This window comes from Plasmodium knowlesi (genome assembly GCF_000006355.2).
Source record: "Plasmodium knowlesi strain H genome assembly, chromosome: 14".
In the NCBI taxonomy this organism is placed as follows: Eukaryota; Apicomplexa; class Aconoidasida; order Haemosporida; family Plasmodiidae; genus Plasmodium; species Plasmodium knowlesi.
In genome coordinates, this window is record NC_011915.2 from 1 (window position 1) to 62,248 (window position 62,248).

Below are 62,248 nucleotides of genomic sequence, written 5' to 3' on the forward strand. Positions count from 1 at the left end.
AAAAAAAAAAAAAAAAAAAAAAAAAAAAAAAAAAAAAAAAAAAAAAGGGACATATATATACACATATATATACATATGCATATGTATATATGTATATATGCATATGTATATATGTATATATATATGTATACACATATGTGTATACATATGTGTATACATATACATATATATTTTTTTTCTCTCTTTTCTTCTTTTGTTTTATGTTTAGGATGAAATACAATCAGAAATTAATAAGGAATTAAAGAAACTTTTAGAACATATTACGAATGAAGGGAATTGGAAGCAGAAGGACCTTGCCAAATACTGCAAGGACGACATCAAAAGGAATGGCGACACCGACGGAGAAATAACTGCTAAGAAAAAAGCTTGTAAGCTTTTTGCTTTAGGTTTAGACCATATTTCTAAACTTAAGGACAACAACGGTGATGGACCACTTAAACAAACTATGATGTGCGCAGCACTTAATCTTTATGCTGATCAATTAACAAACAAATCAACAGATCAATGTCCTTTAGATAATGAAAAATTGGAACAGGCAATAAAATACGCTTTTGAACACAATAATGCCACTAAGAATGGAAAAACTTCATGCTCAACTCCTAATTCTTGTTTTGAATGCACGAGGCAAGGCACTTTCCCCAGGTGTAAAATTGGCAAGGAAGAAATAAAGGAGAAAATGAACGACCTCCTCAACAAGGAAGACCAAATCAACTCCCAAACCAACACCAGCAAAATGGACGAAACACTAGACAAAATAAACAGTAAAGACATTTTTTGTACTGAACTCCAATGTGCAATCCAACAACGACTAAAGATCAAAGGAAAATCACCCTCAACCGGAACACCACCATCTTGGGTAAGGGGCGTAGACAAGTGCATATATACTTATATATACATATATATATATATACGTATGCATATGTATATACACACGTATGTATGTATATGTGTATGTATATATATGTATGTATATATGTGTATGTATATATGTATATATATGTATGTATATATGTGTATGTATATATGTATATATGTGTATGTATATGTACGTATGTATGTATATGTGTATGTATATATATGTATGTATATATGTGTATGTATATATGTATATATGTGTATGTATATGTATGTATGTATGTATATGTGTATGTATATATATGTATGTATATATGTATATATGTGTATGTATATATATGTATGTATATATGTGTATGTATATATGTATATATGTGTATATATATGTACATGTATGTATATATGTATATATATATACTTATATGTATATATATGTATATATGTATATATATATACTTATATGTATATATATGTATATATGTATATATGTATATGTATATGCATATGTATATATATGTATATGTATACATATGTATATTCTTTTTTCTCCTCCTTCCCTCCTTCCTTTATCATCAGGACCAAATCAAAGATGACGCCAAGGATGAATTATCGAAACTTCTACAACAAATGACGGAAGGTCAGACTAAAGGGAACTTTGCCAAATATTGCAATGACAACGACGCTAAATGGAATACTTTACGCAATAAAGAAAAACAAACAAATAAAGCAGCTTGCTTGCTTTTTGCTGCAGGGTTAAAACACATTTATGTCCGCGGTAAGGGCCAGGTTAATGGCTCTGTTAAGGGCCCATCGTTTGGACAAACGATGGGTTGTTTATTTCTTAAAGAGTATGCAAAACAATTAAAAGTAATGGCCAAAGCGAAGAAAGAATATGAGGTACATCCTCTTTGTAGTGTAGATAAAGGCATAGATCGCGCTTTTGAACAAAGTAAAGACATTATGGAGACTGTATTACCTAAATGCAGCAGTGGTCCTAATGGTATTTCTTGTTTTGAATGCAAAATTGACCAAGATTATGGAACTTGCTTAATTGGCACTGACAAAGTAAAGTCCAATGTGGAACCAATGCTCAAAGACAATGACCGAAACCAAAAACATATGGAAGAAACATTAGCGAATACACTTTGTCCCATTCTTCCTATGGATTTTCTTACCCCTTTTCTTCCTTTGGCTCCTGTCTCCATTGGCCTTTCTGCTATGGCTTATTACCTTTGGAAGGTAAGATAAAAAAAAAAAAAAATTTAAATGGACAAAATTAATAAAAAAAATAAAAAAAAAAATTTTTTTAATGGTTAAAAAAAAAAAAAATTTTTTTAATGGTTAAAAGGAAAAAAAATTTTTTTAATGCTTAAAAGGAAAAAAAAATTTTTTAATGCTTAAAAGGAAAAAATAAAATAAAATAAAATAAATGTGTAAAAAGAATATTTCACAATCTTCTTAACAAAAATATCCTCTCATATTTTTTTTTTTTTTTTTTTTGTAGTATTTTGGTCCTCTTGGTAAAGGAGGACCACGTTTCAGAAGATCTCCTACTGAAATTCCTGGTTCATCAGTACAGGAACAAGTCTACGATCATGTGCAGCAAGAAGCAGGTCCACATGAATATCGATTGGTGAAGGAACGAAAACCTCGTTCAGTTCCAACGAGGACGAAACGTTCTGGTGGTGTGAATCGCCGCACAATTATTGAAATTCATTTTGAAGTGTTGGATGAATGTCAAAAAGGGGACACACAATTGAATCAGAAGGATTTTCTGGAACTTTTGGTTCAAGAATTCATGGGATCCGAATTTATGGAAGAAGAACAGGTTCCTAAGGAAGAAGTTCTTATGGAAGGTGTTCCTTTGGAACGAGTTCCTATGGAAAATGTTCCAATGGAACGTGTTCCAAGTTTAGGTTCCGGGTTAATGGTTTAAGGTTCAGTGTTTAGGGTTCACAGTTTAGGGTTTAGGTTTTAGGGATTAGGTTTTAGGGTTTAGGGTTTAGGGTTTTCAAGGGTTTAGGGTTTAGGGTTTTCAAGGGTTTAGGGTTTAGGGTTTTCAAGGGTTTAGGCTTTAGGGTTTAGGGTTCACAGTTTAGGGTTCACAGTTTAGGGTTAACAGTTTAGGGTTCACAGTTTAGGGTTAACAGTTTAGGGTTTACAGTTTAGGGTTCACAGTTTAGGATTCACGGTTTAGGGTTTAGGGTTCACAGTTTAGGATTTATTGTTTAAGGTTAAAGATATAAATTAAATGTTTCACTCTCTGAGAATGAAGACATTCTTTTGAGGAGTGCGAAATGAATGAAAACCTTCATTGATAATGTGTTATATTTATATCATTTTATTAAAAAGAACAGGCAGACACACACAAATAATTTTGACTGAGTGTCGTGATAAGGGAAAAATATATATGTTTGGAATGTAAATTATTTTGGGAAGAAGAAATATTGGTTTCATACCCCTTTATGTCCTTTTCTAATTATTTGATATACAGACATAATAAGGAGTTTGAATATTCATGTTATTTCTTAATTTTTTATTCCTTTTTTTGCTTTCTTTCTGGTGAAAGGACACCTTTTGTTTATAGAAAAAAAAAAAAAAAAAAAAACATTCTTCTTTTTTTTTTTAAGAACACACATTCTTTTTTTTTTCCGTTTACGAAAAATATTTTTTCTTGAAAAAAAAAAAAAAAAAAAAGAATCTTCCCGTAATACATCTAAATACCAGGCCATATATTGTTGTTCTTACACCTTAAAACATGGAAACTTTGAACTCGGAATCCTAAACCTTTTCATTCCTTTTCTTTCCCTCTTTTTTTTTTTTTTTCTTTCATTTTTTTTCTTCTTTTTCACTTAAATTTTTTTTTTTGTTTGCACTCTTGTGTAAAGTTGCCCCAATAGGTGTTATATATTGTTCTCGTAAAAAAAATGTATGGGACATCAGCGCGCTAACACTATATTACGATTTCCGCGCAAAAAAAAATGTGGAAGAACGCTAAAACATTCATATAATTAGAACTTTATTAGAAAAAAAAAAAAAAAAAATTGTGTGTTCTTCAGAAAAAAAGAAGAATGTTTTTTTTTTAAGAATATTATTATTTTTTTATTTTATTTTTTTCTCCCGAATAAATCAAAACTTTAGGAGTTCACTTGAGGGCCGGTGATACGTGAAACTTTAAAATATGCGATTCCATCATATGGGTCATAATCAAGGATTTTGACATCCGGGACAATTGGTTCTTCCAAAAGAGCTACACATTCTTGCGTCACCTTAAGGGTCACCTCTTTCCATGAATCCCTAACGTGGCCCAAAATCTCTTTAAATTCATCTTTGCTCAAATTTTCCTTTGTCATATGTGTATAAAATATATCATTAACATATTCGCGCTGTTCTTTAAAGTTAGTACCAACTATTTTACTACATTTTTTCCATTTATTGTTATATTTTCCCATAGTCTCTAAATTTTGTTTTTTTTTTAATTCTAGAAATTTTTTAAACAAACGTTTGTTAGCATTAATATATTTGCTCTTTTCATTCATGAATGATTGCCAGTAAAGAGAAACTAATTCGCACTTTTTAGGCATTTTTCCCATTTCATTTAATTCTTTATTTATTTCATAATCGTTCAATCTATCCTCAAAACATAACACTTCGTAGTGAGAAGAAGGGATCGTATGGGTTCCGGAATTTTCCCATTTTTTAAATTCCCCAAGTAACAATTCGTGCATTCCTTCCTCATCATATATATGTTCTTCCTCGTCATATCTTAAGGACCTTGTATTATTTTTTGGTATATGTTCTGCGTAATCTCTTTCATCATATCCTCCCCATTTCAATTTAGTTATTTCCCAATCTTCTATTTGTTCGTACTCTCCATTCATACATTTCCTTTTATTTACCTCTGTTTCATCCCTATAGGCTCCAACTTCATATACTATACTCTTCCATTTATCTAATAAACTCTGCCCTTTTCCCTTTCCTTTCATTTTCCTTTTCCGTTCTTCCTTGTCATATCTTAAAGATCTTTTACGTTCTTCTTCCTGTTCATCCTCATATTTCTCTAATTCAGCGAGTGGACCACGGTAGACTTTTTGGTTCCAGTTATTTAATTTCTTCTGACTTTTTTCCTTTTCCTTCAGAAGTGCCTCTTCCTTCTTTTTTTCTTCTTCTATTTCTTTTTTTCCTTTCTTTTTTTTCTTATTATCATTAAATGCACTTTCATAAAGAAAAAGGTAATTAGCATAATTCCCTAAATCACCATCTGTGATATAATTGGTCTTCTCTCCGAATAGGGACGCTTCCTGTTCTGCCGATTTTTGAAGGTCTTGTCTTACATTAGGATATTCCATTCCCCATGTATTTTCCCCTACAGCGGGAGAAGCTTGTCTTCCTCCTTCAGAAGGATCTTCCGTCTGTCCCACTTCGTAATCATATGGTCCTGATGGAGCTTCATCTTCTGATTCCGTGCTTGATAAATTTCTACCAACATTATTATCTACTTGTAATGGAGCATTCACACCCTGTCTTGAAAAATCATCCTGGTGCTAAAAAGGTGAAGGGAATGAAATGCATCAGATAAAGAAATCATATTGGTTGATAAACTAAATGAATGAATAAGGGAAAAATCAGTTGTTTGGAAAGGAAAGGGAAGGGGGAGGTTCCGGGTTCATAGTTTAAGTTTCCAAGGGGTATAAGAGTAAGGTTTTAGGGGTGTTAGAATAAGGTTGTGGGAGTGTTAGAATAAGGTTGTTAGGGTGTTGGAATGAAGGTTTTAGGGGTGTTAGAATGAAGGTTTTAGGGGTGCCATAATAAGGTTGTAGGTATATTAGAATAAGGTTGTAGGGGTATTAGAATAAGGTTATAAGGGTATTGGAATAAACGTTTTAGGGATGTTGGAATAAGGTTGTAGGGGTGTTAGAATAAGGTTGTAGGGGTGCAGGAATAAGGTTATAGGGGTGCAGGAATAAGGTTATAGGGGTGTTAGAATAAGGTTGTAGGGGTTATTGTTTAGGTGTTCGATTTGGTAGGAGTCGGATGTAGGGTTCAGTGTTTAGATATTTGAAGTTAAGTAGGAATGGTTATTGGAGAAATGTAAAGGGGCATTATATGTAGACCTTAACGGTGTATAGAATACTTCTAACGTCCACATCCCGTTATCATTTATATGAATGTTCTTTATCTTTCATTTTGTGTATAATGACTCACCTTTAAGAAGATGCAAGCAAGAACAAAAAACAACATAGCAGTTTTTTTAGTGAAAAAGGACGATCGTTGTGTACTTTTTTTTTCGTCCATTTTTCTTTCCTGTTTAGTTCCTACAATTTGGCAACTACCACATTGGGATTGCATCGACCTTGATGATGCGCCGTTGATGATTATTTCATTTGTATGTGCCATGTTGGTTTATTAATTTCTGTTTTTTTATTTAATAAAATTATAGGAAGGTATGAGGAAAAAAAAAAAAAAAAAAATTTATTCCGTAATAAAATAGAGAACAAAAAATTACAGTACAAATTAAAAAAAAAATTATATATGAAGGAATAAAAAATGAAATAATATATTCGAGTCCGGAAGTCAATTTTAAAAAAAAAAGGTACAATGTTTTTTAAAATGAAGAAATAATAGAGTATGGAAGGAGAAATAATACCTAAAGAATTATATTATGTCGGCCCCTTTCTTTTTTATTATTATTATTTTTTTTTTATTCTCTCTTTTAAACATATAATATTCTTTGTAATATGTGAATGAACCAAGAAAGAAAAAAAAATAGAAAGAAGAATTTTATTGTAAATTATACAAAAAAAAAAAAGAAGAATAAAAGGGAAAGGAATAAGAAGGAAAGGGAAGGAGGGGAATAAAAAGAAAAGGAAAGGGGAAAGAAGGAAAGGGGAAAGAAGGAAAGGGGAAAAGAAGGAAGGTTTAAGGGGAAAGGGAAAGAAAAAGAAAAGGAAAGGGAAAGGGGAAAAGAAAAGAGAAACGAACGAAAGGAATAGAAAAAGGAAAAGAGAAAGAAAAAAAAAGGAAAAAATATATATAGAAGAAAAAGAGAAAGAGGGAATGTTGTCGTAATTTAATTCATGTGATCAAGTGCATTTTTTTGTTCAGTATGTAATTTGTATAAGTTTTCAGGGATTAGGGGATGGTTCTACTTTATGTAATATGTAGTATTTCATGTATTTAATAATTCAAAACTGTTTATTAATGGATCAGCCTTAAAGAGGGCTTATTGTTGTATAAATGGATCAAAATTTTTGGAGCGTTTACCCACCGTTGTAATTTCATGGAATGAAAATTCCCCGGGAGATACACGTTCGTGCTTATGTACATAAGGCTAATTAAAGAGCGTTTACCCACCGTTGTAATTTCATGGAATGAAAATTCTAGGAAAGGTTAATTATGTTATTTTCTTTCCACCTCACCCCACCTCCCCATTCCTGTATAATGAACATCAATATACATATACATTTATGTATATGTAGATATGTATATGTGAATATGTATATATATATGTATATATTTATATATATGTATATATGTATATGTGAATATGTATATATATATGTATATATTTATATATATGTATATATGTATATGTATATATGTATATATATATGTATATGTAGCATGTACACATATATAATATTTCCATATTTAATCGGAACATTTAATTTTTCCATTTTGGAAAAATTATTATTACTTACATAGGCGGTGTCATGACTAGTTTGACCGGTACTTCTGCCCTGATTTTGCATCCATTCTGCGAACACCTTTGAAAACCTTTCCGCCATATTTATGAATTATTCGTAGTATATATATATATATATATATGTATGTATGTATGCAATCATCAAAATTTGAATTTTCTTTTTTGAAGTGTGATGTTTTATATACCTCCTCTCTGTCTGTGTATGTGTTCTTTTTTTTCCTTCTTTATTTCGTTCTTCTTTCCTTCTTCTTTTTTCCCCCACTTTCTTCCTCTATGCTTTTATTCAAAAAACGGTGCTTCTTCCTTCCGTCCCCCTTTAAGAAACCTTCTTTCCTTCCCATTCAACCTATAAAGAAAAAAGCTACCTTCTTCCCCTAAGGCACCTAAAAAACCAAGTCATATTGTTGTTCCTAAAACAAAAGTCGTAATTCTAAAAATACGAAATTTTACACACATACGCCGAAAAAATATTAAATCCCGCAACCTAAAAATGCGAAGTCTTATACACATATACACCGTAAAAATATTAAATCACGCAACCTAAATACGAAATCTTACACATATACACCGAAAAAATATTATAAATCCCACAACCTAAATGCGAAATCTTACACATATACACCGTAAAATATTATAAATCCCACGACCTAAATACGAAATCTTACACATATACACCGTAAAAATATTAAATCACGCAACCTAAATACGAAATCTTACACATATACACCGTAAAAATTTATATTCCGCAACCTAAATACGAAATCTTACACATGTACACCGTAATGTATTAAATCCCGCAACCTAAATACGAAATCTTACACATATACACCGAAAAAATATTAAATCCCGCAACCTAAAAATACGAAATCCTACACATATACACCGTAAAATATTATAAATCTCGCAACCTAAATGCGAAATATTACATATACACACCGTAAAACAGTAAATCCCGCAACCTAGATACGAAATCTTACACATATACACCGTAAAATATTAAATCCCGCAACCTAAATACGAAATCTTACACATGTACACCGTAAAAATATTAAATCACGCAACCTAAATACGAAATCTTACACATATACACCGTAAAAATTTATATTCCGCAACCTAAATACGAAATCTTACACATATACACCGTAAAATATTATAAATCCCGCAACCTAAAAATGCGAAATCTTACACATATACACCGCCAAAAAAATATTATATCCCGCAACCTAAATACGAAATCTTACACATGTACACCGTAAAAATATTAAATCACGCAACCTAAATACGAAATCTTACACATATACACCGAAAAAATATTATAAATCCCACAACCTAAATGCGAAATCTTACACATATACACCGTAAAAATATTATAAATCTCGCAACCTAAAAATGCGAAATCTTACACATATTCACCGTAAAATATTATATCCCACAACCTAAAAATACGAAATCTTACACATACACACCGTAAAAATATTAAATCCCGCAACGTGAAAATGCGAAATCTTACACATATACACCGTAAAATATTAAATCCCGCAACCTAAAAATGCGAAATCTTACACACATACACCGTAAAATATTATAAATCCCGCAACGTGAAAATGCGAAATCTTACACATATACACCGTAAAATATTATATCCCGCAAACCTAAATGCAAAATCTTACACATATACACTGTTAACTATTAAATCCCCCAACCTAAATACGAAATCTTACACATGCACTTCCTCATCCATTCAGGTAGGCACATTTTTGTTTTTTTCCTTTTTCTCTTAAAATTTGTATTCCGTTTCCATCTTTGCGAAAAGTTGCCCCTAATAGGTGTTATATCTTGTTCTCGTAAAAAAAATGTATGGGACATCCGCGCGCGAGCGTCCGCGCCCCCCAGCGCGGACACTATATTACGATTTCCGCGAAAAAAAAGTGTGGAAGAACGATAAAAATTTTCATATAATTAGAACTTTATAAAAAAAAAAAAAAAAAAAAAAAAAAAGCAAATAATGGGGGAAAAAAAAAAAAATGTACATTGTGTTCATAATATTTTTTGTGTAAAAAAAAAAATATATAATCGTTCCATATAATCATAAGAACCATGTCTATACAATAATTATTATAAGATGTTACTAAAACAATTACATAAATGTGATGATATTCATGCTAAAAAATTACATACACACACAAAAAAAAAGAGAAATTCATGATTTAATTTTTTGGAATGGGAAATTTTTTTTATTTCGTATGAGATAAAGGTTGAATTTTTTCCTTCCCGACCTTGTTAAGGTTTCGCATATCAGACGTTCAAATTTTTTTGGGTACAACTTGAACCCTGAACACTGAAACTTGGACCATTAATCTTCTTCTTCCTCGTCTTCTTGTTCAGAAGGTTTCTGAGCACCTTTTTCATTAGAATCTTTTTTCTCTTGGACTTTTTTTTGTCCTGGTTTCTGAGCACCTTTTTCATTAGAATCTTTTTTCTCTTGGACTTTTTTTTGTCCTGGTTTCTGAGCACCTTTTTCGCTATTCCTTCGCTTTTCAGCCTCCCGATCTAATAACTTTTTCAGAAGGCACTCATATTTCTTGTCCAACGCTTCTTTTTGTTCAGGAGTAAGTTTTTTCTTATGGTTACGGGTTTCCTCTTGTGCCAGTTGTTTGCGCATTTCCTCAATTGAAAGATCATTCCATGTTGGTTTTCGCTTTTTGGCGTCTTCACTGGAAGTCCCATCGGAATCCTCCTTATCCCCCTCAGTATTCTGGGCTCCATTACCCGCGTCAGATCCCTCCTTAGTTCCTTCCTTCACTTCTTCTTTTTTTCCCTTTTTTCCAAATAATGTTTTCTTTTCTTCTTTTTTTTCTTCTTTTTTTTCTTCCTTCTTTTCTTCCTTCTTTTCTTTCTTCTTTTCTTCCTTCTTTTCTTCCTTCTTTTCTTCCTTCTTTCCTTCTTTCTTTTCTTCTTTCTTTTCTTCTTTCTTTTCTTCCTTCTTTCCTTCTTTCTTTTCTTCTTTCTTTTCTTCTTTCTTTTCTTCTTTTACTTCTTCTTTCTTTCCTTCCTTCTTTTCTTCCTTCTTTCCTTCTTTCTTTTCTTCTTTCTTTTCTTCCTTCTTTTCTTCCTTCTTTCCTTCTTTCTTTTCTTCTTTCTTTTCTTCCTTCTTTCCTTCCTTCTTTCCTTCCTTCTTACCTTCTTTCTTTTCTTCCTTCTTTCCTTCCTTCTTTCCTTCTTTCTTTCCTTCTTTCTTTCCTTCTTTCTTTTCTTCCTTCTTTCCTTCTTTCTTTTCTTCCTTCTTTTCTTCTTTTCTTTCTTCTTTTTTGCCTAATAATGTTTTAGTTGTTTTATTTTGTCCTGATGGAGTTGCTTCTTCTTTGCTTGCTAAATTTCTACCAACATTATTATCTACTTGTAATGGAGCATTCACACCCTGTCTTGAAAAATCATCCTGGTGCTAAAAAGGGAAGGGAATGGTATGAGAAGGGAATGAAATGAGAGGAAAGGAAAGAAAAAAAAAAAAAAAAAAGGAAGGAAAGGAAAGAAAAAAAAAAAAAAAAAAAAAGGAAGGAAAGGAAAAAAAAAAAAAAAAAAAAAAGGAAGGAAAGGAAAAAAAAAAAAAAAAAAAAAAAAGGAAAGAAAGAAAGGAAAAAAAAAAAAAAAAAAAAAAAAGGAAAGAAAGAAAGGAAAGAAAAGGAAAGGAAAGAAAGAACGAAAGAAGGGATTATAGTTAACCGAATACTGGTGAAAGGAGAGCATTCTTATACGGTATGCATTTGCTAGCTGCCACCCGGCGCCCCCACTTTTCCTCATTACGAAATGAAAGCAAATTCATTGCAACGTCCATATCCTATTTAGATTTATCCTATTCTGCATGCAGTCATCCTTCTCAAGAGATTAAAAAGTTAGTTTTCATGTTTTTTTTTTTTAATATAAAAAATGTTAATTAAAAAAAAAAAACATGATCGTCGCCAGTAATTTCTGGGCACGTAATTTGCACGTATAATTACATATTGAGATCATAGAATGCATATTTAGAATATACGAACACAACAGTTCTATGTAGATATTTATATTCTTCTGTTAAAACACAACTATGTAGATTAACCCCGAAATTATTTTTTTTGAGCCACAGTGTAACACTTTCATTGTAGAATAAAACTTTGAACGAAAAAGAAGTAAATAAAGGAAAGAAAGGAAAAGGAATAAAAAGGAAAGGAAAGAAGTGGAGGATAGAAAAAAAGCATTAGAACAAAGGAAGGGACTAAAAAAAGGAGAAAAGAGAATAAATGAAGAATAGTAAGAAAGGGAAGAAGTAAGGGTTCAGGGTTTAAGTTTTAGGGTTTTGGGTTTAGGGTTCAGGGTTCAGGGTTCAGGGTTTAGGGTTCAGGACTGGAGTAAATATGTGATAAGAAGAAATATTGGTTTCATACCCCCTTTTTGTCCTTTTTTTTTTTTTTTTGTGTGTCATATGCACATATAATAAGGTGAGATATTCTTTTTACTTTTTATTTTTTTTGAACTTCTTTTATTATTTTTTTTTCCTGTTATATATTTTTTGTTTGTACTTTTTGTTTCGGTATAAACTCACAAACATATGTAAGACATCGTAAAAACTACATTAAATGTGCAAACACAGTTTTAAATGTGAACCAGTTAAATATGAACCAGTTAAATATGAACCAGTTAAATGTAAACCCGTTAAATGTAAACCAGTTAAAATGATAACTCTGTAAAAAAATGTATTGCACAGTCTTAAATGAAAAATTGCATAAAATGTGCGAACACAATTAAGTGCGAACTAGTTAAATGTGAAGACAATTAAATGTGAACCAGTTAAATGTGAACCAGTTAAATGGGAACCAGTTAAATGTGAACCAGTTAAATGTAAACCAGTTAAAATGATAACTCCGTAAAAAAGTGTATGCACAGTTTTATGTCGATTGTACAACGCGTATCGCGCAAACCACGCACCCCGCGCAGCAGAAAAGTGCAAACAATACGGCACATCTGTTGCTGTTCCGCGAACTGGAACGGATTTTTGCATGTACGCGCGAAGCGAAATTACGACGCATAATTTTTAGAAAAAACAAATGAAGGAAAATTAAAAAAAAAAAAAAAAAAAAAAGGAAAAAAAAAAAAGGAAAGAAAAAAAAAAAAAGTAATAATTGAAGAAAACCTAGTAGGAATACAAAAATTAATTCATAAAGACTAAAACAGACAAATGTACATGTGCGTAGAGGTGTATACTCGCACATGTACGTGCAAAACGAAAATATTGAACAAAATTTCTGCACATGTTTATAATGTGAGAGGCTTCAGAACATGCTGTGAGTACGGAATTTTTTTGGATACCATAGGTTATGTTAATGGTCAGGGTTTGCTACGCGATTCCCCCTAGGGGAGTACGGAATGTGCAAAGTGTGGTGATATCCTTGAAGACGAAGCAAACAAAAAAAAAAAAAAAAAAAAGAAAAAGAAAAGAGTGAGCAAACAACTCCTGCATCTTCCTTTTTTTCCACTTCCCTGTGGGAGTTACATACGATGATAACCTATATTCTTTCTTCCCTGCGTATTTCCTTTTGTTCTTACTTTTCTGGGTTGTCTGTTATATATAGTAGAATTCCCATCTCTGTACTCGTACGTTGATTCAGGTCCTGAAACAGTTGTTGAGTATTCTCCTGAATGCTCTGTTGCACTGTCCGTTATGTTGCCCCCCGAAAAATTCGTTGAATCGTATGTCGAGTTGTAGGACGAACTCCGTGTTGAGTCGTATGTTGAGTATAATGTTGACTGTAATGTTGAGTTCTCTGTTGAACTATCCATAAATGTGTTTAAATCTGGTTGGTCAAACCTTCTCCCCCTGTTAGTGGAATTATTTTTAGGGGAAAATATGGAAGTGTACTGAATTTAGAGGGGGAGGAAAGAAAAGGATAAATGTAAGGGGTAGGAAGATTGGGGGGGAGGGGTACATATTTGAGATTATTCTGTATACATTGGACATGTATTCTACCAACAAGAATTTAATATATTTTTCCCCCCCCCCCCCCTTTACATATTTATAACGAATATGTGTTATTCAATATTATGTGTACCTTGTAAAGAAGGAATGCGATTGTAGGTAGTCCTACAAGAGGAATTACTGAGGATATAATGGTGGTGGTAGGAATGGTGGTAGTGGTGTTGTTGTTTTCCGGGGAAGTGGTACCATTAAGGGAAGATACTGTATTTCCGTGATCACTATATCCATCCCCACGATCAGGACCAGCCCTGGATAAAAATTCCCCCTGTCCCCCTGGCCCTCTTACTACTGTTCCTGATGCAGCTGACTCTTCACCCATTTGGGAACTATTCGAATCCTCCCGCACTTCTGCACTTGTATCACCTAGTAAGTGTAAAAAAGGAATAAAGAAAAGGCGATTCTCATGTATAAAGCAATATTCATTTCCGATTTTTTGAGTGTACCAGAGCGCGGGGGGGTACATGCTTCCCCTTTAGACGTTATCCACTCCCCTGTTCCCTGGTACACTAAATATTTTTGGATTATATATATTTATTACCTTCGGCAGAATTGGACAATTCTGTTCGTTCCTGCGGAGTGGTCTCCCCAGTTACTGATCCCTGTAATTTGCTTGTTACTTTTGATGAGAGTTCATTCAATTTCTCCCCTTGTAAACTCCCTTGAGTATTCCACATTCCATTCCATGCGGTACAGTATGGGTCCCTCTGCTTGTCCCGACGTTGACATGTACTCTGCGTACTGATATGGGTAGCAGAAACTCCCTCCAGGTACTTCTTGTATTCCTTCAAGCATGGTTCACTCGATGTCTCTATTTTTGTGTCCAGTGACTTATAGTCTTCTTTAAAATCGTACTGCCTCTTCAAGTTATAGAATTCTTCTTTTTTCACCTTTGGCCACTCCGTGCATTCGTTTATTTTTATCCATTGCTGCAGTTTATGGTAAATTGTTCCCATAGCAACTTTCAGAACAGATATATCATTATTCGGTGTGTTCAGAATTAAATTCCCGAGCCAATAATAAAAGAGGTTACAATACTTAGATCTATCATTTTCGGTTTTCCTATTTACATAACACCAGGCATTCATCATTTTCTGAACTTCACTGTCCGATATCCTATATTCCTGCATTGCAGCCTGTAATTCGCTTTTCCTGGAGGCATAGCAACCATGACAACTGCCCCCGTTCGTCCCTGCATCCTCAAGTTCTTTATATCGGGATTTTACACTCCATTTTTCCCAACATTTATCCTACGGGAAGTAGTGGATATGGGGAGTATGTTTCTTTTCCATGGTTGTACACATACATACCTTTGATATATTGTATATGTAGCATAATTCTCTTTATATTTTATTTCTCAACTTACCACTTCTGACATCTTTTCTTTAATTATCCCCCTTTTTTTTTTTTTTTTTTCCTTTTGTCACGTTCTCTTTTTCTGTTAAAAAATCATGTAACATATTCATACATACCTATCCCTGCTGTATTTATTCATTTAGATACATATTTCTCTTTATGCATTCCTCCAGAATATGACTTACCCTAAACCCGAATTACTGGAATTTACATATTATTCATATGCTCGCTCCCTCACATGTCATTTAGATGTTACTTATGTATGAAGTATATGTGTAAAGTGTATAGGTGCATTATTATTATAAGTTCCCTCACATGTCATTTAGATGTTACTTATGTATGAAGTATATGTGTAAAGTGTACAGGTGCACAAAGTATGGGAACATGTTAATTACACATATATGACATATTTCTGTGGAAGAACATTAATTCATTGAATATACGCATAGGATGCGCGAAGACGCAAGGGAAAAGAACGATGGGGTGGTAGGTTCCGGATCTTATATTTTAGGGGGGCTTCAGAGAAGCGCCGAACATTCGGTGCGCTTACAATATAATTATTCTATTCTTATATATAAAGCGTCCATTATATATGGACGTGCACTGAAAAGTCCATTAAAAGGTCCATTAAAATTTTCTTTGCATAATTGCGGATTCACTCCGTCCAGATTCTCTTTTTTTTTTTTTTTTTTTGCACTTGTGTGTGTTCGCAACAGATTAAATGCTCTAGTTCAACCGTGTAAAATACGGTGCGCTTACAATATGCTTATTCTATTCTTATATATAAAGCGTCCATTATATTTGGACGTGCACTAAAAAGTCCATTAAAATTTTCTTTGCATAATTGCGGATTCATTCCGTCCAGACACTCTTTTTTTTTTCTTTTTTCCATTTGTGTGTGTTCGCAACAGATTAAATGCTCTAGTTCAACCGCGTAAAATACGGTGCCCTTACCATATGGTTATTCTATTCTTATATATAAAGCGTCCATTATATTAGGATGTGCACTAAGAAGTCCATTAAAATTTTCTTTGCATAATTGCGGATTCATTCCGTCCAGACACTCTTTTTTTTTTCTTTTTTCCATTTGTGTGTGTTCGCAACAGATTAAATGCTATAGTTCAACAGTGTAAAATACGGTGCCCTTACCATATGGTTATTCTATTCTTATATATAAAGCGTCCATTATATTTGGGCGTGCACTAAAAAGTCCATTAAAAGGTCCATTAATAATTTCTTCGCATAATTGCGGATTCACACCGTCCAGTCTCTCTCTCTCTCTTTTTTTTCCATTAGTGTGTGTTCGCAAATAAAATATATATACTTAAATGTAATTTTTTCATTGCTTTCCTTTTAACCCTAAGATTGTGCACTCAATTTTGTTCTTTTTTATCTTTTTCCCTCTCGGTTTTTTTTTTGAGCACATTTTTACTAGGAATCCATATAATGCTGTTTCTGTTCTTTTTTTTTCCTTTTTTTTTTTTTTTTTTTTTTTTCTTATTTTAAAATTTTTTTTTCTTCTTCTTTCCTTTTTACTCTAAGATTATGTACGAACATTTGTTCATTCTTTCTTGGTTCTTTTTAAATAAGCACATTTTTTTTAAGGTTACATATAATTCTGATCCTGCATCCTTTCTTTTTTTTTTTTTTTTTCTTCAACATGTATTATTCAAATTATTAAAATGGTATTTTTTTTTTTTTTTCGTTATTTTAATTTAATTTACTTTTGTTGAAATTACGTACAATTCTGATCTTGTTTCCATTGTTTTCATTCCCTTTTAACGAAAAGGCTTATGGGTGATTCATAAGCCCTAACAGGAGCCTATTGAAGCATGTGTATAACAATATGCTATCAAACGGTTTCCCGCATATAATAATACAACTAACCGGTACATGTGATCGATCCGCTTAAATTTTAACGAACGCTTCTAAAGCTGGTATAATATTATATATAAAAAGATAAAGGGGTGAGGGGTGTAAATATTTTTTTCTCCCTCAATTTAAAGAACTATTCTTATAGTCTCCTTCTTCTGATAATCACAAAGTGCGAAAAAAAAAGGAACAAATCAACTATTAAGGCAATTACATCCAAAAAAAAATTATGTGTACATACGTGTTGGCACAAACAACTTTATCGAATTATACATACACTTTACATTAAGAAGGTTCTCCAAAGAATGTTCCCCCCCCCCTCCCCCCTAAAAAAAAAATTATGTGCACAAATGGATTATGGGTTTGGTTTAGGGTTCGGAGCATAGGAGTAAGATTTTTGACATTAAGGACTGCGAACTTCTAGTTTTAGGAGTAGCAATTATGACATGCATTTTAATTCGGCCAGGGAAATTATGAGAAAGGAATTCCTCCAATGGGGGAAATAACTTGACGTAGAATAGGGGCATGGGGAAAGATGGAGCAAAGGGAAGTTTTGTGTGGTGATCTGCAAGCGGTCACTAATTTAGGATCAATGAAGAAATGAAGGAAGGTTTTAAAGGGGGAAAAAGGAAAATATGAAAAGAATAGAGAGAAAAAAAAAAAGGCGGGAGGGGGAGAGGTTCTATTGTTCTTTTAAATTTTTCCTATATATGCGTTACTGTGCAGGAATTTTTATTTGAATATCATGCAGTTACACTATTTACACAAGTGGAGTATATTCAGTAGATCCCGTACTTGTGTTATGCTCATGCATATTTTGCGCTCATTCATACTTAGTAGAATAATACTCCTTATATAAATTAGTTCATGAATTATTATTAACTCCTATTTGCATGCTCTCCTTGTAGTTCTGTATTTCATGATGGAAATGTTCTATATATATGTGTCAACAATATCCTATCGTCCTTTATATTCAAATATTTATTCTAAATTCTAAACCGCTAACACCTTAGAACTTTTTCTAAACCCGCATTGTTACCACGTAGAGGGACTTTTATCATTTCCACATATATAAATTGTAATTCCCCCCCCCTTTTTTTTTTTTTTTTTTTGTGTATTACTGCTTCTACTATATTGTACCAAAATTAAAACAATAAAATGCTGGTGCATTCTTATAATGTTCGAAATTTTGCATATGTATAATATATTTTCCCCATGTATTCCTGCATTAGGAGAGTGCGATATTGTAGAAAAATACCTAAATACTACCCTTTTTTGGGAAATAACTAACCGACCCCTTTTTATTCTTTCAAAAATAATATAATATATATAGAAAACATTCACCTATTATTCTGTATTATGACACTTTTTTATATGTACACTATTATGCGCATTTTTAATTACCTCATTTGAGATATATTTACAAAACCATAGAACACGATACACAGTACGTTGCATATACACAAAGGATTTCATGAACGTATATTCCTTATTACGATAAGAGCAGAATAGAAAAAAATTAAAAGAAAAAAGAAGAAGAAATGAAATAATTGTATAATCTACACAAATATAAAAAAAAAAAGAATATATCATATTTTCCGAACTTTATTACGATAAAAAAAGAAGGAATAAAAGGAAAGAAAAGAATTAAAAGAAAAAAGAAGAAGAACAACAACAACAAACAACAAAAATGATATCTCTTAGCAAACTTCCTCTATTCATCTTTGTTGTATACTCCTGGCAATGTTCCGGCAACTATGTAAGATATGAACTGGGAAAATTTAAAATTTTGAGTATTTGCTATCATTCATCGCTATGATCCATAGGGGAAGCGTAAAAAAGGAAAAGGGGGAAGGGGGGTAAGGGAACCGTTCGCCCCTTCCCCCTTTTTCCCTTTTCTTTTCTTTTCTTACATATTTTTTCATTTTCTATTGTTATGCCTTTATGATGTTTTTTGTTTTTTTTTTTTTAGGTGAGTGCACTAAGCACATTAGCTGATAGCACGTCCATGGAAAGTCTATTTACCAAAGTGCAGAAGACCAAATTTGATAAGAATGGGAACGCTGACAAATTAACCAATTATGACAATTCCATGGAAAGTCTATTTGACCGTTCCATGGAAAGTCTCTTTCCCGAAAGGAGAGATGTTCATGGTGATTATGAAGATACTATAACCACAGACACTTACTCACAAAAAGGTGGATACGTCGACAAACATAACTACAATTCCGGCGAAGATTTCTACCATGTAATGTACAAAAATAATGGACATGGACAGACAAAGGCAAAGGCCAAAACAGGAGTACATTTACCCATGTTCGATGAATATCCCACAGAAGAACATAAATATTATAACAATTCTAACAATTTCCACAGGGGAAATACTACGAAAGCTAAAATACACAAAGGTATATCATTTATATGCAACTTCTTGGACAAAATCGATGCCAAGTTCGAATCCGAAATGAAACGTTATTTGGACATTGAGGAGGAAGAAAAACACAAATATTCCATTAGAAAATTAAAGGGGACAGGAAAATTATCTCGTTTTTTCAGCAAGTACAGAGTGTTTGCTCCTCTTGGTGTGCTTGGAATAGTTTCCCTGTTAATTTTAACATCCCTTCTAAAAATGGAATTCCTCACCAAAACGTTCCCATTTGCCATTTTAGCTTCGTCCAGCGCGTCATTTTCCCTTTCCGTACTCTTTGTTATATCTTTTATACTGCTCACTCTGGCCGCAGCTGTGGTATTCAGTGGATATGGCCTTCTGTTATTTTACTACATACGCAAATTGAACAAAATGGGACGCTCCAGAAAATATATAAAAAAATTAAGTGCCATGAGGAATAAGGACGACGAATGAACAAATTAAGAATATCTTGTACGACATTCCTAAAGGAAATGTTAATTAGAACTTCCTCATAATGGTGTAAAGGAAAATATACATTTATATAGGCGTGTCCTTCCATTTTTTTCTTTTTTTTTTTTTTTCTTTCATATTTCCCGAATTATGTCATTCCCTGCTCCTTGTGGTATAAATATTCTTCCTTCCTTTTTTCATACATAAATTTTTTTTTTTTTTCCACTTCGTTATGTCTCTACTTTTATTTTATATATTTATTCATGTCAAGTTAAATTAGTTTGATTTTTTCCGGATATTACACACAACCCGAATTAACCCCCAATTTGTTAAGAAACTATCGACGTACAGCATGCGATGCCCACCTCCATTTGGTGTGTTCGCAAGAAATCCATCACCCCACTGTGAAAGCGCGGCCTATTTTTCAACTTATCGCACAAATGGCGCAAACAAAAAGGAAAGAAGGAAAAAAAATAATAATGTTCTTAAAAAAAAAAAAGAAGAATTTTTTTTTTTTTTTTTCTATAAACAGAAAGGTGTCCTTTCACCCCAAAAAAAAAAAAAAATTTTTTTGCAAACAAAATAAAAAATAAAGGTGGAAAAAAGAATCCTTTTTTTTTTCTTCTTTTTTTTTTTTTTTAAAGAAAATATAAAAAGGAAAAAAAGGAAAAAGGAAAAAAAAAAATGATGCCCTAATAATAAATTTGTCAAAAAAAAAAAAAGAATTGCTGTAAAAGGAAAAAAATATATATCGTGATTTAATAATAAATTTGTCACAAAGAAAAAAATTGCTGTCAAAGAAAAAAAAAAAAAAAAAAGGTATTATAGACAATAGAACACTGAAAGAAAAGAAATTCTTTGACCATATGAATTTATTCAATTAAAAACATTTGCGCAAAAATAAGATTGCTCACGAAACAAAAAAAAAAAAAAAAGGAATAAAATTTAAAGGCTTTGCATAGAAGGTAAAAAAAATATATAAAGACATTTCCTTTCAATTTTTCCATTACATATTCGTATTTTCCCATACTATATAATATGCTCGCACAAGGTAGGGGTTCATTCTCGAAAGCGTTGCGATATACATCAACATAAAAAGCATATTACGTAAGCATGGTTGCATTCCAATATTCGCCGGAATGAGTGCTTATAATGTACACCTCCCTTAATTTCTATAAATAATAACCACACAGATGCTATTCCCCCGTTTTCATATTTTTCCATGGGGCCACATAATTGGCAATTCCAAAATGTGTCTTTTACACATTGTTTACTAATTCAAGAGCACACCTGAGTATATTCCAACGTGTGAATAGTTATTGGATATTAAAATAAAATTTAAATGAATTTAAATTCATTTAAATTAATTTAAATCAATTTAATTATAGAGATCATTAAAGTTTACGCTTATTAGCAATAAAACTACTTAAAATTATATATTGACAAGGAAAATTTTTCGAAAAAGCAAAGGACGACGAAAATGGAAACGAAAACAATGAAAACAAATGCAACTACATATAATACACAGGGAGAAAATAATTTATTCAATGTAGTTAGCACTGTGTGTGCGCTATTTAACTGAAAAAAAATGTTTTTAAATTGTTACACATATATTTGCGACTAAAAGGAAAATGATGTTTTGCGCAAATATATATATGTTATATAAATATTGTCACTAAAAAAAAAGGAGAATGATAAGCTAATATATGACACGTGTACTTATTAATAACAAATATATAATATTAATAAGAGGAAATCAAATTATTATTATGTGGCTATATATTCTTTTTACAAAACAATGCAAAATAACAAATGTGAGAAATTATAAAAAAATAAAAAATAAATAAATAAACAATAAATAAATGTTAAATATATCATAACCTATTACATTAATATTTTTACGGAAACAGCAGAAGTTAGGATATACATTTTGCACGTTATTTATTTATCCATTTCAGATAGAAATTTCCTAAACCACTTTCTCCTTCTCCTTTGCCTGGACATCTTAAAATCATTATATTTTCTCTTTAATTTTTTTATAAACTTTTTTCTATATCTATGAAACCATTCCATCTTGCCTCTTTCATCTAGGTATAAGAATAAAATATAAATAAGGACTAGAATTCCAACAGCTATGAATGATGGGAATAATCCTTGCAATACACCGTATAATGTACCGTATGAAGAAGCTACAGCAGCACCCTCAAATGTGGATTCAACAACGACCCCTGCCGCAGTTACTGTACTATTCAATGCGCATGTCGCAGCATTAAGTGCAGTAGTTGAAAGCACACTCAAAAATGAACTTACCCACGACGACATTGTACTTGCTGCACCCGCTGTTGCACCTGTTGCTGCACCCGCTGCTGCCCCCACTGCTGCACCTGCTGCCTCCATTGCACATTTCCCAGTTGTAGCTGCCATTTCAGGTACACTCTGTGCAACGTTACTTACAGTTGTTCTAACACCTAAAGCTGCAGAATCTAATACAACATCTATGGGCGCTACGTGAATGTATCCTATTGTAAATCCTATTATAGCTCCTATAGCAAGGGTTGGTACTATTCCATAAATAGCCAATTTTCGTAAAAGTCGAATTCTTCTTTTTCTTTTACTAGGTTTCGTTAAAGGATTCGCAAGAATACTTTCAAAAATAGCCTCTTGTGTTTGTGGACATAAAGGATCTTTCACATTAACATCAATTACACGGGACCCAGGTAATTCTTCTAATACTTCCAACTCCTTCTTTGGGACAATATTTTTCATAATTGCTTTAATCATCCATTTTTTTTTCTTTATTACTGGTTTCCCTTTTTTCTCTTTTTTCTGTAAATGAACATCTACAATGAACTTTTTCCTGCTTGCAACTTTTTCTTTTCCTATTCTTTCATCTTCATTTTTAGAAGCAAGGATGTCGTCCATGAGTTCACCTTTTTTAGTTTTCTCACACATATGTGTGCTTATAATAGTGGTTTTTTTTTCTTTTTTTATATTCGTTATTATTTCATCACTTTTCCTTTTTTCACTCATATGTATTTCTATAGTCCATTGTTTTTTTTTTGTGATTTGTTCTATTTTGTTTTTGTCCCCTTTATCTGCTACATCCTTTTTTGGTAATGGATCTTTTGGGGGAATGTTTACATGCACCTTTTCTGCTACATCTTTTTTTGGTAATGGATCTTTTGGAGCGATGTTTACATGCACCTTTTCTGCCACATCTTTTTTTGGTAATGGATCTTTTGGAGCGATGTTTACATGTACCTTTTCTGCCACATCCTTTTTTGGTAATGGATCTTTTGGAGCGATGTTTACATGTACCTTTTCTGCTACATCCTTTTTTGGTAATGGATCTTTTAAAGGTATGTTTACATATACCTTTTCTGCCACATCTTTTTTTGGTAATGGATCTTTTGGAGGGATGTTTACATGCACCTTTTCTGCCACATCTTTTTTTGGTAATGGATCTTTTGGAGCGATGTTTACATGTACCTTTTCTGCCACATCCTTTTTTGGTAATGGATCTTTTGGAGCGATGTTTACATGTACCTTTTCTGCTACATCTTTTTTTGGTAATGGATCTTTTGGAGCGATGTTTACATGTACCTTTTCTGCCACATCCTTTTTTGGTAATGGATCTTTTGGAGCGATGTTTACATGTACCTTTTCTGCTACATCCTTTTTTGGTAATGGATCTTTTGGAGGGATGTTTACATGTACCTTTTCTGCTACATCCTTTTTTGGTAATGGATCTTTTGGGGGAATGTTTACATGCACCTTTTCTGCTACATCCTTTTTTGGTAATGGATCTTTTGGGGGAATGTTTACATGTACCTTTTCTGCTACATCCTTTTTTGGTAATGGATCTTTTAAAGGTATGTTTACATGTACCTTTTCTGCCACATCTTTTTTTGGTAATGGATCTTTTGGAGGGATGTTTACATGCACCTTTTCTGCCACATCCTTTTTTGGTAATGGATCTTTTGGATGGATGTTTACATGTACCTTTTCTAGCCCATCCTTTTTTGGTAATTGGTCTTTTGGAGCGATGTTTACATGTACCTTTTCTGCTACATCCTTTTCTGGTAATTGGTCTTTTGGTGTGATTTCCAATTTTATGGGGATTTTCTTTATTAACTCATTTCTTTGTAATATTTCCCTTCTGTCTATAGATGGATTATCATCTATTGGGCCGTTATATTGGGGCAGAAAAATAGTATTGTCCCTTTTCAATATATTTGTCCGTACCAAATCAGCTTGACTCAGAAATTTTTTTTTTAAAAGTTCATTCTTTTTTATCAAATCCGATTTTTGCGATATATTTTTTCTATAGATGGAATCTTTCCTTCTGTTCCTGCGCGAACGATCTTCCGCCAGAGATAAATTTTCTCTCCTTTTCAAATTGGCCCTTCTAACAAAAGGATCTCCGTTGAACGATTCTGTTCTGTGCAATTCGTTACGATTTTTAAAGGAATGTACATTTTGCAAGAAGTGATGATCCGGGTACCGCTCATCCACATGGATTGTCGAATCAAAACGTTGTGAAAAATAATACGCATCTATTTCACGAGGAACCCCGCGAACCTTGTGATCATCATGATCATCTGTTTTCTGTGATTTTACATTATTATTGGTGTAAGAAATATTATATAATATATCCACAAGCAACACTTTTAATTCATGTAATTGAGGTTCGGTTATGGGTTTGTCACTTAACAAAACTCCTTTTAATTCTTTTAATTTTGATTCTTCCATTAATTTTTTCGATATTATAAATCTTCCAAATATATTTAATAGAGGCAAATACGCTAATCTATTACTAAACTTATTTTTATTCAATATCTTTAAAATGTATTCAGTGTTTAATTCATTTCCTAGTAAAATGTCCTCTAATTCCTTTAACATTAATTCTCTTATAGATGGATTGCTTAGAAAATTTTCCTTCAACACTTTCCAAACATTCCTTTTTTTTTTTGTTTTTCCTATTAGTTCACTATCTGATAAGACTTTTTTCACTTCATTTAATTTGGATTCTGTTATTAATTTTTTATCTAACAGAACTTGTTCTAAGTTTTTTAACTTGGTTTCAATTACTTGTGGCCTTATTAATAATGTTTCTTTTAGTTCATTCAATATGGAAGGTACTGGATTTTCTCCTCCCTTTGATGTGTCCACAGGGGGTGCTGCTGGTGTTGTTGACCGTTGTGCTGCTTGTTTTTGTGGTGGTGATCGTACTGCTTGTTGTGGTGGTTGTTGTAGTAGTTGTGGTGGTGATCCTACTGCTTGTTTTGGAGGTTTTGACGATGGTGATGCTGTTGACCGTTGTTGTGGTTGTTCTGGTTGTTCTGGTGGTTTATTTTCCTCGACGTTATTTGTTCTGACATCTTCTTTTATACTGTTCCCACTGTACGAGTATATATTCCGTAATTTGGTAAGGTTGTCCAATTCATTCGACACAACTCTGTTAACATCTCCATTGGGGGCCAGCGTACCTTTTACAGAATTTTGCTCATAAATGTACTTTGGGCCGCCATACCTCTGAGTACCGTATTGCAGAACACCGTTCTGTTGTTCAACTTTTGTGGAATAGGATAGGTTCTTATTCTGCGAAGGAGACGATATACGTTCCTTCCAAGTTTGTCCACATTTGTTTGTCAAAACATCTTGATTTATTCTATGGTCGGAACATATAGGGGAAGAGGTACTCTACAGAAAAAAGGTAGGAAATAGTAAACAGTTTTTATAGTATATAGGCAAATATACCCATTTTAGGCATGAACGAAATGATGCCTATATATGTAGAAAGTGCACAGACAGAATATATACATATATATATACATATATTTACGTATATGTATATGTATATATGTACAATCTTCTATATACGCCTCTCCCTCATTTTTATTCTTACCTCATAAAGATTTAGTACTACACATAATAATAGTGTACATAGGAAAAACTTGGAAAAAAGCAAATGGGACATATTTGCCCCTCCCTTATTATTCTTTTTTTTTTAGTATATGTGCGATTTGTTCACGTAGTCATCCTTTTTATAAGTATCTATCGCTGTTGTTTTGAACTAATGTAGTAACATATTTAATAAGTACTTTTTTAAATAGTATTTGGACACTCCCCCATGTTTCATAGACTTCATATTTATGGAATATTCAAAAGTTTCCTTTGAAAAAGGTCCATATTTTCATCGGCGTAAACACTATTCTGCAGAACCGCCCTCTCCCCCTATTTTTCTTTTTTTTTTTTTTCACGTGTACAATGCATATATATATGTAGAACAGGTGTGAAAATGTATAGTTTGTACTCCTTTCTATATATATATATATATATATATATATTATTCATTCGTCCTTCATAAAGATGGCGTAATAATTATAATATATACAATGGAAGCAGAACTTTCATCCCCTCCCCCCCTTTCAAATTATATTTTATACCTTTCGGTCAAATACCATACTTTACACATATATATATGTATACATTTAAAAATTTAATTATATATATGAAAAAAAAAGAAAACAATGATCAAATATATAAAAAAAAAGGGGGGGGAAGAAAACTTTTTACTAAGAGACCCAAGTGGATGTTATGAACATAAAATTAAATAATTTATTAATCATCCATCGTGTAATACAGGAGGCACTCGCAAGCTTCAAATCTTATGAGCACTTCCAATTTTATTTTAATTTTTTTTTTTTTTTTACCTTCTTCGAACAATTATATTATATATATGTCGTGGCTGCGGTGTATTGAATAAAAAAAAAAAAAAAAAAAAAAGGTTAAAAAAAAAAATGAATTAAAATAATTTCAGCTAAATCACAGCTGAGCCCCGCTGTGCAAATAATATTTGTAAGGTTCGAATATTTACGGAGCACCATTCCTATGGATGGAAAAATTCACATATATAGCCGAAGCTTCTAAACCATTAAATGAGTCTCCTTTTATTTCCTTTTTTTTTTTTTTTTTTGTTTAAACGTAAAAATTTAATATTATAATATTATAATATATTAGAATTTTTCATTTTCTCCCTTATTTTTAATTATAGAAGTAGTTAAAAAAAATATATAGAGCGGGGGCGGTAAGGACCTACTTAACGTAAGTAGAAAGTCTTTTCTCTATGATTGCGTTATTCATTTTTTTTTTTATTTTTTTTATTAGCGGTAATTTTTGTTTTCCCTGTATAATTAATTACTCCTTATACTTGCATTATTCACATGAGAGAAAAGCATAGATATGAGAAAAATAGGGTGTACATATACTTTCTTCCTGCATAAAAATAAAAGGTGCGTTTTTTTAGAGATATCACATAAGCATTCATTCCTATGTCAAAATATGCGCAAATATATTGTAAAAGGGGGCGGCAACAATATGCAGATATTACTATAGCGTATATATTATAGATTAAGAAATAGTTCAGGTTCTATTTATGGTTTTCCCTTCAAAAGAAACCTTCTGCCTTCTTACGCCTTTAACTGTTTTGTCCCCTATATATATATATATATATATATATATATATATATATATATATATATATATATTTTTAAAGGAATACATATATTTTGTTCGTTCCCTCCTTAAGCATTTACCATATGGTTCATAACGAAAACCTACCTCCACTCTGTTCCGACATTTAGGTCAGTTTTCGCCTATGTAGGGAAAAGTTCACTCCAAATGTTTCAAATGATTCAGTTTACTTATAAAGGCATATAAATGAACTTTTAAATCATGTATTGCCCCCCCTCCTTCCTTCCATCCTTTGATATTATTAACCAAGGATAAATCATTCAAATAATAACAAACATATAATACGTAACCCATAATGTTTGTTAGAAGAAAATAACAACATGGGGCAAGTAGAATATCCTACTGAGTGCATACATATAAAATAAATTCCAAAGTACGATTATAAAATAGAACGATATAAATTTCCCAGTATGCAATGTATAAAAGAGATTTTGACCCTGTAAAACATTTCCACGCAAGTATGATTTCCGAAGCACGAATAATAAATGTCAATTTCTGCTGTATATGTGCAATTGATGGTTTAGGGTTGAGTTTTTCATATATAAATTCGGGGTTTACATATCCTATCTATTTCGTGCGCGCTCAGGAAAAGTTCAATCTATGTAACAAATATATACCTAATTACATGGGCGCAGAAGGGAAGGCACCGTGTAGCCCCATTTAGTTTGGAGTTAATGAGAACAGCTACCACTTGAAATATTAGGGTTATCCCCTTAGTTAGACCAATCATGATATAATAAGCGGAATTCTCTATTCTCCCAATGCGCTAATATTAATGGGATATACTCCCAAATGTTCGAGCATGTACCCTGTTTTTACTAGCACTGGTACTTTTATTCTTCTCCTCAAAATAATTTCTTCCCTGCTCATACTTTAGGGTACGCGGCAGCTGGCACAAAACTTCAAACCAAATCCAAGTCTTAGTCAATTCCACTAGGTACCCACAGGCATAGTATCGTCCACTAGACATATAAGACTATGATGTTATTCCTCATGCTCCAGAAATTCAATGCTATTTCTGGATTTAGTATCCACGTATAATCATATATCTCATGAACACAGTTCTCCCCCTCCAGATTTATTAATCTAAGTTCTGAATTCTTCTCCAACTTCAACATTAAATAATATAGCACAGTTGGAATTTAAATTATTATTTAAACAAAATATATTGCTCCCCCTTGCAACCGCCATTAATAAATGTTCAGCAATACATTCCTAGTAAACTCCTTTTGTATGAGCACTTTATGAAAATTAAAAATATTGTTCTGAATAAATGAACCTATAGATATGAATTCAGTTAATAACAGGAAATAGTGTTATATTACTACATATTTTCATTAAAAAGAATAGGATAATGAGAAGTATAAATGTATTGTTCATCTATAGAACTCAGCACATATTACTGAAATTGAGTGCAATGTAAATCACCGCCGCACAAAGAAGTACTAATTATCTATTAGGAAAATAGGAATAATAGAATGAAATATATCTTCGAGGAGTAAAAATTCATCGTCCCCCTCGGACTAAACAAATATGTGAATTGTACATATTTAAATTTATTTTATTAAACATATACTCCTAATACAAATTTAATCTGATAACCTATTTCTTTCCCTCATGGAGAAGAATACACTTTTACGTTATCAATGGATCATTAGTAAATGAATTGTACATATAAATTTAAAGGTGTTATATGTACACAACGGGAAGACGTGAATTCGCACATTAATATGATTGTGCACTTGACTGGAAAAAAAAAATCATAAAATACAGTAACTGAATCTATTAAACTCATATAAAACTGCTGCTTTAAATCTAAAATATATGAATGGATTCATATTTACTGTATGATTTTGGCATTCTTTCAAATATTACGGTTACCATTTAGGCCAAAATATATGATGCCAGAAAACACAAAATTCCCGGAAACTCAATTTATCCAATCCAGCTTCTAAACTGTGATATTTTACCACTTCTGTCATGGCATAAATGAGCACACATAAAATTATTGATATTAGTATTATGAAAAAAATACCATGTATCCCATATAGGGCTGTAGCTATGACAGTTCCTGTGTTGCCGACGATTAGAACAAAAATTGGCAATATTGTTCCAATTAATGGGAGTAAACAAATTAAAATAGCTCGTTTACCCCATTTTCTAATTGTACGTTCTTTTAGTTTTGTCTTGAAGCTACTAATCCCTGCTCGTTCTTCACCCGTTCTATCGATCAGATCAAATATTTTTTTTTTACAATAGTAACGTAGTCTCCTTAGGCCTTTGCTGTTAGCATATTTACGCTTAAGTCGTGCTTTATAAATATCCAAATGAATTGCACAACTCTTTTGCAACATATCATATAATGTGAGACCATTGCCATGAGCTCTTATTGTTCCATTTTGCCCATATGTTAATATTTCACTATCCCTATATTTTAATAAAGAATCCTGAAGTTCACTATGATATAATTCCGTTCATAAATCTTGTTCTGACAATAACCTATATTCTGCAATATTCAAGGATTTCTTGCCAGTACAAGTATAATTCAATCCCTCGTTAAATGAAACCTGAGTGGAAAAATAATATATAAAGACAACTATGTTTATGCGGAACAAAGAAAAATATTCTTCGTAAGAAAAGGATATTCTGTATAAAATGAATAGAAAATTCCTTTAATACCTGATAATCGTATTTATGTTATATCCAAATGAAAAAAGCGAACGTAACATATTTAATAATAAGGTGTGTGTTGATACTCCTCTTCATGTTAGAGCACTATATAGTATTTGGTAAATTTTGTTAGATGTGTATACAGATTCTGTCACACAGAGGATTATATAATTAAGAACATCTTATAAAATTTCCTATTTCTTCATATTCCATTTTAAAAATTATAAAACACAGTTTTACAGCTAATTGGTACTAACGCATGTTTAGAATAAGTCTAAATATTCTTCCTCCCCACATTGTTCATGCAATGTCATTTTAAGAAGTAAAAATTAATTATATTCTTAAAATAAAAATAAACGAAATCTTATATATGGAATATTAAAATTAATCATTGAATAAAATATTATGCAAATAAATTCTGTTCTCTTATATCATTCATAATAAAATATATTTATAATTATTATTATTTTGAAATTTTCTAAAGCATTTAAAATCTAACACAGATTTAATTTTATGCATAATGTAATTAGGAAGGTTACGGTAAAGAAGTATCAAATTGCACGTACGAGTAAAAATTTTCTTCTTCTTGAATAATTCACCTTACGCAACATTAGTATTCGTTAAGCAAAATGTAATTTTTATAGCGGGCCCCATTATAATTGCGCGAAGCTCGAGGGGAGTTTGTTTAAGAGAAAAATGATTTTATTGAATAAATTGTATTATATTCTTAAAAATACATATATATACTAATTTCCAGCACATAAGTGTAAAGCTGTGAATGCCCCCTATACAACAAGTGCGGAATATTTACTGTAAAAATATTATTATGTATTCCAATAATATTATAGTTCTGTCGTAACATTCGTGGATCCATAATTTTTTTTTTTCATAAATTATTGCTTTAAGGTGAATAGAAAGAAATAGTACTGCAATACACCTACATATATAATATTTGCAGTGCACATTAAGGAAGGGGGGAAAACCCACATTGATGTGATGTACTATGTATTGTCCTCATGAAATTTCTTGAATTTTACAGTTGCAAAAGGTCGCAAATATAAAGAAAAATTTTTTAAGGAAGGCGTTGCGCCCACAAGCAAAAAAAAAGGACAGTGGATGATGAAATTCTAATTCCACAGTTTGCAAATGTTCCAAATGGAATTTTAGGGGAATACCACATAAAGGAAGGGAAAGGGGGAACAAAAAATTCGCTCGGTAATCCTAAATGTAAGGAGGATGCCTTAAATTCGCAGAGTCGCTCTTTGTGGTGTACATGTGTGAGAATGCAAACTCAGCTTAACTGTACAACTAGCAATTACATAGGCTTACATTGAACATGAAATTTTTTTTCTTCTTCTTTCCTTTTTACTCTAGGATTATGCACGAACATTTGTTCATTCTTTCTTGGTTCTTTTTAAGTAAGCACATTCTTTTTAAGGTTACATATAATTCTGCTCCTGTATCCTTTTTTTTTTTTTTTTTTTTCTTTTTCCTTCAACATGTATTATTCAAATTATTGAAATGGTATTTTTTTTTTTTTTTTTTTTTGTCAATATAAGAAAAATAGAAAGTTCAAATAAAAAAAAAAGGAAAATTCCACAATTCGCTTAAACGAATTTTTCTACTATTGGCTAAAGGACTACACATCCTACAAGCCAAAAAAAAGAAATACACTTGTATTGACTTATTACAAATACAAAAAAATTAATTCTAATTTAGATGTTTAAATAAAGACGCATAGTACAAGTAATTGTCATAGTGCTGTTAAATCATTCTTGCGAAAGCTTCATATACTTTCTCATTTACTGCAAAGGCAAAATGACAAAAATTCCATCAGCTGTACAATCACAACTTTCTTTACTTACCCAAGTAGTATTATGAATAATCCAGGGGGGATAATTGTAGCATGTGCTCAATATCTAAAGAAGAAATAAAAAGAATAATGCAGAATGATTTAACATTTCTTCTTAAATGAAATTTTGCTTTTGAAATTTGAATTACCGTCAGGCATTAGAGGGGTTCTGTGAATATCATCAGAGTATTCCACGAACTCATCAAATGTAGCTTCCTCTTCATAACTGTACGAACTAGGAAGTGTGCATTCATTATATGTAGGTACATATATGTCTATATATGTATACGTGCATGCATATAATGATTATACATTTTTACTCTCCCTAAAATTTCACACATGGAATATATAGAATTAATTGTGCATTAACAGCACTTTCTATTTTATTTTTTATTTTAATTGTTAATCTAGCTTCCACTCTAATTTTTATTCTAATTTTTATATTATTTTTTGGTTACTCATTCGAGGCAACATTCTTTGAGACAAATAGTAGCAGTATTATCAGAAACGCTCCCCCCGTGGCAAAATAAACTATGCCTGCAAAGGAGAATATTGATTACAAAAAAATTTATAACATTCCTAAAATGAATTTATTTTCAATGTACGTAACATCTTTGTCCATTGATCATCTTTTCCTGTATACCTGTGGAGCTTCCTTTTGTAAAGCACTCGTATGATGAATCTTCAAATTCCTTTTTCATGCAATTATAAAATTCATAAGAATAGAGCTCAAAATAATTCAAACAAAAATCCGATATTGAACAACATAAATTTTTACTCCTCTCCCTTGAACAAGTGCTCGATAACATTCTGTCTTCTATAGTGTTACAGTATTTTAAGGATGCCCTATTATTGCATTTGTTTACTTCAGACATAAGGATAATTTTTTCCCTTGTTGCTTTGACATCTCTGTGTTCGTATTGGTCTATATTTAATTTACGATTATTCAAATTATTATGACTATATAACTCGTTACTATTTGAATTTCTCATAAAATCCCCTTTACTCATATCTTCCGAACTCTTTATTTCAGGATTTCTGACATTATCCCTGTGATGTTCTTCTGTATCTATAGTTTGATCAGAACTTGTTTGATTTGAACTTGTTTGATCTGAACTTGTTTGGTCTGAACTTATTTGATCAGAACTTGTTTGATCAGAACTTGTTTGATTTGAACTTGTTTGATCAGAACTTGTTTGATTTGAACTTGTTTGATCAGAACTTGTTTGATCTGAACTTGTTTGATCATTCAACATGTCATTATTCATAAAATCATGCTTTTGAAAATCCTTTTCGTTTCCTCCATTTTTATTTTCTAAACCGTGAGTTGTATTATCAATAGTTTTATGTACACTTTCGTTTGATTCCAAACTTTCAGCTCCACTCAACGCAGTTGCACCCTCATTTTGCTTATTGCCAGATCGAGGAACATTACCATTATCAGTATCAGAAAGATCAGGTCGCTCAGGCTGCACTTCAGTGATGGTCGCAGTTCTCTGTTCGGCAATGTCTACATTTTTTCCATCTATTTCAGCCTGGCTTCCTTCATTCTCCTCTGTTTTAATGTGAGATTTTCCTCCTCCAGCACCAACTGATGGATCATTCAGCAGGTTCCATAAAGAACCTTGCACAGGATCACCGCCATCATCAGCATTCTCAATGGAAGTAAGACTTTCAACACGTTTATCACCAGAGGAAAGGCCATCATCGGAAGTAGCTGCACTTATTGTAGAGTTATCCCTGCCAGTGTTAACACTTCTGTGTGCAGAATCCTCCTGAACCTGCCCCTCCGCGCTACTACTTTCTACAGCCTCAGTTATCGGATTCGAACTGGTTGCCTTAAATTCCATGGATCCACTGTTTTCACTGTTATCACTGTTATCTTTGGAAGGCTCAAAAATTTTATGCTTCGTTTCCAATGGGTTTTCACTATTTTCTACAGCTGCAGATACATCCTTAACAATACCATCACCTGGGATGTTTTCCTTAACGGTAATCTCAGAAGATCCACTATATGATGTGTTCAATTTCTCCTCCCCCGTTTCTGTAATATCTGTAGCGCCCCTAGTGTCAGCACTCCTTTCAGTTACGAATTTATACGTATCAACATTTTTGGCAGCCTCATTTTCAATATTATCAGTTCCCTTTATGTTGCTTTCTGCAACTGTCTGATTTCCATTTTGACCATCCCCCTTAGCAGCTTCATCTGTGGTAGACTTATATGCCGCATCGTTAATATTCCCATGCGCCAAATCCCCTTGAACCTTCTCTGCCCCACTACTGCTCATAGGTTGAATGGTGGAATGCGATCTCTGTGTCTCTAATTTAGGAGCACTCTTTAACTTTTTCAAGTGTTCCTGAGTATTTTTGTTAGGCTCATCAGCGGCACAAAGGCATATATCAATATAGACATTATCACGTTTGTTAATTTCATTCTCAAACATCACTTCATTAAATCCATTTAATTCCTGTTTTAGTATATCATATGCTGTTGTGATATTTTCCGTCTCGATTATTTGCCCCTTTTTTACACTTGAAAATTTTGTTGACAAAACATCCCACTGTTTTTTTTTCCTTGTTATCCATTGATCATATAATTTACAGGAATCATTGCATGGAGACATCGTACATATTCTTAAATTAGTATAGTATAATTTCCTATCGCATTTTTCTTTTATTTTCCGTTGTTCTTTGGGTAATTCTGACATATAATCCATTCCCCATTCTCGAATCCATCTATATATCTGTGGTTCCACGTTTATCTGAACATCTTCTTTACAATTCCATGCAGAATACCCATTTAATTTTTTTTTAACTGATAAAATCGTTGCTTCCCAAATATATTTTTTATGATCATTCCACCATTTCTTACGATCCAGTTGGGCACTTGTACCAGTTCCAAAGATGCTGCGCAAATTATTTTCCACTACTTGGGAATACCCAATACCTTCCATATCAGTTCCCATAATTATATCTCCAAAATCCTCCAAACTCCATTTAATATCCTTACATAAGTCTTCGCTATATACGTTGTTATACTTCTTTAATAATAAATCGCCCTCCACAGCAGCATCATAAGTAAGTTTCTCTTTCAAATTTAATTTCAGAAATGTTATATCATTATGAGAATGTGTCTTTGTATTATTTACCAAATTCGTAAGTTCCTTCATACATAATTGATATCTTCGATCTGGTATACAAACATCCTTCTTAGTTGGACAGTCCCAATCTCTTGCCCCGCGTTTTCTCTTATTATTACACCTCCTCATTACATTCTTCTGAAGAAAAGTTTGATTAATAACACCACTACACATTCTTTCCTTCCGATTCATACGATAAGGATGGTCACCGCCTTTTGAGGAATTTTCAAGAAAATTCCCCTCATCCTCAGTTCCCAATTCAACAACATTATCAATGATCCCATCTGGGTGGCCACTGCCAGATATATCATAATCCAACATGACCATATTCCTTGCACCTTCCCCCTTATTAGTTTTATTATCAGTTTTATATTCTCCATTTGCTTTATCATCTATATAATTGTTGTCTGCAACATTTTGCGCCTCGTAAGTGGATTCCTTCAAAATGCGATTAATTCTTTTTCCTTTCGTTTGTTCATATTTTGTATTTAGTTCCTCTACGTTATATTTATATTTTACATTTTCCTCAATCTTCACTCTTCTGCTTCTATCAGTTCCTTGTAACCATCGTTCTATTTGATCATTGTCCATATAATGATGTCCTGTAGCTAATTTATAACCATTTTCATTTTTCACGTATTCATTTTCGCATTCTAGTAAAAGGATTCCCTTCATTCGTTCGAATAATACATTATTCGCCTAAAAGAAAAAGAAAGAGAACTGATTACACAAATCACGATTCTTAGCTTTCTTCATTTTGTGCCCCCTTCTTTTACTATAATTAAATGGTCCCCCTTTTTTTTTTTTTTTTTCTTTTTTTTTTCTTTTTTTTTCCTTCATGATAATTTATTAGTCTGATAAAAAAAATTGTCCTTCATTACCTTGTGTGACAATAATAAAACTAGGAGAAAAAATAAAGGGCGTTTTTTTTTTCCTTCCATTGTATTTAAAAATAAGTGTATACGTGTTTATATTATACAAAGCATATTAAGGGGGGTGTATGCGCAAATTACGTAGCTAGGTGTTCTACACATATAACAAAACATGTAAAAGCACAGAACAAATTTGAACGCACCGATATAAAAAGAAGACGAAAAAGAAAAATACGCAGAACTAAATTATATGAACCTACATATATAGGGTGTAAAACATCGCAAATGTTGTGACTCTGTTGTGGGTAATTCTTTATTACAATTTCTTATTGCTATTTCTAAAACCTCTTTTTTTAATTTTTTTTTTTTTTCTTTCATTAGAACAAGGTACTTTACGCGTACACATTAATGCAACACCTTTAGTACTCTTCTTTTTTTTCATTAGAACAAGGCACTTTACGCGTACACATTCATGCAACACCTATAGTACTCTTCTTTTTTTTTTTAACCATTACCAATATTTTTTTTACGTTCCCACCAATCCAACATTTCTATTTTTTCTGTTTTCATCTAATAAAAAAAAAAGTAGAAATGTGAATAGTTACCGTAGAAAAATTCCCCTTTATCTTAAACAATTAGAAATATTACTCCGTAACCATATCCTTCTGTTTACAGGTAATAAAAGAAGAAAAAAAAGATGTCAACAAATGGAAAGATTTTTTTATCCTCTTTCTTTTTTTTTCTTTTTTATCTTTCTTCTCTCATTACGCAAGTAACCTATAGTATACCCCCAAATATGTAGTAGATATAGTGTGCAGGAGAAAGGAAGAAATTTGTACCATGAGCACACAATTGGTTCACATGGTTAGGAGGCTCTTGTTTTAGATATAGTGTGCAGAGAAAGAAAAAAAAGGCTTACTCCATGAGCGCACACGTAGTATACATAACTGAGGAATTTTTGTTCTAGATATAGTTTGCAGAGAAAGGAAGAAAATTGTACGATGAGCACACAATTGGTTCACATGGTTAGGAGGCTCTTGTTTTAGATATAGTGTGCAGAGAGAAAAAAAAAAGGCTTACTCCATGAGCGCACACGTAGTGTACATAAGTGAGGAATTTTTGTTCTAGATAGGGTGTGCAAAGGAGAAAAAATATTCCAAAAATTTCAGCCCCCCTTTAATATTTATAAATTTTATTCAAATTAGATACTCGCTTAATCTATAAATATTAATAAACTGCAGATATTTAATGATATGAAAATTTTATTTATATATATTATCTATTTATAAGTGTTAGTAGCCCAAAACATATATAAAATTACTATCCAATGGTACACTTTTGTGAGCGCGTTTTTTTTTCCCCCCTATATTACAAGCAACTGCTAATAGAGTTGCTGTCGGAACAGAAAGAAGCAATATATTCTTCATAACCTTAGATCTGAAAAGTGAACAAATGTTTTTTTTTTTTTTTTTTTTTTTTTTTAATTATTTGTACTTCAATTCTTTCATTACGAATTATTGCGAATTATACGCTATTTAATGGTATCCCTCTTCTTTAGTGTTTTCAATTAATTCCGTGTTTAGCCCGTTCCTCTTTATCCTTAGGACTATTCTACCATTCATAATTCCATAGCACGGGAAATATCGCATGTACGCACATATATAAAGAAATGTAAAATGCTCTCACTAGCGAAGGTTACCTCATTATTTTCCTTTTTAATTCAGTTAAAAAAAACTGAGCTTCCAAAATGTGCAATTTCCATAATTAAGAACCAAAATAAAATAGGTAGTTTTCATTTCATTCTTGAAAAGTGGAACGTTGTGTTCGACCATCTCCTCCGTCAAAAATCACATTGTCATATAAATGAAAAAAAAAAGAAAAAAAGAATGAACAGTTATTTTAAGACTTGTTCTTATTAAAATATTATACAAACAGGTATAAATTCTCAAAAATTCAATACCATGCATAAGTTAAACAAAGAGGAGCGTACATGAATATACATAATTGGAAAAAAAATTACTATATAATGGTAATGTGTACCATTATAATGATAGTTCTTTGCGCGCTGTGTGAGGACTGCATGAAATCTCTGTTGCGGAATTCATGTGTTCGCACTTTTTTTTTTTTTTTTTTTTTCCGCAATTCAATTAAATCAACATATTATATTCATTCTCTAGAAAAATGAACGAAAAAGGAAAAATGAAAAGTGGACGCCCAAAGAGTTTCATAAATAAGGAAGATTTAAATTGGTAAATATGTGTATGTAACCCAATATATACGAGCATAAGTGTATATAATTGCAATTATTTTGTACATGAGAATTCTTATATGCTTATGTATATATATTCTAAGATTATGCACTTGTTAAAACGAATCATTAGTAAGTTTGAATTTATTTAGATCATTGATTATGTTCCATTATAGTTATATCACCATTTTTAATATGTACTGTGGCAAAGCATTATTTATGTTTGATTTAGAGTATGGTGAGTAGTACTTCGCAATAGTTATAGACAGCGTAACACGTTTTTCAAGATCAATATAAAAAAGTAATATTATGGAGAAACACATTTTATATAATTTATAGGCAGTTTGTTTTTTATTAGACATTGTTTCAGTACGTTCCATTATTTTTAGTTCATTATTGGGTACAGAATGTCTTCAAATTATTTTATGCTTCAATACATTTATGAATTGGCACAACTGTATCATACATATATATATATATATATATATATTGGGCTTCTTTTTCATTTCTTTTCCTTCTTTTTGTAAATAAATTCTGTTCATTATTACGCTGCACCATTATAATTGATCTCCTATGTACATTTAAACTATTATATATATTAGTGAATTAGAGGTAGTGTTGATTACATAACTATCATATTATTTTAGTTCACCCGTAATTGAGCAATGAAGTCTATTTCACACTGCAGCTCTTTTCATTACAAGTCACTGTGTATTCATAATTATGTCCAATTGAATAGGCCCTTATAATTCAAAGATGTCCTTCATCTTCGAGAGCAAAATATAGAAAATATACTATGCGAATTTGCTTCGTATAGTACTCTCCAACAGCTATAATCACAAAAATATAACACAAGAAAAAATACAATACATGGACATTTCTAAATGTTTGATTATTTTCTTACTCGGATGCAATTAAGAGAGCACACCATGTATTTGAACTTGGTTCATATAAAGAATATATCAAAAATAATCATCAGAACAATAGTGAATAATGTGTCATTAATTATTTAACGATGTCTTTCAAATAATTAAAATGAAAAAATAAGCGTATAACTAAAAATTATATTAATATGACCATCTTAAAATATGGACAAAGGTTTATTCCACAGGTTGTGCATTGTAAATTGAACTAATGTAAGAACATGACGCTGTATTTGTCCATAATATTATATGAAGTGTTCCAGTCAGACTTATATAAAATTTTGCATCTAATGAATTAATAAGGGAACAGAGCATTCGTCTTATATTAAAAGAATTAATAAGTTAATGAATTCTTATTAATTTTTAATTATTCTTTTTGACATAATTAAAGCAACTAATAATAATTCTACAATTAAAAATATATATATATATATATATATTTTTTAACTGTTATTCCTAGTGTAATTATGTGCCCTTTAATGAACAGATACTCTGAAGGAATACTTTTAGAAAAGGTTTTTCAAAAGTTTCTAATAAAATTACCCCCTAATTATTTTTTAACATTATAATACGATAATGAAAGTATTTACTAATGCAAGTTAATATTTTTGCTATGACGCCTTAATGCTTCCTTACTATTTGCAATTTTTACAATTAAGAAATTTGCTTAATTTTATAGGAATACAGAGTTATATAAATACTATTACGTATGCACGATATATTGTTATTCTTACATTATATATATATAATCCTTTTTCATAGTTTAATTATTTGTATTTATTTATTTATTTATTTCCTTTTGAGGAAAAACGATTTTCATTCTCCTCCGAAAATATATTCATTTATGTGATTGCATCGCCGTATAATATATATTTCAAAACGCTGTAGATTTATTCTGAATTTATGAGTTCCTAAATATAAGAATAACGTAATGAAATATTTTTAATTGATATCATTTTTTATTTTTATATATTTTTTCGCGGGGGCCAACGCATAGTATACCTGTGTTCAATTTAAATAAGGTGAACATGACGATTATAATTTTAAAAAAATGAAGAATTTGTAATCACATTAGAATTCTGTATAGTATATTACATAATAATTTATTCAATAGAAAAGTATTGTGAGCTGTAGGAGAATACTATAATAAGAAAAATAAGTGGATAATATGTTCCTTTTCAGAAAATTATTTCTCATTTTCTACTTTTTAATATGGATATTGCAACACCATGATGAGGTATTATACAATGCGTCTATTTTTTTTTTCTTTTAACCTTCTCGTTATTCTATGATATAATTAAAAATTCAATCATCATTGATAGATAAAAAATTGATACTCCTCTATATGTATGTTGTGTTCTTTTACACTAACTTTCAGTCAACTGCCTTTGGTATACAATGCAATGTGGGAAGCTCCATAAACATCTCACCAAATGAAACATGTGATAGAGTGTTAAGAGTAAAAGAAAAAGAATCGAACTCGAAAAGAAGAATAAAGAATACTGATTTAAAAGAAAGAATAAAAACATTGCTAGATGAAGATGATAACACTTTTGCAGAAAAACTAAATGCAATAGTCAATGATGACGAATTCAGAAAACAGATGAATGTGTTAATACACAAGAACACTTCTGGAAAAATGCTCTTTCGATCAACACAAGAGAAGGGATTAAAAAGGAATTTTTATCCATACAACAGTAGAGGTAACTATGAGGAAAATACTGACCAATTCGAAAATTATGATAGCTTCGAAGATATTTTTCACGAATTTGAACGTGAAAGCAATCATAAAGCAAAACCAGTTAATGGAATAAGACGGAATAAATCAAATATCCAAGAATCAGTTGAAAAAGAAGAGGAGGAAGAGTACGATATCGCCATTAATATATCACAAAATCTACGTCGTAATAAATCCCTTCAATCTTTATTTTATGATTATGAATACAAAGGAGAACCACAATCATGGATAGATAGAAAAATCCATAAATTTAACTCAAAGTTGGATTCAGAAATTATAAGATTCCTGAGAATTATGTCACGCCGTACAAGAATTTATAAAGGTAAAGGACTATCAGGATATTTAAAGTCTCTATGCAGTAAATATAGAGTATTTAGTCCACTCGCAGCAGGTGTAGTTTTATCTATTCTTACAATGCATATTGCATTTCTTGTTAGTAATCCAATAATTTTTATATTATTCTCATTGATCACCTTTAATTGTACTCTGGTGATGGGCACGTACTACATTATAAGATTATTGTATATCAAATATTATTTTTAAGACCTGATGTAACTAAAAATAGCTATTTAGATAGAAAAAATTATCAAGTACGACACGGACAAAATAACTTGAAGATAAGAAAATAATGGAGATGCCTAATTGTTAAAAAAGGTGGATTAACAACTTCACATATTTATCTGTACAACTGTTGTCTGTATTTGTTATATTCTTAAAAAAAAATGCTTCAATCATAATTTTATTTTATTCATAATATAAACCATAAGTGTGTTAATTCATTTATTATTTTATTTTAAGTTCCTATTATTGGAACAACACTAAAATTTTAACTTAAATTTTTTATTCCCGCTTCCTCATATTTTTGCTTAAATTATCACTGTTCTGTTGGATTTGTTTATATATATTTGTTTACTTCAAAGGGAAAACGGCATATATTACTATGGTAGTAAACATGTATTTAAATTTTCTAACATTTTCCAGAAGGTAAACGAAATTTATGTTTTTTAAGTTCGTATAAGGTGAGGAAAGACAAAGGGGAAAAAAAAAAAAATTTATAATGCCATTTTTACTTTAATACATTTTTATTAACCCTGTGTAGTTAGTTATAGCATTGTTTGGAATAAATAAGCTTGCAATCTTACTACATAACAACCATTGTTATAAAATGAAAATATTCGTAAATTAAAAGGAAGAAAAAAATATATGTGCAAAAATTGATAGAAGAAAAATATATATTTCTCTAGGATGATGCTTTTCCTTTTTTTAATTATTCACTTCTGTGATTACTTATATTTCTTTAGGGGATATACAAATTTTTATATCAAAAAAATATAGACCCTTTTGTAATTTTTCGTTCTGGCGCTATTACTAACGGTCACATAATTTATTAATACTTCTGAATTCATTCCTAAGCGTTTAAAAGTATGTCAAAGGATAATAAAAAATGAATACCGATGTTAACATGTTCCAAGTTATTGAAATTAGATTAATTCTGCCCAGTAGTACAACAGAAAAAATTGGACCAACTGAATAATTTATTCTTATACTTCCCTAATCCTTATTAAATTTTTTATATAAAAATATACATAACGCCAATGTTGTTAATATTTATTAATATAAAGAAAATCTGGAACTGTGGTTCCTATGGCATATAATTGTTTATTATTCTTTTCTTTCTTTTTCTTTTTCTTTTTTTTTTTTCTAATTTCGATTTATACATGACATTATGCCAAGAATAGCAGTGCTTTAATAGAACTTATATATATATATATATATATATATTATATAAGGGCATTGCAAGAAAACCTTGAAACCATTTTATCATTTCGATGCTACCGCGATTAATAAAATAATACCCTTTTTCGAAAATTACTTATGCGTAATTAAAATAAATTTCTTCTTTTTAAGTATTGTGCTTTAACTTTGACTACGTAAAACAGAATCTTCTATTTTTTTGTATTCTTTACGAAGGTTTCTTTTTTCGAGGAATGAATCATTTTTAACGTTAGCTGAAATTTAATTTTTATAGCATTCATAATATATCCTTTGTACAAATTACTTTTATGCTTCGATCGATTTGTAATATTTTTATATGAAGCGTTTAGTAGTATACTTTTATTAAATGCCTTTCTTCATTTTGGGAACTGCGACATGTATTATATTTATTTAGAATTAAGGCGTTGTTTTATACAGAAAAATGATAGGAAAAAAAAAAAAAAACTATTATACAAATAGATTACGTTGAATATTAAAAAAATATAAATACATATATACTTGTACATGCACATATATGTTCGTCCTATATGTACAGAACAGATTTATTCTAAAAGATAATCCGGCAACCTTAAAAAGTACAGTATAAAAATAAAAAATCATTATGATCACGTTTATAGAAGCGTTTTCCCTCTCGCTTTTCATGAGCACATGGCAATTCTACGATAAGGTATTTCACTACTTTACGCTATATTTTTCTAACATATTCGCTAATTTGTATTTTCGTGATAGAAGGAAAGTTTTTTTTATTCTTTAAAATAATTACGTGTGATAAATTCTTTCATTTTACTTTTATTTTCAGTTAATAAGCCCTAATACTTTATACCACAATGGAAGTGAACTTAACAACACATACGATAAGAATTTTGGACGAATATTGAATGAAAGAAGAATAAAGAATACTGATTTAAAAGAAAGAATAAAAACATTTCTAGATGAAGATGATAACACTGTTGCAGAAAAACTAAATGCACTAGTCAATGATGAAGAATTCAGAAAACAGATGAATGTGTTCATACGGGAAGACTTCTCTCAAGAAGGGTGTAACGAGTTCATTCCAGACAAGCCTTCTAAAGAACATTTTAACATATTAAATAGGAATAATAATTTGGAGAAGAACCCTTTTCTCATCTCACCAAACACAAATCACAATAATCAGGATTATTCTGATCCCTTCAAATTTTGTAACAATTTGGAAGAATTTTTTGATCAATTAAAAATTCAAAAGGATAGAGAAGAAGAACAATTTGAAGAATTAAAACATGATCAAGAATATAAAAAGAAGCGAAATACTATAAAAGGCAAAGTTGATTCTAATGAGAAGCTAACAGAGGAGTTAAAAGGCAATGTTTATTATACAACGAAACCACTTCATGAAGTGGAATATGATAGTGTCTTTACCTTAGCACATAATGAACATTTAGAAGAATCTCCTGACTATTATACGAATAATAGAATAGTAAAGCCACAATATGCATCAGTTTCATCTACCATCGCAAGAAAGGAAAATTCAGCACATGAATTAGATTTGCTAAATTCTAGAAATGACATTTCATATTGTAATAGCCGCTATGTGTGTAGACGCCCACGTGGGCACAGACAATTTTTATCATCTTCACAAAAATATAAATCATTAATTCCATCTAGTCCTACATCATTCGGCGTCTTTTCTGGAATGGCAATTTGTTCAGCATTTAATCCTGTGAGCGCTTTTTTGTTCCCAGTATTTTCCTCATTAGCATTAGTTTCATTCTTAGGGTATTTTCAGAAGAGGTCACGTAATTTCCTTAAAAGCAATAAATTCTCATTTAGGAATATAGAATACCATCGTGGTTACGTAAAACCTATAAGGTATACTCACTAATGAAATTACTTACCAAAGACATCTAAATTTAGTGCAGTATATTGAATGTGTAAAAAAAAAAAATGTTACATGAAAAGAACTGATAAATAGTCACACTTCCAATGTGTGTATATCATACTGTATGAATGTGCATTTTTCTTTCTTTTTTTCTGTCATCATAATTAGTTTATACAACTTTGTATCAATGCTATTTATGCAAATAGATCTTCTCCTGGGGATCTCTTTTTCCTCATGCTATCCCTTTTTTATATCCTGAAGATATATGTCTTTTCATAATTATTTTAATTTTTTTTTTTCTTTTTTTTTTTTTTGTTATATATATATATAGTTTTTTTTAATGCTATATACTCATTTCAGTAACGCAATTTTCACAAACAAATTAATGCATTAAAAGATAACGGATATAATCCTTCTAAAATGCGCAATTTCCATTATGAAGCCATTTTTACTTTTTGTGTACAATTAACTATAGACCATTTCTTTAACAGGATATAGCTTTTCATGCTTTCCGTTAATAAAAATGCAATTAAGTATTAAGGCTAAAGGTAAAAAGAAAACCATATTAAACATTATGCGTTATGCATTTTTTTCCTGCTGTATAACATACGTACTCCTTATAGAGTAACTATTGTGTGTGCAATATGTAATGCGGGCAGATGAATACACATGTAATTTGTTACTCTATTGTAATTATCGTTATATAGGTCAATATTCTTAGTATCCGTTATCCAATTTATTTCTGATTAATTTGCCTTGTTGTAATGTTCATCGTATTATGCTATTTCGAGTAACTCACGCGTACTACACGTAAGAAGTTGCTTCTATTTCATTACAGATAAACGATAAAGCTCCCAGACTTAATAATAAATATTTTTATATCTTAAATCACTGAACATGAATTTTGGGGGCATACCTTTCTTCTTTAATATACAATTAAGTGTATATATTTTTTTTTTCAATTCAAACATCTTATAAGAAGAACTTTAAATAAATTCGTGTATGTATATTTTTTTAGACTAATTTATGGTGATTCCCGTTTTATAATATATAAATATTTGTATATTCTTCAAAATGTATAAATGGGGATTAATATTCTACATGTGAAATAGCAGCTGCAATAGTTTATTATGTTTGTACCATGATATAGAGTTATAATTTATGCATAATTATTATTGCTAATGCTATGTAAATTTTGAATTATTAATTTGTTTGATAATTCCTTCTTTGCACATAAGTACAGTGCAGAAGCGAATTTAGTAATGTTCAGCAAAAAAAAAAAAAAAAAAAAAAAAAAAATTACATTATAACATAATAATAAACAGAAAAATACGAGTACTATAACGAAGACGCTCCATCTTTAACAAGAGTAATTTAAAGTATAAACTGCACTTATTATGTGTATATGTGCACATGTATATATGCGCATCCCTATATCTACATATTGCATTTAAAAATCTAATGTTCACCCCCCCCCTATTAAATATTACAAAGTATTGATTATACGTGTAAAAGTAGCATCCACACACATACTGTTCACTTTATGTATGAAGTATGCTATTCATTTTACAATATCACACAATGTGTAATGCTAATAATAGGAAACAAATAAGATTTTATTTTAAATCTCTACAAAAATATGCCGATTTTTCTTATTCTACATAAAGTGGACTTGTGCCCTTTTTGAATTAACAAAATTAGCATATATTGTTATGAGGGCGCATAATATATGTAGTTACCAGTAGGGGTGAGTATATACTAACATGGCATCCATATATGAGGAGCATAAAATTGCATTTTCTTCGCCCATCATCTAGTGTAATTTTTCTTTTGTTTTTTTCTGTACTTCCCTTTCATGTGTTAAATATTTTATTGAAATTAACTTTGAACATTCCAAGTAAAGGAAGATGTTGAAAGTCCAAATACTTCAATTATACATTTTATTTTTTTGTCCATTCTGTTCATATGATTTTTGCGCATTGTTTTCATTTTACATTCCTCACACATCATTTTTATTTAATTTTTCGTTCCATTTTTCATCAATTGTGTTCAAAAATGATTTAAAATCATTTCTAGTTAAATGCATTAAATTATTATACATTTGTTCTCTAGAATTTATAGGTAGGAAAGTGTAAGAAATGTATTTTTGCAAATCTTGGATTATGCTAGATAGATATTTAACCCATATGTCAGTCCACATTTTATCTCTCCACTGGGTATCCATCATTTCTGTAAAATCGAGATATTCAGATGCCATTTCGATGATATCCTTGGACAATTGTTTATTTAAATTATTAGCAAATTCATATTGTAATATATCATCTGCATTTGCATCCCCATCCGCTTCCTCAAGCTGAGCGTAATATACATTTGAATCCGAATAATCAACGAGTCTCACATATGGTACGCTGTAATTACTGGGGGTTTCAGTTGAAGCTTCATCTGCTTCATGTAAAATTCTTCCAAAGCTGGAACCTAATTTACCTCCACTTATATGTTGTCTATTAGCCGGCCGTTTTATGGGACCTCTGCAAGGGGGAAAAAAAAATATGTCGAATCGTGTGTTTAGAAAATTATTTATTTTATTATTCAATTATTCAATTATTTTATTTTATTATTTTTATTATTTTATTTTTTTTTTTCGTTAACCAAAAATTTAATATTTGTAACTATTGTACATGCATATTTGTGTATTAGTGAACACATATTTATGTGAAACTCATGATGAACCATGAACTTGTTACCTCATATCCCACAAACTGTCAAATTGCCAAAACACAAAGGTTAAGGCTATAACATGCAATAAAAGTGTAATTGAATTCATTCTTGTATTTTTCCAGATTGATTCTATGGATTTCACAAAGGATAAAAAAAAGTTAAACAAAATTTTTTCTGTTGCTGTTATTGTGCTTATTTCTTGTACCTTTATTGACGCTTGAAATGCACATACGCGCTTTTTAACTAATTTTGTATTTTCTTAAAAATATCGAATAAATACTGTGCTGCAATAAATAGTCAATTTTGTATTACTCTTTTAAACAAATTGAAAGTTCTATTAGCAACTTGTCATATATTTCTTAATACAATTTTCTGTTTAAAAAAAAAAAAAAAAAAAAAAAAAATGACATAATTTCGTCCTCAGAATCAATTCTTAATTTTTATAAAAACAAATACTTTTTGTGAGTCAACTTTAGAACAAGTAGAAAAATATATAGGTATATATTATATATAAATACCGTTTCGATTTAAGAACAACTCAAATTGAAAGGTATTCGAATTAATCTAAAGGCAATCATATCTTTATCAAAAACGAAAGCAATAATGTAATTAAAATTTTGTTCCATTAAAAAATATAGCTTAAATTTAAATAATATATTGAATTGAAATAGCGATTTTTAAAATTATTTTTACTTATATATATATATATATATATATATATATATATATATATATTTTGCTATTTATATTATAACCATTTTTTTCGCAACCATTTTGGCCTCTTTAATTTTTTAATATAGCTGTTGTATAACCATGTATCTTTATTTTATAAATGAAGAAGCCATAATTTATTCTTGCATGTAATTAAATTATAGTTGTTGGTATATTTTCAGTTTGGTCGCCCCCAATTTAATTAAAATATGTATGTAAAAATATGTACCTAAAATTATGTATACATATACTTAAAAATATGCAGAAAAATTCAAATTAATATCATTAGTTTTTCTCATTAAATAATACAATTATAGACGCACCCGAAGGTTAAAAGAATCATCAATTATTATATACAGTTTCTAAAAACAATTGCGCTTCTTACCATAAAATATTCTTAACGCTAATCAGAAAAAGATTCAAGACCGCTATTTATATATATTAGGACATCACATAACATCTCTTTTCAAAGGAAAAAAAATTTGCAATGAAACAAGTGAAAGAACAAATCTATAAATGAAATGGATCAGATTTATCCTTTCCCCATCACCGGTATTACATTAGTAATCCGTACAAGTCTTACTTATCTTTTTTTTACTGTTTGATGAGCCAATTTATTTATAGATAAATATTTTTATCATAACCGAATGAGCAATTTTTCAACTTATAACTTTCACGTATACTCTTAAGTATGACATTGAGGCATTTCGATATTTTTATCTCATTCCTTCTATACATAAATATTACAATATAGTATTACACATACATGGAAATATAAATAAAAAAAATCAAATATTGACATATATTAATATGTAAATTCCTTTATAATGTACTCTATTCATAGGTGTGTTAATTATTTTACGTCATAAGGATTAGCATAATAGACCGTAAATAACGGTAATATGTTTAAGCGAACCAGTAAAAATATTAATTTCAAACCGCTTTAAATAGAAAAAGGTAATTCTTTTCATAAAAGCGCGCGGCGCTTATTCATAAATGAAATTTCACACCTAATAACAGAATATTTGTACTGCCGTTATTGATGTTGTCTATTTTTATCTTCATTTTTTTCGGTAATATTGTGATATTAATATCCTAAGTTATTCTTGAATTCCCTTAAAAGACATTTTTCACCTTAATTTATTCATTTTTTTCCACAATATATGTCATTTTATTACTCTACCTTTACCATGAATTATTCTATATTAACTTCTTCTTTGTTATTTCGTGGCCTCCTCCCCCCCCTTACTTTTCATACATTTCCTGAATAAATATGCGTCCAATAAATCTTAAGAAATTATATCCTATATTTTTTTTTTAGCTATCATTCTTCCAATTTTTTCTTCTCCATTGGAAAATCGATATATATATATATGTATATATGTATGTGTATATATCTTCCTGCCGTTGTGCTTTGAGCGCCGCACACTACGTAAATTAGTAGTGCCTACCTTCGAACGAAATATATGAGAAGAAGTTAAAAAACGAGATAAATAAAACTTCGAGTCTATTATTAATTCCCCTCAACCCTGTGATATAATTCTATTGATAAAATTCTATTTAAATAAATTTTTAGTGGATCGTGCTTACAAACAATTCATGTTCATATTAGCACGAAGAGCTCAAGCAATACTGAAATGAAACGTATGTTCCATTTAAAGCAATGCAATTGAAAATGCGTGTTCTCATTATTAGGGAAGGTAAATCCTTAGTTAACAAAATAGGAATTTATAAATCCTCTCACGTATCAATCTTGAAAGGGATAAATTGGCTATAACCCATCATCCTAGTAAATGGCATTAACTAAACATAATAGCCATTTCAAGGTAAAAAACTCATTATACTGTATAAAGAAAACTTTTCATATGATATATATATTTTTATAAATTGTGTGCAACCAATATATATTTCATCCTTATTCGAAATGTTTGAAACGATTTATCCTGAAAATCAATTCCCATGATAAAAAGAGCTATTACGGTGCTCCTTCAAGGGAGAAATATTACAATGTCCATTTTTATTGTAAAATATATCTAATTCACTTTTTGATGCATTTAAAAATTAGTATTCGTTGTTTATCACTATAATGGGGAATATATATATGGATACCCCATCGTCAACATTACATGGTTGAAGTATGCACAAAATGTTTGTGTTCAGAATAGTAGTACATGTCAGGGAGAGCACATAACAAGGTGGAAACTCTTCCAGTAAAATACACAATTAAGTTAAAAGGGCTAGTACCATGGCCTACAATAAAAAATTTAATAACTCCTAATATTAATACTTAAATAGTAGTAAAACGATTGTCAAAAACTATTTATGAAAATAAACAATGCGAAGAAGATTTAAATTAAAAATCACATACACTTTTCACGGCTTGTTATAAACGTGCCTTCCAAATAATATATCAAAAGGAAACGTAATGCATTTAGCTCATCAAAACATAATTTCCCCTTCTGAACATCCAATTTTACATTAAGAACCCTTATTTATTTTAAAACACAACACAATGGTACTTTTAATGAAAACAACATGTGTTGTTAATGGGTTACTTTGCTACTAAAAATGTTCAGTTCTATTTCTGCTATGTACACTTTCTATAGAGATCTATATGAAGTTACCTTCCTCATTTATGCATAACCTTAAATAATTGATGTCCATATTGAACGTACGCAAATATATACTTTCCATAACCATATTCCACTTTTCGCCCCGTACTATATATACTCATATTTTCCAAATGGCATATTCTATAGCGCCATAATGCAATTTAGGAAAAATAATACTTTATCATAATAAGTTTGATCAGCAGGAATTAATTCACTCAAAAAAACTCCAACTATTTATTTCTATTATAACGTTAAATCCTTATCATTTGTTCCTTAATTTATAAGTTCATCGGTATTTTTTAATTTACTAAAATGTTATTTTAAATCCACACACACACACACACGTGTAATATCATCAAATTCAACATATATTTCTCATGTTAATATAGGTGTTTATATGCTTTTTCATTATTATTTTTATAAATTGTGTGTTCTATACATTATTACAAACTATATAGTATTCGTGGTTTGCAGAAAATATATATACGCTTATTTTATTCTTTTTTTTTAATTAATTTGGTTGTTACATATTCTTCCTTTTCGTAGCATCAGAGTAAAACGAAAAATGAAAAAAAAAAAAAAATATGCGTCCATATGAAATGTTTTGTGGGAGGCTGAAATGTTTTTGTCGATGGTGTATTTACGCCAATTTTGGAGATTTTCCCGTAATATACATAACTCCTTCAAAAATACTATTCTTTAAATCTTCATAATAAAAATATAATATTTATAATGATAACGTTTGACAGAATATTAGAATAAAAGATTTATTGGAAAAAACTATTAATTTATTTTAGTACATATTTTTTAAATAATGGATTTTTTTTTTTTTTTTTTTTTTTCCCCTATAAATTCATAATTATTTTTCTGAATAAATTTTATTTACACGTTTTTAAACTTTAACATATTATAGAAAAGTTAATTTTCGCATAAATTTTGAATGTAACCATCGGAATTTATGATTATTATTCCTTATACCTTTTTTATTTATTTATTTTTTTTTTTCTATCATTTTTTTGTAATTTATAACTATTTAGAAAAATTATTATAAATATTTTTATGAGACGCGATTTATTTTTCTTACAATTTCCAAGTAGTTTTTATACTCTTTACTTTAATTCTATACTTTCATTGGGAAATCTAATATGTACTACTTACCGCCGATCCCTTCTAATTTTTTTACATAAATATATTGGAACATTCTTAATCTTGTTACCCAATTTATATCTAAAAAGGTGCAGAAATATTATATATTTTTCCGTTTCCTTTGGAAAAATAAAAAAATTGAGGGGTAAAACTTACTATTTTGTTCAGTAAAAATGGATACTATACATATAAATACGCATGAAATAAATGAAAAATTCATCGAATATGTATCTTTTCCATTTTTTACTCATTTTATTTTATTTATTTATTATTTTTGCATTTTTACATAATAAAATATTTATGGAAATATTTTTATTTCAGTTTTCTGCTTATTATATACATGTATATTTTTTCTATGCACAATTTAGGAAAAGTGAATTTTTTATTTTTATTTTTTTTATTATATTGCCGAAAATATAAATAAATTTAGAAAAATAAACACACTGAAATTTACTACAAATTACATAATATATAAGAAAACTGTATAGCATTCCAAATGTTTTAGAAACATATAAGAGAGCCACATGAGAGAAAAAACGAACTATTCATCTTTAACTAAATTCCTCGCGGTTTCCCTTCTGGTGTGGGGATGCCAGTATTCTAATGAGGTATAATCCCATTCGCGTATAATATTTTATACTCCATTTTTATTCCCTCCTTAAGTATTTACATATATATATATATGCACATTCATGCTTATTTTTATTCTGAGGTGAAAATTCTCCGAATATGTAAATAATCGTACTTCATAACATATAAATTCCATTGCTTTCACTTTTTAGGCATCTGCCGTCAGTACATCTAGGAATGAGGAACATGGAAAAAACAACACATCCGCTGCAGAAGCTGGTAGGGTATTAAGGGAAGATGAAGAAGTAATTGCCGAACAGAGAAATGCCTTCCTTAAAGAAAAGTTGATAGGATTAAAAGAAGATGGACAAGAAGACCTTAATGATAATTTGGCCCTTGCAAAAAGGTTTAATGCGTTAATACAGGAAGAAAACTTCCAAAAAGGATTAAATTCATTGACGACCGATGAAAACAAAAAAAGGCAAATGAACTCTTATGAATATGATGAAAACATTCAAAAGTTGCACAACATATTCAATTCTAACGCCAACAATAGGAATCCTAAGAAGGATATAAATTTAATGGAATTCGAAGATTTTGGAAAAGTGGAATATTTCCAAAAATTGAGCAACAAACCTCAGAAACAGACGAACCCATTTACTGTTACGAACAATTCCACAAAACAAAATGGTTCCTCAAATTTGTACAGCGAAAATACAAAAGAAGTAAATACACATGCACCTACTAGCTATTTCGAAAATCTCCATAATTCCATGAATGTTAACAGACAACCAGCTAATAAAGGAACCACAACTGCACCTACTAGCTATTTCGAAAATCTCCATAATTCCATGAATGTTAACAGACAACCCGCTAATAAAGGAACCACAACTGCACCCACTAGCTATTTCGAAAATCTCCATAATTCCATGAATGTTAACAGACAACCCGCTAATAAAGGAACCACAACTGCACCTACGAGCTATTTCGAAAATCTCCATAATTCCATGAATGTTAACAGACAACCTGCCAAAAAAACAACTATAATTCATCCAGCTGACCGTTTCGGAGAACAACAAAATTCACAAAATGTTAACAAACTCCCAACAGCATTTCCCAATTCACTTGATACTACAGACATCTTCGCAAAACTACATAATTCACTAAATTTCGATAAACCAAAGGAAAAAACATTAAATTTATACAGCGATAATGATAACTCTGAGAATTCATATAGTACATTAGACGATGATTTTTATTCTCATAATATATTTAATGGTGGATATAAAACAGGCAACTATGAATCTGAAGATATAGGTCGTCAAGGCTTTCAGTATTTATATGATGAACCATGGAGACATCAGAATTATAAAAATTATTTCAATGATTTAGAGGAAAATGGAACAGCTAATACATATTTTAATAAGAGGTATAACGATTTAGTAGGAGAAAACAATTTTGAATCAGAAAGAAAAGGTCTAAGGAATGTAGATGGTCAACAAAGAAATGGTTTACAAAAACCATTAATTGACTCTTCAGAACATTTTCCCAAGGGAAGTTATGAAAAAAATACCAATGATATGACAAACAATCCTTATACTGCAAATAGGATAAGTGCATTGGCATATGCCCAAAATGTGGAAAAGTTGCTTAATAAATTAAAATATTTTAATAATGTTGAAACAGCAGTTGAAGAATTAAAAAATGATGCTAACTTTAAAAAAATACTTGATGAATTGCAAAATGGTAATGGACTTGAAAGACTATTCTATGTATTGAAATATTCTGATGATTCTGAAGGAATACTTTCTGAATTGAAAAAAAATGACAACATTGAAAAACTAATTTATGTATTGAACTATTACGAAAACAATTCTAAAACCCCCCCAAAAAAAGAATTAAAAAATGTAGCATCAAAAAAAGATAAGAAGGGAAAGTTCAAATTATCATTATTAAAGATAAAAAAGAAAAAACTAATAGGCTTCATAACGAAAATATTCAGTAAGTTTGATAAAATGTATGAAGATCAGTTGTTATCAATATTCAGTTCCGAGTTAGATAATGATTCTACAGATAATCAAAAATTTTTTCATCTTCTGAAATACACTAAAATTCTAATACCATTTGTATTTGCCGCAATATTTGTAGTCATTCTTATTTTAGTGCAAAATATTGCCTATTATATTACAGTAGCCGCAATAATTGCCGCAACAATAGGATATACCGCCTTTAAAGTGAAGAAATGCCATTATAAGAAAGAACTTGAAAGAATGAACATGAAAAATGAAAAGAAGCCTTCAAAGCCGACAATAATAAAAACCGTCCCGTCCTAACCCTTTATGGAAAAATTGTAATTTGATTAACCACTGTTCAGAGTTTTTTAAAGCAAAAAGTTAAAAATTTACGCACAGCTGATTAATATAGAAACATACACTTTTTTGGAAAATTTCAGGTTTTTCCAATTTTATCCTTTTTTATTCGAAACACGTTCTGCTATGATCCATTTTTATTCAGAATCATATAGGTAAGACAGTCATTATATATTATTTATTTACATTAATAGTTTTGTTATATTATGTTTGAACATTGCGTTATTTTTTAATGATTTTTTTTTTTTTTTTTTTTTTTTGCAAAAATATTTATGTTGCACACTGCACTAATTTTTAAGTGCTTTAATTAACCTACCGAAATTGCCTTTATACTTATATTTAAAATCATTCGTCTTCACATAAGTATGATAATAAGAATATATAGTTTTTAATTTTTTTTTTTTTTTTCTTTTAAATATATTTATATGAAAAATAATAAAGCTATAAACGAATTAATCATTGTGTTCAGTTTATATTTACTTTCATTTTCGTCCGAACTTTATTTTTTTGATAAACCTATCAATGTTATCTAAATATATGAAAGTTAAATTTGAACGGAGTGTAAATCGTCGAAAAAAAAAAAAAATAGTCATACTTTTTAATCTCTTTATGTAGGTGCAAATATTGATACAATTTAGTACTTTACAATACACATTTAAAATAGCGTTATTCAATAATAAAAGAAAATTTAAATGTAAATAAGTTTGTTGAAATAGAAGGAAATGTACGCAACTTTATAAATATTTTTTTAGTTAATATAGAAAAACCTGTTTTCTAAGGAATGCTTAAATTTGATAGCTCCCATGTCTTGTTAGTCTTTGCCACATGATTGTATATATTCTGCAGATTCTGCTTATTATGTTAGAGTAATTATTTTGATTCTTACAGACGCTTTAAATATCTATGGTATATGAAGAATGACAACAATTTTGTCCTTCATACTGTCTACTATATATACTGATTATCCTATTTCAATATCATTGGTTTTTCTAAATCTAATTCTGTGCGCTTAACCTCTCCTTTGGCATTCTACATTTCGTAATATTAATGTAGCAGAAAGGTTATTAAAAAATTTTACATATTGTATCAACGTGCTTTATCTGTGTTTTATTACCATTTAGTGTTATTAATTATGAAATTAAATTCCGTTGGACTGTAGAACAATTCTATTCGAAGAGAACAAAGGTACTTATATAAACGCTTAAAATTATCCAAAATATATGAACATGCTTGTGCTGCTTATGAGAAATATAAACATCAAATTTGAATTCCTTGCTATTCAAATACATATTCCAGCGCCGTATTTTTCGTATAATTCTAAATTGCAATTATTTCGCTCGGTTATACCCTAAAAAAAAAAAAAAAAAAAGTCCTACATGTGCACACAAACATGAACCCTCAAATGATGTTTGAATATTAGTAATTATAAAAATGCATAATGATAAATATATAATATGTTATGTTTTATCCATAACAATAATATAATTTTCTTTTCTTTCCAGTTTTGAAATTTTATTTATTCGCGTTCTCCATTATAGCTTAACTTCGAAAAAATTAATTATGACGCCATGAATGCTACAATATAAATTAACAAAATAACTATCTTATTAAAAAGATGCTGTCTATTTTAAAATGTTAATAAAATTATTATTTTTTTTTTTTTAACAAGAGAAAAAAAAATTTGAAAACCTAAATATGTTTTTAAAAAAATTTCAGAAGATTTATTAAATATTGTAAAAACAATATTTTCTTAAAAGCTTAAATACACAAAATAGGAAAAGCTAAAGCGAAAATATATTAAAAAAAAAAAAAAAAAAATACTAATGGCTACTTTAACAAGGGAAGGAACAAATAGCCTAAAATATTAGTACCAAAAATATTACAAAAGAAAAGTATATAACTTTTCTAAGTAATATTTAAAAAAAAAAAAAAAAGTAAATACATTTACTATTCATATTTATAACAAAATTCTAATTCACATATTTTGCATGTGTGTGCAAGGCTATTATAATAATAATAGCACGCGGAAAAGAAAAAAAAAAAAAGAAGATTTGTAATGATTTCCAGAGAAATAAATATTATGTCATTCAGATATAACAATAATATTTATTCTTCCCCGATTATTTTTCTCTTAATCATTAGTTTATCATCGAGCATATCTTCATCTTCATTTAGTTCTTGTTCACCAACTGTTACATTTAGTTCATTCGGTTCATTTTCGTAACCGCCTACAGACATTTCCTTTTTATTATTTTCAACAAATGTTGCTTCTGGAGAACTCGTACTTTTTTCCCCTACTTCATTATTTGTTTCTTCATATTTAGTTTCTTCATTATTAATTTCTTCATTATTAGTTTCTTCATTATTAGTTTCTTCATATTTAGTTTCTTCATATTTAGTTTCTTCATTATTAGTTTCTTCATTATTAGTTTCTTCATTCTTATTTTCTTCATTCTTATTTTCTTCATTATTAGTTTCTTCATTATTATTTTGTCCATTCATATTTTCTTCATTATTATTTTTACCTTCATTCTCAATTGGAGAACTTTGCTTGGATCCTGGTGGCGATTCCCCTTCATCTTCTTCCGGAACATCTGATATTATATATTTGTCGTTTAAAAATTTTTCTTCTTTATCGAGTGAATCAAAAACTAAATTATCATCTCCATATAATACAGAATCCATTTTTTGCAGTCTTTCATACTCTTGTGGTGCTATCATAGGAAAATCTTGATTTAAACGTTGTATAATTGGATGTTCATTAATCCTTTTAGCCTCCAATCTAGACTCCATTGCTTCTTCAATTTTACCTTGTCTTTTAATATTTAAGATGGTTTTCTCTGCAAACTTTATAATTTCATCTGTTGTATATTTTCTAAAATGTATTCGAACCATATTTTTAATATAACTATCAACTGGCGTATTAAACCTATCCATAAAACGGAATGGATTTACGAAAAAGTAAACAAAATTCTGCTGAAAAGCATAGTAACGCACAAAAGGATACAGAGCAAAAATGCAGGACATGCCATTAAGTAATTCCAACCAGAGCATTTTTGTGAATCCAAAAACAAATGGTTTCGAACTTGGTTTTAAAGCTGCCATATGCTCAGTTTGTTCACCTAATTTATCGCCCAGTGAAGAGGGGAAAACGTGTGGAGTATCGAAATATAAATTAGTCATCATATGCACAGTAACACATATGGAGGGGTGAAATTGATTAAACCTTAAAATGATATTATACCAATCTACAAAATCGTTCGGAACAGCTCTAACACCATGAACTCTCAAAATTAAATAATACACAACAATAGGTAACATTTTTTTATCAATAAATCGACCAAGTTTCTTCTGAGAATAATAACTAGAACTACTTATTGCTTGATATTCACACAATTGGCTTAAATTATTTAAATTTAACAATGAATATACTTGTGAAGACAACATAAAATAATTCGATAAAATAAATGTTTTTCCATATTTTAATTGTTCTATCGGCTTCTTGGCATAAGTAGGAACAAGACTGTTCGTTATATTATCCATTATGCTACCATGGTATATAAGAGCATACTTCATAAATGCCTTTTCACTCAGCGTTAATCCTAGCATATTAGCACTTCCGTATTGTTTATCAAGCTTATCTGCTTTATTACTTATTAATGAAACAAACATTGTTTGAAATGTGGAAAAAAAGGTTTTTGAAAAAAATCTAGAGGCCATGGAATTATTTAATTCTTCTAATCTCTCTTCTTTGCTCATTTTAGAGTAATTACTTGAGACATTTAAAAAGAATAAATTGTTAATGCTCTGTAAAAGAAAAAACAAATTCATAGATATCATTTAATGCATTTCCTTTTATAAATAATAAAAAATATATATATATATGGACAAGTATATAGACAAATAGGAAACGCCTGAAAAGCTGCTAAAAATTGGACACAAAATTGAAATAATAAAAAACAAAAGAATAGATATACATAAATAAACTATTGAAGTTTGATATATTTACACATATACTAATAAATGCATCTTACTATTTTATCATTTCTCCTCTGCACGTTAAAACTATTTTCAATTTTTCTGCTAAGTAAATATACAGTTTGCAAAAAAGAAATATCCGTAAAGATATGCTGGTTCAATTTAAAAATTGTATACAGTTCATTTGCAACTTCTTTAAAATATTCCTTATTAATCACGAAACCATATATCATACCATATTTATAGAAATTTACAGAGTTACCCAAAATGTTATGAATAAAATAGTATATCCTATCTGAAATTTTTTTGGCTCTGGGAGTGGCAGTCAAATATTTCCTCATATTAAATATATCTGCTAAAAATATTATATCCTTGTAATTCTCTAAGTACGATTCGTATGAATCCCTCATTAGTACAATTTTATTACTTACATTAAAGGAATCAAATTTCTCGTATAAATTCCTTACATGCCTCTGATTAAAATAAGATACATATGCTTTAGAAATGTGCTTTCTTAGCATAACAGACACTTTGTGAAATTTAGGTATTACCATTCTATCTGATCTGAGTTTTTCATGCATTTCTTTTCTTGTGTCAGGATTATCATAATTTAAAAAAAAATAACCTAAATTAGAGTTTGAACTCCATTCGGCAAATTGACTTTCAAGTTCCATGGACAGTGGATTCATACGATATTCTCCAGGTCTTGGTTCATTTAGGTTGTGAAAAAAATCCAATTGTAAAAAGGAATTTACGTGAAGCAAAAATCTTACAGATTTCTTTATTTTCTCTATTGTTCCTTTACTTAGTAAATTCTCTAATTCTAAAAGGAAAAAAATATTAAAAGGAATATTGAATAATTAGAAACAAAATATTACAAATGGATTTATATGAACAGAGAAAAGGCATTAAAGGGAAATTTACAATAAACAAGAAATAAAAATCATACATATTTACTCTATGTCTTACTTTCTACTAGATTGATAGCCATTCTATTTCGTACGTACAAAGTATAAGCCTTTTTTAAATACGATGGATACCAATAATTCGTGGTAACAGTTTTATTAAACTTGTCTTCTTTCCTCAAATCTAAATACATAGCATCTGCAACATCCTTTTCGGCAATTTCTATAAAAAGGGAATGAGATGTGTCATGTTGATTAATATCGTGTCTTACGAATAAAATAATCGTTAAATTTATATTCCTCTAATATTTTCTTCATTTTTAAGGTAAACGTAATAGTTCATGCTGTGTCTATTTGTACTATCAAATTTTTCTTTTTTTTTTTTCTTTTTTCTCTATAGTTCTGCAATTACTTTTATAGGATGTAAGCCTCAGTAACAGTAAAAATGTGTACCAGTTGATATCGTTTGTTAGAAAATTGTCATATTCTTCATAAACACCCAAATTTCTTACTAATGTGCTTACGCTATTTATGTTCATAATTTTTGTAACAAAAGTGAAAAATTTTTGCAACATAGAAGATGATTCTTCGTGCTTCGAGTTTATATATGTGAATACTCCCTTGCAAAGATTACACTTCGTGGATTTACTTTGACCATAATCTTCCATTGAACTGTCATAATATACCGATTCTTTTGGTGGATCTTCTATTGAATTACATTTTTCAACACCTGTAAATTAAAAAAATGTTTTTATCATTAATTTGATGGTGAATAAGAATTCTATAAAATCCTTACATAAATAGTTTTCCTAATATGCCTGTTGAATCACTCAAAATTACATTTCAGTAAGTTTCCTATCAGATCCGTAAGTAGAGATTCTTGATCATAGGATAATTCAATGGCTGCAAAGAAATCGAGAAGTGTAAACATTTAAATAATCATATTAAATTTGCAATAAAAAAAAAAAGTGTCTCCATTGAGCATATTTATTATATAACCAGATTAAATATTTGCAAAAATAAAATCCAACTTCCCCTCTATTTACCGTTATAATATCCAGGTAAATATAGCGCAGTTACAAAGGCCTTGTTCTCGTTGTCTGTAATAATTTAATTCATACATATAAATATATGGTATTGAAACGACAACACGGTGATATATAAGAAGAATTATACAAAACATGCATTTGCACGTATTACAAAAAATTTTTCTTTTGGTGGATTACTTAAAATTCCAGTTAAGTTTAAAAAGTGTACGTACAAAATATGGTTGAGGGTAAATTCATTGTAATGTCTTGTAAAATAGAAAAAATTTGTATATAAGTTGTAAGCACTTATCGACTTATAGTAAGGGGAATCAGAGTTCAACGGTCTCATAGGATCATTTTCACTAAGAAATAGTTTGCTGTTATATATATTGCAGTGATTTATATCATTGCACATAAATTTGAAAAATTCGTTCTTTATGTCAGTGTGTTCTTGCAAATAATGAACTTTAAAATCTTCTTGATATAAACCAGAAACTAATGAGTTTTGATATTTATTGAAGTAATGAACTAGAAATTCTAATATATTACACTCATCAAACGTTGATGTTCTGTCATCTTTCAAATAATTTACTCTTCGTTTTGCTAGGACATCATGAAAACCTTGCACATTACACATTGTATCGAGTACTTTAAACCTATCCGTCGCGCTAAAACTTAAAATTTTTTGCCAGTTAAAGAATCTCATTTTTCCAAATTTAAAAAATTGATCATATCTTCTAAGGGCTAATTGTAGAACAAGGAAATGTCCCAATGCTGCAAAAGGTGCAAAAAAAAAAAAATATATAATATTATAATATAATATAAAATATATACAAATATAATGTATCACTACAAAAAGTATATTACAAAATGGTTCACTCAATTTTTTGCAATATGCGAATAGGATAGTTTACCTATAAGATTAGAACCAACTAAATTGTACATAGCTATTCCGAAATGATTGGCTATCTTATCTAATTTGCTCATAAATTCAATATTATCATTTGTCGTAAAAAACAAATCATTAGATTCCTGTATTTTTTGTAGGTCTTCTCCAATTATTATAGTTGAATATGCATTGTCTTTGGATTCCTTCCTCTTTACTCTATTAATATAATTTATAATTTTTTCAAAATACGATTTGGAATATTGATAAGAATTTTCCTTGCAAACTTCTTCATCTTTCGGAAAGAATACAGCATTCAACTCTTCTAGTGCCTTTTTTAAGTCTTTTGTTTTCTCATAGGCATGCATAGGTATTAACATAAGTTTCGTTATTTTTAATGCCTTCAAAAGCAATAACTTCTTCTTAACCGAATCCGAGTTCTCTGAATCATAAGTTTGTATTATTTGCTGCTTTGTAACGTGTTCATATTTTATTAAATCGTGGATATCAGCATTTGGTCCTGGTATAACCACCTTAATTTGGTTCTCACCATTAATATTATGTTTAAGTATCATGAAATTAGACATATTCAGGTATTCCTCAACATTTGGATTTAACACGGGTACTAGCACTTTGTCATATTTTAATGATTGTATTATTATCCTTTCTAATCCTTTTAAATTGTCAAACATTTCCTTACCCTCAACAACATATTTTAATTCCTCCAGATTTTCCTTTACACTCACATAGCCGATTACATTTTTACTTATAAATAAAAGAAGAAACAGGAAAAGAACTTGTATATTACGCAGTGAAGTCATTTTTTTTTTTGTAATTATTTTTTCTCTAAGTAATGTTTTTGTGTGTCAAATCATATTAATTTATGTTAACCTTAAAAATGCTCTAAAAAGTGCCAACACGAGAAGCATGTAAAAACTTATTAAATAATATAACCTTATGAGGCCAATACAAAGGCACACATATATGAAAATATATACATATATACATACATATATAATTTTTTTTTTTTTTTTTTTTTTTTTCAAACTAAAAAAATAT

At 30.0% G+C, this 62,248-nt stretch overlaps 12 protein-coding genes and 1 pseudogene across 12 annotated transcripts, besides 1 other annotated feature; 5 read left to right on the forward strand and 8 right to left on the reverse strand.

Annotated features, from left to right (window-relative positions):
- Positions 1–208: 208 nt before the first annotated feature.
- Positions 209–2,791, forward strand: PKNH_1400100 (SICAvar, type I (fragment); the record flags this gene model as incomplete). The annotated part of the gene is made up of 3 exons (XM_039113613.1): positions 209–856; positions 1,432–2,094; positions 2,360–2,791. Coding segments are annotated over 3 exons (1,743 nt in total), but the record flags the coding sequence as incomplete, so codon positions are not given.
- Positions 2,792–3,992: 1,201 nt separating this feature from the next.
- On the reverse strand, positions 3,993–6,252 carry PKNH_1400200 (Plasmodium exported protein (PHIST), unknown function; the record flags this gene model as incomplete). The annotated part of the gene is made up of 2 exons (XM_039113614.1): positions 3,993–5,399; positions 6,061–6,252. The coding sequence occupies 2 exons, from the start codon at positions 6,250–6,252 to the stop codon at positions 3,993–3,995; spliced, it is 1,599 nt and encodes a 532-aa protein (XP_038969987.1).
- Positions 6,253–9,914: 3,662 nt separating this feature from the next.
- PKNH_1400300 (Plasmodium exported protein, unknown function) lies at positions 9,915–11,359 on the reverse strand (the record flags this gene model as incomplete). The annotated part of the gene is made up of 2 exons (XM_039113615.1): positions 9,915–11,003; positions 11,282–11,359. 2 exons carry the CDS (start codon positions 11,357–11,359, stop codon positions 9,915–9,917), a joined length of 1,167 nt encoding a protein of 388 aa, XP_038969988.1.
- Positions 11,360–13,081: 1,722 nt separating this feature from the next.
- On the reverse strand, positions 13,082–14,943 carry PKNH_1400400 (KIR protein; the record flags this gene model as incomplete). The annotated part of the gene is made up of 4 exons (XM_039113616.1): positions 13,082–13,450; positions 13,642–13,931; positions 14,107–14,815; positions 14,932–14,943. The coding sequence occupies 4 exons, from the start codon at positions 14,941–14,943 to the stop codon at positions 13,082–13,084; spliced, it is 1,380 nt and encodes a 459-aa protein (XP_038969989.1).
- Positions 14,944–18,483: 3,540 nt separating this feature from the next.
- Positions 18,484–19,656, forward strand: PKNH_1400500 (hypothetical protein, conserved in P.knowlesi; the record flags this gene model as incomplete). The annotated part of the gene is made up of 2 exons (XM_039113617.1): positions 18,484–18,552; positions 18,766–19,656. 2 exons carry the CDS (start codon positions 18,484–18,486, stop codon positions 19,654–19,656), a joined length of 960 nt encoding a protein of 319 aa, XP_038969990.1.
- A 1,938-nt stretch (positions 19,657–21,594) lies between these two features.
- On the reverse strand, positions 21,595–25,633 carry PKNH_1400600 (conserved Plasmodium protein, unknown function; the record flags this gene model as incomplete). Its single annotated transcript, XM_039113618.1, has 2 exons — positions 21,595–25,356; positions 25,562–25,633. The coding sequence occupies 2 exons, from the start codon at positions 25,631–25,633 to the stop codon at positions 21,595–21,597; spliced, it is 3,834 nt and encodes a 1,277-aa protein (XP_038969991.1).
- Positions 25,634–29,066: 3,433 nt separating this feature from the next.
- PKNH_1400700 lies at positions 29,067–29,955 on the reverse strand (annotated as a pseudogene).
- Positions 29,067–29,955: a sequence feature (Plasmodium exported protein, unknown function, pseudogene).
- A 1,779-nt stretch (positions 29,956–31,734) lies between these two features.
- On the reverse strand, positions 31,735–35,792 carry PKNH_1400800 (duffy binding protein beta; the record flags this gene model as incomplete). Its single annotated transcript, XM_039113619.1, has 5 exons — positions 31,735–31,778; positions 31,861–31,946; positions 32,170–32,248; positions 32,355–35,550; positions 35,733–35,792. The coding sequence occupies 5 exons, from the start codon at positions 35,790–35,792 to the stop codon at positions 31,735–31,737; spliced, it is 3,465 nt and encodes a 1,154-aa protein (XP_038969992.1).
- A 4,270-nt stretch (positions 35,793–40,062) lies between these two features.
- On the forward strand, positions 40,063–41,175 carry PKNH_1400900 (Plasmodium exported protein, unknown function; the record flags this gene model as incomplete). The annotated part of the gene is made up of 2 exons (XM_039113620.1): positions 40,063–40,131; positions 40,273–41,175. 2 exons carry the CDS (start codon positions 40,063–40,065, stop codon positions 41,173–41,175), a joined length of 972 nt encoding a protein of 323 aa, XP_038969993.1.
- A 1,834-nt stretch (positions 41,176–43,009) lies between these two features.
- PKNH_1401000 (Plasmodium exported protein, unknown function) lies at positions 43,010–44,269 on the forward strand (the record flags this gene model as incomplete). The annotated part of the gene is made up of 2 exons (XM_039113621.1): positions 43,010–43,075; positions 43,208–44,269. 2 exons carry the CDS (start codon positions 43,010–43,012, stop codon positions 44,267–44,269), a joined length of 1,128 nt encoding a protein of 375 aa, XP_038969994.1.
- Positions 44,270–46,265: 1,996 nt separating this feature from the next.
- Positions 46,266–47,090, reverse strand: PKNH_1401100 (Plasmodium exported protein, unknown function; the record flags this gene model as incomplete). The annotated part of the gene is made up of 2 exons (XM_039113622.1): positions 46,266–46,794; positions 47,011–47,090. The coding sequence occupies 2 exons, from the start codon at positions 47,088–47,090 to the stop codon at positions 46,266–46,268; spliced, it is 609 nt and encodes a 202-aa protein (XP_038969995.1).
- Positions 47,091–51,977: 4,887 nt separating this feature from the next.
- Positions 51,978–54,356, forward strand: PKNH_1401200 (Plasmodium exported protein, unknown function; the record flags this gene model as incomplete). The annotated part of the gene is made up of 2 exons (XM_039113623.1): positions 51,978–52,061; positions 52,236–54,356. The coding sequence occupies 2 exons, from the start codon at positions 51,978–51,980 to the stop codon at positions 54,354–54,356; spliced, it is 2,205 nt and encodes a 734-aa protein (XP_038969996.1).
- A 2,142-nt stretch (positions 54,357–56,498) lies between these two features.
- On the reverse strand, positions 56,499–62,010 carry PKNH_1401300 (cytoadherence linked asexual protein, putative; the record flags this gene model as incomplete). Its single annotated transcript, XM_039113624.1, has 8 exons — positions 56,499–58,199; positions 58,427–59,193; positions 59,340–59,498; positions 59,688–60,005; positions 60,116–60,178; positions 60,322–60,375; positions 60,502–61,077; positions 61,218–62,010. The coding sequence occupies 8 exons, from the start codon at positions 62,008–62,010 to the stop codon at positions 56,499–56,501; spliced, it is 4,431 nt and encodes a 1,476-aa protein (XP_038969997.1).
- Between the last annotated feature and the right edge of the window lie 238 nt (positions 62,011–62,248).